Source organism: Halichoeres trimaculatus, unplaced genomic scaffold, assembly GCF_033239565.1.
Source record: "Halichoeres trimaculatus isolate MK-OKI-2021-1 unplaced genomic scaffold, fHalTri1.1 fHalTri1_scaffold_14, whole genome shotgun sequence".
NCBI lineage: Eukaryota > Metazoa > Chordata > Actinopteri > Labriformes > Labridae > Halichoeres > Halichoeres trimaculatus.
Genome location: NW_027437192.1, coordinates 16434421 through 16505386, shown reverse-complemented (window position 1 = coordinate 16505386; position 70966 = coordinate 16434421). Strand labels below are relative to the sequence as shown.

At 40.5% G+C, this 70966-nt stretch overlaps 7 protein-coding genes across 7 annotated transcripts; all 7 read left to right on the top strand.

The window, feature by feature from the left end:
* Nucleotides 1-647: 647 nt before the first annotated feature.
* Nucleotides 648-1721, top strand: LOC141803326 (4-galactosyl-N-acetylglucosaminide 3-alpha-L-fucosyltransferase 9-like). Its single transcript, XM_074687290.1, has one exon. It carries the CDS (start codon nt 648-650, stop codon nt 1719-1721), a length of 1074 nt encoding a protein of 357 aa, XP_074543391.1.
* A 5005-nt stretch (nt 1722-6726) lies between these two features.
* On the top strand, nt 6727-7788 carry LOC141803325 (4-galactosyl-N-acetylglucosaminide 3-alpha-L-fucosyltransferase 9-like). Its single transcript, XM_074687289.1, has one exon. It carries the CDS (start codon nt 6727-6729, stop codon nt 7786-7788), a length of 1062 nt encoding a protein of 353 aa, XP_074543390.1.
* Nucleotides 7789-21780: 13992 nt separating this feature from the next.
* On the top strand, nt 21781-22854 carry LOC141803208 (4-galactosyl-N-acetylglucosaminide 3-alpha-L-fucosyltransferase 9-like). The gene has a single exon (XM_074687162.1). The coding sequence runs from the start codon at nt 21781-21783 to the stop codon at nt 22852-22854; it is 1074 nt and encodes a 357-aa protein (XP_074543263.1).
* A 2292-nt stretch (nt 22855-25146) lies between these two features.
* LOC141803324 (4-galactosyl-N-acetylglucosaminide 3-alpha-L-fucosyltransferase 9-like) lies at nt 25147-26238 on the top strand. Its single transcript, XM_074687288.1, has one exon. It carries the CDS (start codon nt 25147-25149, stop codon nt 26236-26238), a length of 1092 nt encoding a protein of 363 aa, XP_074543389.1.
* Nucleotides 26239-29637: 3399 nt separating this feature from the next.
* Nucleotides 29638-30720, top strand: LOC141803323 (4-galactosyl-N-acetylglucosaminide 3-alpha-L-fucosyltransferase 9-like). The gene has a single exon (XM_074687287.1). The coding sequence runs from the start codon at nt 29638-29640 to the stop codon at nt 30718-30720; it is 1083 nt and encodes a 360-aa protein (XP_074543388.1).
* A 3757-nt stretch (nt 30721-34477) lies between these two features.
* On the top strand, nt 34478-45109 carry tmem196 (transmembrane protein 196). Its single transcript, XM_074687218.1, has 5 exons — nt 34478-34951; nt 38425-38481; nt 41815-41950; nt 44000-44118; nt 44455-45109. Exons 1-5 carry the CDS (start codon nt 34787-34789, stop codon nt 44524-44526), a joined length of 549 nt encoding a protein of 182 aa, XP_074543319.1. The 5' UTR covers nt 34478-34786; the 3' UTR covers nt 44527-45109.
* Nucleotides 45110-47020: 1911 nt separating this feature from the next.
* Nucleotides 47021-49497, top strand: polr1f (RNA polymerase I subunit F). The gene is made up of 4 exons (XM_074686843.1): nt 47021-47365; nt 47718-47859; nt 47968-48176; nt 48375-49497. The coding sequence occupies exons 1-4, from the start codon at nt 47064-47066 to the stop codon at nt 48865-48867; spliced, it is 1146 nt and encodes a 381-aa protein (XP_074542944.1). The 5' UTR covers nt 47021-47063; the 3' UTR covers nt 48868-49497.
* Nucleotides 49498-70966: the final 21469 nt, after the last annotated feature.

Sequence of the window (70966 nt, the reverse complement as noted above, 5' to 3'; positions counted from 1 at the left end):
CAGAGAAGGAGAGGGTAGGGGGAAGGCATGCGATGGTGTGGAGGTAAAAGAGTGTTGTTTACGTCATGTTCCTGATGTGTGATTTGAAGGAGAGTGGGATCCAGGGTGATGCCAAGGTTTTGGATGGAGGGGAAGGGGGTAACTGTGTGTCCATCAATGATGAGGAGAGGGTAGGCGGAATTTTGGAAGATGAGTTCAGATTTATTGCAGTTAACATTTTAGGAAGTTACTGCTCATCCAGGTTTTTATATGAAGGAGGCAGTTTGTTATAGCAGACAGAATGGCAGGAGTGGTGGTTTTTATTGAGATGTAAATTTGAGTATCGTCTGCGTAGCAGTGGAATTGTAGTCTGTTATGGGGTATAATGTGACCAAGGGGTTACATGTAAAGGATGAACAGAAGGGGGCCAAGTACTGAACCTTGGGGGACACCATGTGTAACTGAGGTGGTATGGGATTTGCAGTTATTCATAAAGATGAAGTGACATCTGCCAGAAGAATGAGTGCATGTATTGTACTGTAGCCAAGCCTGCAGACCCAAACCACTGATCACTGAGCTGGCTAGGGCTCTCTGCCTCCCAAGATCTCTATTTGTCTGTTTTTACTAATGGTAGTGGTAATAAACATCTTCTCTCCCTTTTTCCACAGATGATGACCTCCAGTAAAACACTGTGCCTCCCCAAGTTAGTTGCTTTTGGCCTCGCCTGCTCTGTTGTTGCATTCTGTCTGTTCTTTGAGCCTTCACCTCATGACTGCCAATCTACATCAGCTGAAGTGGAACATTATGAAAGTGTGGATCCAAATAAAAAGCCCATAGTCCTGCTTTGGTTCTGGCCTCTTGGTGTGACATTTGACTTCAAAGTTTGCTCCTCCTACTACAACATTGATAGCTGTGTCCTGACAGCTGACAGAGCCCTCTACAGCAAAGCACAAGGAGTCATCTTCTACCACAAAAACATCGGCTGGAATTTACACAACATGCCAAAAGGTCCACGTCCACCTTTTCAGAAGTGGATTTGGTTCAATGTGGAGTCTCCAACAAACACAGCTAAAAATTTTAAATTGAACAATTTGTTCAACTTAACACTGAACTACAGAAGAGATGCCGGCATCACGGTGAGGAATGAGGTCACGATCAGGGAAACGGAAAGTAAAGAAGACTTTGTCCCTCCCAATAAGACCAGATTGGTTTGTTGGATTGCCAGTCGAAAAATAAGGACACAAGTGAGAGACAGATATTATGCTGAACTTTCCAAACACATTAAAGTTGATGTTTTTGGTTTGGCTCATGCAGGACGCAGGCTGAGTTATGAAGACTATTATCCAACTATGAGAAGCTGTAAGTTTTATTTGTCCTTTGAAAACTCGTTTCACAGAGACTACAGCACTGAGAAGGTAAACGGTCCCCTTGTGTCAGGAACCATCCCTGTAGTTATGGGTCCACCACGACAAAACTATGAGCAGCTCTACCCTTCAGATGCCTTCATTCATGTTAATGACTTCCCAAATCCAAAGGCCCTCGCAGACTTCATGCTGGTTTTGGACAAGAATGAGACAGCGTACAGGCGTTACTTTGAGTGGAGGAAGTTTTACTCTGTAACTCCTCATCTCCTGTCAATCAAGAATGAATTCATTCAGCCCGTCTGCCTCGCCTGTGACCACATCTCTAGAGACAGAGATTACCATGTGGTTCATAACCTTTATAAATGGTATTCTACATAGAAATCTAACTGTGTCTTATGATGGTAAATCCCTGTTTTCCACATTTAATCTTTGTTCTGTAACTTTGTTGTTCAAGTGTAAGAAACTGCTGTCTGCTGGACTTCAGAGGGCACCTATTTTAAACCAGTTAATGAAGCAAGGGTAGTGTGATATGAACTAATAAGGGTGTAGCTGAAGAAATGTGGGCATGCCAGAATTGTAGATATTTTGTAGATAAGACAGAAAACCTTGCAGATGTAAAATAACCAGTTAAGTGATGTTTGTTTTGACTGATGATGTGATATTTGCTTTACAAAAGGGTAGCATCCTCTTCAAATTTGAAGCTCTGTTCCTGACCGTCTATAAATGTTTTTGTTGAGGTAAGACTCTTTCTTGCAAGCAAATCATCCGAGGGAAAGACAGGCATTCAACTCTTTATTTTTTTTTTTTGTTTAATTTTTCTTTATTGCTTAAAGAAAAACTGCCATTTTAATCTTAAAAGCTCTCTTTGAATACAGTCTGGGTGTCATACTGAGTGAACCCTACATTCTTAAATAACAAGAGGATTTTCAAAAGTTATTACTGTAAATAAAAATGTTCAGCATGGTAAAGGAACGTTTGGTCAGGAGATGTTTGGTGGTAAACATGAGGCAAAAGGCAGGAGCAGGGTAAGTGAGGTACATTTAAACACCTGATTAATATGTTTTAAGTTCACCAAGTAAATGAAAATGACAGGTTTTACACTTCTCTGTGGTTTGTTTAAAGATGCAATGAGAAGGATATGTATTAATTAGACTGCCTCGTCAATGTCTTGCTGTCTCACACGCTGTGTTGTGAAGATGTGACTTTCAACCAGGTATGCGTTTGATTTGGAACACATTTTTTTTGTTCAAGACAACTTTTTACTAGATACAACGTGACGAGGTTAACCAGGTTTGAAAGGTTAGAAGACAGTGTGGTAAACAATATGTGGTGTTAAAGTTTAGCCACACGGCAAAGACGCAGAATAAGTGAAAAGAAACAAGAAAAATCTATGCGATAGGCACATGAAGGCAAAAAGGAGCACAAAAGGGCGAAGTGGAGATCCAGGAAACCAGAATGTCCCAAGGATTTTAAAACACTTGTGCTGGCTCTCAACTTCCATCGAGCACAGAGGATCAGACAGAAATTACCACCTAGATGAGGCAAAGCTTTTAATAATTATGTCGGAACAGGAAAAAAAAACTGCTGAAAGGTTCACTTAGACCCTCCTGGCTGGCTCACCATTATGTTGCGTCTTTTTTTGTTGCCGGATCAGGGCCTAAAGCCTCCTGCAAGCTGGGTCTGAGTGGATCCAGAGTTCCATATCTAAACCCTCAATAACTTAATTTTTTTCAATGCCTTGATGCTAAACTTTGGAAGACGAAGAAAATGCAGAGTCCAATCAGCCGAAGAGTTCAGTCAGCTTGAATCCAAAAACTCCATTCAAAGCAAGACATTTTGAACAAAGTTGGTTCTACAGAAAACAACAAACCAACTTCAAACAACCCAACAACTCAACTCTTAACCAAGGCAAAACAGCTTGTTTTTATGACTCAGGATGGCAGGCATTTTGTCTGTACACATTATCTGTAAGACATCCCTTTCCCAAGTACAACATGTTGATTGACTGTTCAGTCTGTAACACTTTTGAGGTAGTTACAGTACACTAGGACCAATGTTAGGTTCGACTACTGGAGCAGTGATTGATGAACCGTGCAATAAATAACCACGGACCAGAAAATAAGTTTAAATTGCCAGCTTGAAATGTTTAGTAAATGACAAACAAAAACGTTTAACATGCAAAAGACATACACTTTCCAATGTCAGTTAGAGAAAAATTAAATATTTTTCCCTTATGTTGAAGTTTTTCAACTTATCGATACCTTTTTTAGAGTTAAACCTGTGTTTTGGCTTAGAAAAGATATGTTCTCAACCTAGGTTATTGTGTATTTTAATTTCTTGTTTAATCCTTTAATTTATTTGAGTTAACTCAGTTTTTATCCTGAATAAAGTCTAGTTTTATTTTCGTTTCAAGATTTAGTTCAAGTTCTGTTAAGTTCCCTTTTTAAAGTTCAACCATTCCTCATTTTAGTTACACAACAAAATAATTACATCTTCAGTGATACCATTACATCAACATGTATGGTTAACAAAAACAAAAAATTATTCAAAACACAAACTCAAAATAATCCAGCAAAAGGCTGAACAGTTTGTTGATCACAAATAAATGCCTTTCCTTAAATGAAATCCTTTGATTGTCCTGAATTGTTAATCCAGTGGCTCTGAGAGTCTTCTGCAGTTTTACAGGGAGATATGGATAAATCCTACCAGTTTTTGATGAAACCGCACAAAATCCAGCAGAGGGCGTTTTGTCTCAGTGTGATGCGCAGTTCAGGGGATCCTGGGGTGGCTCGCCATCTTGTATCTTGCACGTGGACTCGAACTAAGGTATCCGCTCAGAATTTTTCCAGATCCAACCTTAATGGCCTACCATAACATCCAAAATAATATGCATAAAAATCAAATAATGCATCTGGTAGCTTTAAATACAATTAAAAGTCTGTTTTTAGCTCATTTAACACTTAATGAGGCGACGCACTTGCTGTCGCGGCAGCGAGGAAAACTAGCATCACAGGACACTGAACTACAGGCTCATGCTCATTCTCAGCACAAATTCCACCTTGTATTCACCATTCCAACAAGAAAATAATAATAATCTGCTACTTAACCTTTCTATTTCCATGAAATGACCAACGCATCATGACAAACATCCTCTTACATAGAACGAAATACACTGTTTACACTCACCAAGTCCCTTCAGAAATGAACACAAAAATGTGGCCAAATCCTGGGCAGTTGGAAAAATAAAATGATTCCTCCAGAGTAATAAAATAACTTTTAATGGACTCTTTACTCGCTTTTCGTCTACTTTCTTCCGTTCTGACGCAGCAGCTCTGCAAAGACTGTCTGCATCTCTCGTACCTGCGTGTTTCTCCCTCGTTTTGAAGCAGTAAAACGGAACAACCCGGTTGGCTGTGGCTTGTCACATGACTCACGCTGCAACGTGTCCCTTCAAAATAAGAGTCTTAACATTTTTAACCATAAGTAAAATAAAATAACATGAATTTACAAGTTTTTAACTCTTAACCATTTTAAAACCATATTTAACACCATATCATGAAATATATATGCATATTTTTATACATATATTTATTTATTCTTTTTCCTTTAAATTTAACATGTTAATACATTTGATATCTATTTATCATTTACAATGTTTTTTTCTAAATAGCTGTTTTTATTAACAAGCTTTTATTGCATGAGGCTATGTAACCCAGGGTTACATGTCCTCCCACCAAATGCTGGTTGGTTGTTCTTATTCAGGCAACAGGAGTTATTTTCCTTAGTTACATATTTAGGGGGTTTATATCAGTTTTCCGTTTTGAGATTATAACGGTGTCCAATTAGGGGGTCAGAAAGAGGCAAAATAGAAACATGTAGCAGTGAACATGTTACTTTGACTCCTGTTTTTCTTTAGGGCTCATCAGTCTACACAGCACATCCAGCAAGCTTGTTCCCTGGCTCGCATCCAGGCACACCCCATGTTCTGGGTGCTTCTTTGAGCTATTCTTGCAGTAACATAAAAAGGCATGACCTGTCACCTGACTTTCCAGAATAAGCAGGGCAGAGGCTGTATTTATGATTTTGTTTACTCAAAACTCAAAGCTGTGGGGACAGGTTATGGTGAGGGTCAGGTGGCTGCTATGTTTAAGTTGCTACACATTCTTGATTTGTAGCCTGTGCTGACTGTTGTATTTAAGCTGCCAACCATTCTTTAGTTTTTAGACTGTCCCAGCATTCACCTCTTTAACTCTTTTGAGAGGGACCAGTGCTGTAAACTTATCATGTGACCTGAATAAAATGCTGAGCAAAGAAATAGTTCCTCTTCATGTGAATCTTCAGAGGTGATCTACTCAAGAATCAGGAAGCTTTGTTTCACCACAAAATTAATTTCAGAAATAGCTCTGGCATTACAGTAGGCCTATCGATTCCCCTTTGTATGTCCACACCCTCGATATGGGATGTGCATGGCGGCCACAGGGCTGAAACAAGGACAGTCAGACTGACTGAATTATTTTTTCACCTGTCCTGCAATAACTTGATTGGCTGGGCCTGGGTAACAAGTGGGAGGGTCTGGGCCCAGCCAGGCCCCCCAGTGGAAACATGTCTGAGTTGGTTTGCTTTTGCAGGTGGATGAATAAGGTGTGACGTGTGTAGGTGTGACACTCAGAGATCAGAGAGTAAGTACACAAATGTATTCCTTTTATATTAAAAGATTTTGCATTTTTTTTCTTTTTTTATTCCTAAATTATTGTATTTCTGGTGTCAACACATTAATAGTGTTTCTATTATTTCGTGATATCTATATTCAGCTCTCAGTGCAGCATACAAAACAGGTCACTCAGAGGGATTGTGCCATTTGCTACAGTGCTCACGTATGTATTTGAGGTGTCTCAGTCATTACCTTCAAATAGCAAGGAGAGCAACATCCAGACCTTGTTCTTAAGAGCAACCTTCTTAAAAAACGACAATTTCAATATTTAGAATTCTGAAGGATGCAGCTTTAAGTCTCATTTTGCCATATCTTTTTTTTATTCTCAAAGAGTTTTGGAGAGTTTTTTTTCCAAAAAGTGTCAGTTTTGCTTTAGAATTGAAAGGGATTTTTTTCTGTGTGAAAAGTCAGATGCAGGTGGAAAATAAGTTAAAAATATTGAAAATCATGTAATTCCTGTATCTTGATGCTAAGTTTTGTCAAAGAATTGTCTTTTTTTGTCAAGTCTCATGAACAAATGTGATCTCTTTCTTTAAGGAGAGATTTGACAGGGGATCTCTGTTTAAAGACTGATGTTGTCTCATACATGTTAGGTGTGGTCTGTCATTTGTATACCATCAATGTAAGGGAGATGGTAAAGTCACATCTGTCTTTTTTTCCTCTTCTCCACAGATGATGATCTCCAGTAAAACACTGTGCCTCGCCAAGTTGGTTGCTTTTGGCCTCGTCTGCTCCGTCGTTGCATTCTGTCTGTTCCTCGAGCCTTCAGCTCATGTCTGCCGAAATTATGAAAGTGTGGATCCAAATAAAAAGCCCATAGTCCTGCTTTGGTTTTGGCCTCTTGGTGTGAAGTTTGACTTTAAAGTTTGCTCCTCCTACTACAACATTGATAGCTGTGTCCTGACAGCTGACAGAGCCCTCTACAGCAAAGCACAAGGAGTCATCTTCTACCATAAAAACATCGGCTGGAATTTACACAACATGCCAAAAGGTCCACGTCCACCTTTTCAGAAGTGGATTTGGTTCAATGTGGAGTCTCCAACAAACACAGCTAAAAATTTTAAATTGAACAACTTGTTCAACTTAACACTGAACTACAGAAGAGATGCCGGCATCACGGTGAGGAATGAGGTCACGATCAGGGAAACGGAAAGTAAAGAAGACTTTGTCCCTCACAATAAGACCAGATTGGTTTGTTGGATTGTTAGTAACAAAAAAAGAAGAACTGGGACGAACACAAGAGACAGATACTATGCTGAACTTTCCAAACACATCAAAGTTGATGTTTTTGGTTTGGCACATGCAAGACGCAGGCTGAGTTATGAAGACTATTATCCAACTATGAGAAGCTGTAAGTTTTATTTGTCCTTTGAAAACTCAATGCACAGAGACTACATTGTTGAGAAGGTAAATGGTCCACTTGTGTCAGGAACCATCCCTGTAGTTATGGGTCCACCACGACAAAACTATGAGCAGTTCTATCCCTCAGATGCCTTCATCCATGTTAATGACTTCCCAAATCCAAAGGCCCTCGCAGACTTCATGCTGGCTTTGGACAAGAATGAGACAGCGTACAGGCGTTACTTTGAGTGGAGGAAGTTTTACTCTGTAACTCCTCATCTCCTGTCAATCAAGAATGAATTCATTCAGCCTGTGTGCCTCGCCTGTGACCACATCTCTAGAGACAGAGATTACCATGTGGTTCATAATCTTTTTAAATGGTATTCTACATAGAAATCTGTGTCTTATGATGGGAAATTTCTGTTTTCTATGTTTAATCTTTGTTCTGAATACTTTTGCTGTCCTAGGGTAACTTTAGAAGGCACCTATTTTTTTAACCAGTTAATGAAGCAAGGGTAGTGTGTTATGAACTGAATGAATGGGTGCAGCTGAAGAAATGTGGGCATGTCAGAATTGTAGATATTTTGTAGTCAAGACAAATAACCTTACAGATGTGAGATAACCAGTAAAGTGATGCTTGTTTTGAATGATTTTGTGATTTATGCTTTACGTAAGGGTAGCATCCTCTTTACATTTGAGGCTCTGTTCTTGACCGTCTGTAAAGTTTTGTGTTGTGATGAGACTCTCCCTTGCAAGTAAAACATTTGAAGGAAAGGAAGACTATCAACTCTGTTTTTATTGTTTCTTTATTGCTCAAAGAAAATTTGCCATTTCAACCTCAAAGGCTCTCTTTGAATACAGTCTGGATGTCGTACTGAGTGAACCCTACATACTTAAATAACAAGAGGATTTTCAAAAGTTGTTACTGTAAATAAAAATGTTCAGCATGGTAAAGAAAGGTTTAGTCAGGAGATGTTTGGTGGTAAACATGAGGCAAAAGGCAGGAGCGGGGTAAGTGAGATACATTTAAACACCTGATTAAAACAGTAAAAGTCCACCAAGTACATGAAAAAGACAGGTTTTACACTTCTCTGTGGTTTGTTCAAAAAATATAAAACATAATTTTTGACGCCATTTAAAAAAGCAGCGAGCTTCTTTTTTTTTTTTTCTTGATCTCAAACTATGCCCCCTCTGGGACATAGTCTGGCATTGACCTTTTTTTCCCCTCTCTGCTCCCAATGTTGTCATTTCTTATCTATTGCAAAGGAGCGCTGGGTACCTGGCAGCTCCTAGGTTCATCTAATTTCTGTATTTTCCCCATGTTTGTTTTCTTATATGTCTTGAAAGGGATGTAACTAAAATGAAATCCCCCCTGGGGATCAATAAAGGTATTCTGATTCTGATTCTGAGCTCTTGTCTACAAATATGAAGCCTATGCAGGAGTGCTAAAAACCGTAGTTTAATTATCTTGAGGATGGCTGTAGAAACACCAGAAACATACTAAGCCAAAATAAAGCAAAAATAAGAAAAAAAAAATTTTTTTTACAGCATTTACAGCCTAGTACAAAGGTTGGCTTGGCTCTTAATTGGTCTGTCTCAGTACGACACGCATTTTGTGACGTTTCCTTTGATTAATCTCGGGACAAATCCCTAAGTTACAGACCCGTACAATCCTTCTTTTTGGTACCCTTCTGTTGGCGAGCCAGACATACCAATCAGACCCCAGAAGGTGGAGCTACAGACTGTTGATTGGTCAAGAATCATCACTTACCGTGGGACAGTGGCTGTATTTCTCCTGGTGGCACACAGTTTTCTCTGAAACAAAGTTTGATTGCACTCTGTAACAAAGGGCCGCATGCCGATCATAAAAAAAGATGAATTGCACGATGACTTCCATTGTTGCTCTTTGCTTACTGTTTTCTGTATTTCTTCTTCATTGGATTTGTTAGCAGGATTCACCACCATGGTGTAATGGTGCGGGGGATATTTTCTTGGCACATTTTGGGCCCCTTAGTACCAAATGACCATAGTTTAGAGTCCACAGCCTACCTGGGTATTGTTGCTGACCATGTCCATCCCTTTATGAGCACAGTGTACCCATCTTCTGATGCCTACTTCCAGCAGGACAACGCTCCATGTCATAAAGCTCAGATCATCTCAGACTGGTTTCTTCAACATGACAATGAGTTCACTGTACTAAATGGCCTCCACAGTCCCCAGATCTCAATCCAATAGAGCTCCTTTGGGATGTGGTGGAACAGGAGATTCTCATCATGGATGTTCAGCTGACAAATCTGCAGCAACTGCATGATGCTATCATGTCAATATGGGCCAAACTCTCTGAGGAATGTTTCCAGTACCTTGTCGAATCTATATCTCGAAAGTATTAAGGCAGTTCCAAAGGCAAAAGGGGGTCCAACCCGGTACTAGCAAGGTGTACCTAGTAAAGTGGCCAGTGAGTGTATATCAGGTCTGAAAAACAGAGCATTGCAACAAGTTCCAGGTATCCGTATGCTGTGCCAGTTGTCTGCATCAGAAAAAAAAAAGATGGCAGTTTTCAATCGAGCATCAACTATCGCCTCCTGAATTAAAAAACTGTCCCTGATCGGCATCCCCTGCCCAGGATACAGGACCTGAAAGAAACCCTTGGAGGTAATGCCTGGTTTACCATCTTGGACCAAGGCAAAGCTTATCAACAGGGCTTCTTAATTAAGGGCTCACGCCAGTTCACCACCTTCATTTGTTGCAGCCACGGACACAGGAGGACACTTCTAGATGCTTTACTCGTGCAACTTTATTTCAGCACTTTCACAGAACAGTTTTTCCCTTGTATCCCCCCTGCATTGTCTTCATTTAGCTGCTGAGTATATGCTACGGTGCTCATGCTCTCTCCGTTACCGTCAAGCATCAACTCCCAAAACACAACAGTCTTCTTCTGCAGTTTATGTATTGTTTCTGTTTAACCTGAGCGCAGGCGCCACCTGCTGGTGTAATAATGCAACCACGTCTACACTTAAACAAAAAAATATAACACTGCAGGCATGTATGTAATTAACAATGACAAAATCGAACACTGACAAAATAACGGCTTAGTAGTGGGGTTTCTGATAAACAAATAAACAAAGGTCAAATGCAACAATACAAACTGACTGACCCCTAACACTCTCCCCCACTTTAAAATTGTCGTCCCGACATTTTAATTGTACCTTTCTTTACCTTAAACAGTTAAATCATGGACAATTGTAATCAAACCAAATGACAGGGCTTATCAAAGTCTACACTTTGAACTTAGAACTTAGACTACCGTGCACTGCAGCTAAGTATACTCCTGATATTATCAGTCCATGTGCCCTCAAATTAGCATAATATACTAATATTACAACAACCATGAGTTTGTACCTTTCGATGAGTCATTTTTTTTCCCTTTAGAATTTCATAGACACATCTCCATCAACCACACATTCAGCCAACAGTCCTTTGTGGTCTACATGTACAAAATCCACAAAAGGCATTAAGGTATAACAGTCTTACATACTAGTCTAGTTTCCCTTCACCAAGGCCGCCAGTAACCTTTAACAGCTACCTCACAGTCAGCTACAGTTCTTTCTGCAAAACTTGGCTGACCAAGAGTATCATACGTCAGCATTCTGGGTTGCTTCTTCTGTCTCCATGGATACCGAGCTCTCTGCTCTGCCTCTTCAACCTCATCTCCTGAACTGCCAGAGTCTGCTGCGGCTCCAACCTCTGAGCTCTCCTCTGATGCTGGGGAAGGGACCTGGTCCTCTTGCTCCTCCTCTGCAGACTGGAGCGACTCCTGTAGATCCAGAACAGCACCCTCATCCTGTGGGTAGAACTCCTGAGCTGTAGGGTCGAGTGCAGATGACCTTGGTGACTTGGTTGAAGACCATGTGAAGGTTACAGCAGGAAAATCTTCATCCGAGTCATCCCCCACATCCTTTTGCATGCATTTGGTTTCAAGGTTTCTCTTTGTTTTGCCTTTTTTCTTTGCTCTGGTTATTGTTGGGGCCTGACTGCTCTCAGCTGTTGCTGGTAGGAACTCACAAGGAAACAACATATTTCTGTGCAGTATCCTTCTTCTACCTTGGCCGTTTTCGGGCTCCAACTCAAACACTGGACTGTTCTCTCCTTTTTGACTTTTGATTACATAAATGTTGTCTTCCCAGTAGGAGCGAATTTTTCCTGGTCCCCCTTTTTCAACATTTTTCACAAGGACACGACTGCCCACCTCCAGCACAGGACCCCACATTTTTTTGTCATACTGTCTTTTTCCTCTCTGAGCTGAGTTAGAGGCATGTTTGGATGCGATGTTGTAGGCTTCAGACATCCTCTGTCCCCACTGTTTAACATAGTCCTGATGAGGGCCCGAACAGTCCTTGTTCTCCACACCAAACAGAAGGTCCACTGACAGTCTAGGTGGTCTGCCAAAAAGAAGAAAGAAAGGCGAGTAGCCTGTTGCCTCACTCACAGTGCTGTTATAAGCATGAATGACCTTGGGAAGGTGACTTTTCCAGTCGCTTTTCTGCTCTTCTGTGAGAGTTCTTAACATGGAGAGAAGTGTCTTGTTGAATCTTTCTGTCTGCCCATTTCCTTGAGGATGGAATGGAGTTGTATGAGAGCCACGGACACCTGACAACGCTTTTAAATGATGCAGCAGTCTGTTCTCAAACTCTCCTCCCAGATCGTGGTGTAGTTTTTCTGGAAAACCAAACTTTAGACAGAAATCATTGAACAGTTTGTCTGCCACTGTTTTAGCTGATTTGTTTGTTGTTGCATAAGCTTGGGCAAAACGCGTGTAATGATCCATCACCACAAGGATGTACTCATAGCCCCCTCTGCATTCCTCCAGGTGCAAGAAGTCAACTGAGACAAGTTGGAATGGATGGGTGGTTTCGATACTCATCATAGGAGCACGTGTCTGTCTGTTGGGTTTTCTTTTCTTTAGGCACTCACACACATTGGTCACAAAATGCTCTACATCTCTCTGCATTTTTGGCCAGAAGAAACGATCTCTTATCAGATTCAATGTCCTTTCTGTGCCCATGTGGCCCATTTTCTGATGCAGTTCTTCATATACAAGGGGGTGATACACCTCTGGAAGCACGAGTTGACTTCTTGTTTGAGTTTTCCTGTACATTGTTCCATCTGGCTTAATCTCAAGCTTGCTCCACTCTCTAGCCAGAGCTTTTACTTCAGGGATCTCATCTTTCAGCTCCCTCACCACTGGTCTTTTGTTTTTCATTTTTAAATCATAGATTTTGCCTATCACAGGGTCCTGTTGTTGAGCTGTTTTGATCTCATCTCTCACTATTGGCTGAACTGTGTCAAGCAGGTGTTCTGTCTCTATGTGTTCTTGGAGGGTGCTGAACAACACTGAACTCAGCAATGGGCTTCTGTCCTCCCGCTGCATGTGGATGCCCTGCTCTGTGGCCCTTACAGCTTCCTGACAGAATGATTGGGTGCACTGGCTCATGTAGTCTTCAAACCCAACTGGTAGTCTTGACAAAATATCTGCATCGGCATTTGATTTGCCTGGCCTGTACTTAATCGTGAAATTAAAATCTGCCAACTCAGCGACCCATCTCTGCCCCACTGCATTTAGCTTTGCGGTTGTTAACACATATGTGAGTGGGTTATTGTCTGTATATACTGTAAAGAAAGGGGCATGAAACAGATAATGCCTAAAGCGCTCACAGATGGCCCATTTAAGTGCTAGAAACTCCAGCTTACCAGAGTGGAGATGATAATTTTTCTCTGGACGGGTGAGAGTTCTTGACCCATAGGCTACCACCCGAAGCTTGCCATCCTGCCGCTGGTACAGCACTGCTCCAAGTCCTGCTTGCGAGGCGTCGGTGTGGAGTATAAATGGAGCATTCAGATCAGGGTAGCTGAGGATTGGAGGACTGGAGAGCTTATCTACAAGAAAACACAGAACCTCATGATGGTTGTCAGTCCATATTACAGGTGTGGCTGAAGACATGTGCACTTCTTTCTTCCTCTTCAGTTTTCCTCCCTTAGATGTTGTCGACCTCCTTTGAGAAAAGTTGTCAGTAGTAGGTGGGGCTGCTAGCAGTTCATACAAGGGTTTTGCTATGGTGGAAAAGTTCTGAATGTATGATCTGTAATATGACAAAAAGCCCAGAATCTGTCTAACTTCTCCCACAGTGCTAGGGTGTCTCTCCTTCAGTGCTTGTACAGGGGCAACTTCTGCTGGATCCATGCAATGACCTGCCTTTGACACAATCCTGCCCAGAAATTTCACCTGTGACTTAAACAGTTCACATTTTTTTGGTGTAAGTTTGACTCCATGTTGCTGATATCGTCTCAACACTGTTCTGACATGTTGCACATGGTCTTCAAAGGACTTACTGTGAACTAAGTTGTCATCAAGGTAAGGTAAACAGATGTCATCACGTAGACCCCACAGACACTCCTCCATACTTCTCTGAAATTCAGCAGGTGCTGAACTTAAGCCAAAGGGGATCCTAACCCATTGATAGAGGCCCCATGGAGTGATAAAGGCAGTGAGAGGCTGACTTTCTTCATCTACAAAGCCTTGATGGTATGCTTTGCCTTGGTCTAAAACAGAAAACCATGCACTCCCAGAGAGACTGTCCAACATGTCTTGGATTCTGGGAATGGGGTGTCTGTCAGGTATTGATCTCCGGTTCAGTTCACGATAGTCCACACACAGTCTCAGTTCTCCTGATTTTTTTCTCACACACACGATTGGTGATGAGTAGGGTGATTTTGACTTAGTAATCCAGCCCCTGTTGATTAAATCTTGCAGATACTCTTTGACCTCCTGCTGTAGTGGCTTTGGGACGCTGATATAAGTCTTTTGGACCGGGGTTTGGTCTGTCAAGGTGATGTGCATGCGGAGCGAAGGTATGCAGCCAACATCATCTGCATCTCGAGCAAAAGCTTTACATTCTTCTCTCAGCATCCCCCTTACCAGTGTCTGTTGCTCACTGGTTAAGTGGTCTACTGCTACAGGTGGGTCCCACACCTCACAGCAGTTGGTGGCAGGCTCTGTTGTACTGAAGCAGTCAGGATCTCTTTTTGGGCATGCTTGTGGACTTGGGGGTTTCTCTGCTTTTGTTACAGGCTGGACAGGAGCTGGGTACACAGCTTTGACACTTTCTATGTGTCCTAAGGTAACACGTGGGCTCAGTGTGATATTATGTCTTGAGGTGTTAATCACAGAGACTGGGATGGTGGCTGAGTTACCTCTTTTCATTGTAAACAGTACTTCTTGGATATGCAAACCCTCTGGGAAGTCTGTGTTTGTATTGGGGCAAAACAGCATAATCATATCCTCTTCTGTCTGTGTGAGTGCTCGACATTTGACTGTGGTGACCTCACCTGGGTGTATGATGACTTTCTTTTTGCCTGTCCTTACAATTGTGTCCTCACTTCTTGATCTGCTGGTGTGGATCAGCTGTACAAAAGTCTTGGCAGCACAACAGTCAATATCAAAAGCCCAACTAATCATCTCTATGGCAATATCACTTGAAGCACCCTTCTGCTGTTTAAGTTGTTCATTGATCACTTCCTCTATGATATTAAAGCCAATGATAGGGTCTTTTGCCACATTAGGATCACTGGAAACCAGCACTGGGACTAGCAGGTCAACACTAGAAGCCTCTGTTCCCCTGAGTTTAAACTCTACAGGTACCCATCCCATAAATGGTATATTAGTCTGATTGGCTGCAAGTCCATGTAATGGCTCTGGCCCTAACAGTTCTTCTATGGGTCTTATGGAGCTGTCAGGTAAGTGCTCTGCTCGCCACTTGTCATTTATTACTGTTGCTTGAGCACCTGTGTCCCAGAGTGCTGTAACTGGCACCTCATTAAATGTGCATTTCACCATTTTCCTTTTACCTATTAGCTTGATCAGTCTTTTACCTTGTTTTGTTGAGAGATGGTCAAATTTGGATGTCTGTGGCTGCGTGTGCTTTTGTTTCTCCTTCTCAATAAGGTGTTGCTCAACTTGGCTGACTGCTTTGCACAGGGGTTTGTGTTCTTTCCACTGGCGCTTCTGACATGTCTTGGAGCAGTATGTTGTAGCTGAGCAACCAGCACATGTGTGGAGTTTCCTTTCTGTGCACTCCCCCTGCAGACAGTAGTGACAGTAGCGGGACTCTGGTGATGGAGACTGGGTCACTGCCGGTCCCTTGGCAGTGGCCCTCTGAAGTTTCCCTGCGACAGCCCTGGAGCTCTGCACCCTCTGGAGACGTGACCCACCTGACCACACTTGAAGCAGTGACTGCAGTTTTCTCCTTCTCCTTTTTCCTGACAGGTTCTGCAGCCTCTCTTACGATTGTCCTTGGTCTCTGTTGTCCGCTTGGTGTGTTGTAACTTTCCTGTGGTTAAAGAAGCAAGCATCAACCGTTTCATTTCAGCCACCTCTGACTGGAGCTCTTTCACTAAGGAGTGCACTTCAGGCTCTGGGGGGAGATGAGCTGCCTTATTTTTCTCTGTGAGAAGTTCGGTGTTATTCTTTTCAGGTTTTGAGCTTTTACATGACATGGGGCCTGGTGGGGTGTCCCAAGTGCTGTTGACTGTCTGTAGCTCACTCACTCTTGGAGTTTTTGTGCTGCTCCTCTTCAACTTGTTGAGTCTCTCTGCCTCGAGGTTAGCTGCTTCGGTTATTTTTTTAATCAGAGTTTCATCAGTCACCTCTGGGTTGTCTAGTAGTGGCTTTATCTGGTATTTTATGTTGTCACTGAGTAGTCCTGTTCCAACTGATCTAAGAAACTTCTTCTTAACCAGGTCAGGACTGTAGTGTTCCTCTGACTCTCCGTCCTTGGATGCAAAAATGAGTCTGTCTTTTAGCTCAATAGCTCTGAACAGAAAGTCTTGGGCTGACTCTTTTGGTTCTTGTGAGATGCTGATAAGCTTCTGGTACAGATCTGATGTGTCATCTTCTTTGTAATGTCCCTTTAATATTATTTTTAGCTGAGACAGAGTCAAATCAGTCTTTATTTCAAGCATATCACGCAGCTTCAAGCCTGGGCTTATGGCTTTTATCACTGCTTCTATGACCTCAGACTCACCATGACCCTTGCGAAGTCCATTCTCTATCTGGTGCATGAGGTTGGTGAAAGACAGCTTGTCACGCTGCCCTCCCTCGCCGATCTGACCACAGATCCTGAACTCTCGACGAATGGTCACTTCTGGAAGCTTAGCAGGGAGCGGTTCTGAGACAGGACTGACTGCAGGCATACCTAGAATGTTCAACTTTTCCCCAATGCACCTTATCTCTTCATCTAGGGCTTTACGGGACTGCTGAAGCTCCAAGTATTTCCCTTTCATCTCAGCCGCGTCGTCAACTTCCCGCTCTGTCCTGGCGCTGCTTTCTGCCATTGTGCCTTCCATAAAGGTTAACAGTCCTTTTACGGTGCGCAGTGCTTCTTCAGGTTCTGCTTTACGTTCAACATCATCCAAAAAACTTTCCACCGTCTTTATGAGTGCTCTCCTACTTTTATTGGCGGCAGCTCCATCCTCTTTAATGCACTTCAGGTATTTACATACTTCCAAAATCCGGTCTCCGCTTAGTTGACAAAGCGTTGTACTGGTGCGGTCAAGAAGAATCTCTAGATCATCCATTTTCACTTTAATTGCTGTTTACTCCGTTTTTTCCTTTATTGTCCTTTTGTTTCGTTGGTTCTAGGTTCGTTGTAGGAGAAAAGTTCTTTACCTCAACGGCGTCGGGTAATGGCGGCCGCTGCTCCTTTCGAACTTCTCTCCTGGCTGGCTCGCCAGATATGTTGCAGCCACGGACACAGGAGGACACTTCTAGATGCTTTACTCGTGCAACTTTATTTCAGCACTTTCACAGAACAGTTTTTCCCTTGTATCCCCCCTGCATTGTCTTCATTTAGCTGCTGAGTATATGCTACGGTGCTCATGCTCTCTCCGTTACCGTCAAGCATCAACTCCCAAAACACAACAGTCTTCTTCTGCAGTTTATGTATTGTTTCTGTTTAACCTGAGCGCAGGCGCCACCTGCTGGTGTAATAATGCAACCACGTCTACACTTAAACAAAAAAATATAACACTGCAGGCATGTATGTAATTAACAATGACAAAATCGAACACTGACAAAATAACGGCTTAGTAGTGGGGTTTCTGATAAACAAATAAACAAAGGTCAAATGCAACAATACAAACTGACTGACCCCTAACACATTACCCCGTGGGGTTTCTACGAGTGGGTTCATACCCCATTTGGACTCTCCAATGCCCCTGCAGCATTGCAGTAAAGCATGGTGAAAATGCTAGGGCCCCTCAGAGATGAATGCTGCATTCCATATTTCAATTATGTGCTCAGGTATGCAAAAAGATTTGAAAAACATGTTGAGGCAGTCTGCAAAGTACTACATCCAACGTCATGGTGTAAAACCCAGGCTAGAAAAAAGTTAACTTTTCTAAGGAGAAGTCAGGTATGTTGGTCTTGTGTCAATTAAAGTCAGGATTGATCCATTCAAGCTCTGACCAACAAAAGACCGCAGACAGTTGAAGAAGTGAGAAAATCGACTGGTTTCTTGGGCTATTACCGCTCTTATATTCAGGACTCTTACAGGATTGCAAAGCCAATTCGTGAGTTGCTCTAGACTAAGCCACAGAAAGTGCAGACCTCAACATGAATAAAGAATTGCTAACATGCCCACAGTTGCTGTCAAGCCTTTACAAAAACCATTTATCTGGATTGCTGAACATCAGCAGGCTCTTGAACAACTGGTCACCCTCTTAACAATTTCACCTGTGCTGGCACACCCTGACTTCAACCTGCTGTCACATTGCACAATCATGTCTCAGACCAAGACTTGGAGCTGTCCTATGCCAGCGCCAGAATGCTAAGAGTTTTGGGGTATGGCTCAAGGACACTCACACCAGCCAAACATAACTACCAACTGCACAGTGGTGAACTGTAGTTTCTTGCATTGAAACTAGCTGTGTAAGAAATTTTGACATTTCTTATATTACTCTCCAAACTTTACCGTCTACACAGACAACAACCCGCTCACTTGTGCCATGAGTACAGAAAAGCTCAATGCAGTTGGTCATAAGTGGGTTGGGGGGCTCTCAGATTTCCGATTTGACATCAAATTCAGGCCTGGGAAGTCAAACGTGGACACCAACACCCTGTCACGCCTTCCCCTGCATATAAAAACATACGGGATGACTTGGTCAGAGCAGGTCTCAGATGAAGCAGTGTATGCAGCATGGGATGGAAGTCAGGCAGCTGAATGCAATGATGTGGCCTGGGTGGCATCACTCTACATCTCCTGCCCAGAACCACACCAACAGCCTTGCTCCAACCTGCCAACCATCAGCCATATGGATATAATGAAAACACAAAGAGAAGATCAAGCCATAGCCCAGACAATACAGTTAAAGACATCAAATACCAAACTGACAGATGAAATGCATACAACTGTGAGTGGAGCCTCCCTAAAGCTACTCCATGAGGGTAGCAAGTTATACCTTGAAAATAACCTTCTATACCGTTGAACAAATGAACACTAGCAGATGGTTCTCTCCTTCAAATACCGAGGATTAGTCTTGGAATGGCTACATGATGAGATGGGCCATGTTGACACAGAGTACTCCATCTTGCATGGGAGAGGATCCACTAGCCTCATATGGCAAAAGAAACTGAATCCTATGTCATTGGGAAATGTCCTTGCATTAAAAAAGGGTTTTCCCTTGGAGTTGGTGTACAAAAGGGGGTACCCTTAAAAACTGCACCATGACCAAGGGCGTGACCTTGAAAACAAACTGTTCTACACATTACAAGAACTGCTTGGAGTTGGGCACTCAAGAACAACACCCTAACACTCGCAAGGCAACCAAGCAGAAAGACTGAACCACACCCTTTGTCATCCTCTACAGCCGTCATCTGCATATCCCAAATGACTTGCTATTTGGCTTGCGCTGAAATAAGGAGTCATAAGGATATGCACAAAAATGGGCAGATAGAGTCAAAGCCTGTCTGATTGCCAATGAAAGCAGTAAAAGGTCAGTGCAAAAAGGAAAGTAACAGATGACCCAAAGAACATAAAAGGATTGGTGTTACAACAAGGAGCCTGTGTTCTGGTCAGGCATCTCAGTGAACGTAGAAGACCAGACAAGCTAAGATGTAAGACTATTCCCATAGTCAAGAAACAACTTGCTGAAAGTCCAGTGTACATGTTCGTCCTGAAAGTGGAGACCAGACAAAAACCCGGACACTGCACCACAATGATCCACTGCTTGTCAGTGATTTGGCTGTGGATGAGACTCCAGAACATGCCAGAGCAGCTATTGAAAGGACACAAGCACTCAAGAAACACTGAAGCAGAGAAGAGAAAAACAGACTGATAGACACAAGGAAACAAATGAGATTGAAAGCTCGGCTTCAGATGATAAGTGTATCTCAGATTACTGGTAGAGAATACCTGAAGAGACAACCTCGAATAGACTTCCTAACAACCTCAAGCAACTTGCCTTGTCTCACAGGAAACCTGCCTAACACCTTGTAAAATGACCACCACCTTCTAAGTCTGTGGTTAGAGAAAGTCATACTGTACCTGAATACTTACCCAATCCTCACTGCAACCCCACTGAGAGTGAAACTGGACAAAACACTGATAAAATCTTGGCTGCTCTCACCAGACCTGAAGACCAAAGGGAAGTTGATGGTAACCCAGATCCAAACAATCAACCTTTGACCCTTCCTGATGAACGGTCTATACGAGACAGAAAGCCAAAACACTTCTTCACATATGAGTATCTAGGTGAACCATCAGTCCAGCCACACGCTAACTCAGTCGATCATACCACATCATACACACCTGTCACAGTTCCACTCCACGACACAACACCTCCACTTCCATTCGTGCCATACGTTTAATTTCTTCATGTGATATCGTCATGCCCTAATGCGTCAAGGATGGACTTTTTTGTGATGGATTATCTTTTAAAATTTGATCCAGTAATGCACTTCTGTTATCGACCAGGAGGAGGCAGTGTGGTGCTTTACATTACCTGTGGGACCCCATTTACAGCAGTCGCTTTACGGCTTTTCACGTCGGTATGCCCCTTTTACCCATTCTGTGGAGGGAGACTGAGACGGAAGTAGAGTTGTCTGTGTTTCCTCTTTTACAGGTAAGCGAAGCCTAAAAACCAAAAAAGTTAACTTCATGTTTACATATGGATTAATGTGCAAATATCTAAGAAACAGAATTTTGGACGAAACTGTGCTGTGTGTACAAAACGAAATGTTTGTGTTTCTGATGAACCGTGATATTGGAAATGGCGCTGTGGTTGACTCTTTCCCATGCCACGACACGTTTTAATTCCAGGACTTTTTGTTGACCACATGTAACCACATGTTATTATTTTCCTTTGGTTGAAAACAAGAGTAAAAATGATTGCAAATGAAACAAACTGTTTCTTGCAATTATGTTGTACTTTAAAGAATCTGTAATCTACTTGATACCTCTAACAAATGGAGGAATAAATTTTTGCAGGTGGATGAGTAAGGTGAGACGTGTGACGGTGTGACAGAAAGTAAGTACACAAATTCCTTCTTTTGATTTTAACAGATTTTTTTTTTTTAGTTTTGTTTTCTTAAATTCTCATATTTTTGATGTACAACACTTTGAAAGTTTTTTCTTTTCTATATATCTGACAGGAATAGACCAAAGTGTCATGTGGTCACTTCAAAATTTGCATTTAGCTGTCAGTGATATGTATAGAACAGGTTTCTCCTGTTGAACTGAGAGGGTTTGTTTTCTGGAATTGAGGTTTTTGAGTCATTTCCTTCAGGTTTCCAGGAGAAAGACATCAAGGCCTTCTGCTCTTCTGAAAGGTAAGAAAAAACACATTTTTTTTCGTCAGTAATACTCTGTAATAGTTAGAATTCTGAAGGGTTTTTCAAAGCTTCAAGTCTCTGTAATTTATTAAAATTAAAAAAAAAAAAAAAAAAAAAAAAAAGCTATATTTTTAAGGACCCACTCAAAACAGTAAATGTTTTTCAAGAAAGACCTGGAATTATAAGCTCCAAAACTGATACAAATTAAAACATTTGCAAACAGAAAGTCTGAAATCCAGACTTTTCACTAAATAATTTAAATACGCTCAGACTGTAGATTGCTTCAGGCAAATGGTTTAAAATACCTGAAATCCTTGAAACAATACCAAACATTACATAGCATGAGATCCAGTTTAACAGGACAGCTGGATGTGTGTTCATCACTGCAGACTGGAATCTCTGTTGTCTCATACATCTTTATTTTATGTGTGATGTGCCATTTGTATACCATCAATGTGAGGAAGAGAGTAAAGTCAAATCAGTTTTTTTCCTCTTCTCCACAGATGATGACCTCCAGTAAAACACTGTGCCTCGCTAAGTTGGTTGCTTTTGGCCTCGTCTGCTCTGTTGTTGCATTCTGTCTGTTTTTTGAGCCTTCACCTCATGACTGCCAATCTACATCAGCTGAAGTGGAACATTATGAAAGCGTGGACCAAAATAAAAAGCCCATAGTCCTGCTTTGGCTCTGGCCTCTCGGTGTGAAGTTTGACTTTAAAGTTTGCTCTTCCTACTACAACATTGATAGCTGTGTCCTGACAGCTGACAGAGCCCTCTACAGCAAAGCACAAGGAGTCATCTTCTACCACAAAAACATCGGCTGGAATTTACACAACATGCCAAAAGGTCCACGTCCACCTTTTCAGAAGTGGATTTGGTTCAATGTGGAGTCTCCAACAAACACAGCTAAAAATTTTAAATTGAACCATTTGTTCAACTTAACTCTGAACTACAGAAGAGATGCCAGCATCACGGTGAGGAATGAGGTCACGATCAGGGAAACGGAAAGTAAAGAAGACTTTGTCCCTCCCAATAAGACCAGATTGGTTTGTTGGATTGCCAGTAGAACAATTGGGACAGGTGCAAGAGACAGATACTATGCTGAACTTTCGAAACACATTAAAGTTGATGTTTTTGGTTTGGCTCATGCAGGACGCAGGCTGAGCTATGAAGACTATTATCCAACTATGAGAAGCTGTAAGTTTTATTTGTCCTTTGAAAACTCAATGCACAGAGACTACATTGTTGAGAAGGTAAATGGTCCACTAGTGTCAGGAACCATCCCTGTAGTTATGGGTCCACCACGACAAAACTATGAGCAGTTCTATCCCTCAGATGCCTTCATTCATGTTAATGACTTCCCAAATCCAAAGGCCCTCGCAGACTTCATGCTGGCTTTGGACAAGAATGAGACAGCGTACAGGCGTTACTTTGAGTGGAGGAAGTTTTACTCTGTAACTCCTCATCTCCTGTCAATCAAGAATGAATTCATTCAGCCCGTCTGCCTCGCCTGTGACCACATCTCTAGAGACAGAGATTACCGTGTGGTTCATAATCTTTTTAAATGGTATTCTACATAGATGCCATTAATATTTGTGAATATTGTGTCTATTATTAAAGGATGATTCATTCTCAGATAACAAGAGGACAAGAAAAGTTATGGCAATTAATGAAAATGTTGAGTGAGAAGATATTCAGGAACTAACAAGAAGCTATGGCTAGCAGCTAGTTTGCTTGGATTAAAAACGGTGTTAAAACATTTCAAGAATGGTATCAAGCAGGTTTTAAACTTCTTAGTGGTTTAACCAAGAAATAATTTAACTACAAATTTGATCCTCATATAAAGATCAAGCTACTGACTTTTTGTATTCATAGCCAAGCTACAAGCTAAGAGATTTAAGCAAGAGGGGAGTTTCTGACTGAAAACAGATAACACACTGATATTGATTTTCCTCTTTTATTTTTGCAGAGAACATTTTTTATTGACTTTTTCTGCTGGGTTTGATGAATCTTTTTTTCTTGTAACCAACAAAAATCTTTTGACCATTTTGTTGTCAATACACATGAAATATTTGTACAGAAAACATTGCTATGATTTTATGCACCTTAAATTATATATATATATATATATATATATATATATATATATATATATATATATATATATATATATATATATATATATATACCAGCAGTTATCTGTACAGTTTGGTTTTGGTTTTCCTGTCAACACCCCACATCACACTGACTGAATTGACTCCATATTGTCAGTTCCTTTTTCAGTTGTTAACTTTTGTACAAGAAATTGTTATAGTTCGGTGTTAATTTGGTGTCCTATGAATATTTGTATTGATCCATGAGCCAGATTATTGTTGGTGGACAATTATTCAGTATATATACAGCTGAACAAATGTCTAAGAAAACCTGTTATTAAAAAGGAAAGAAAGAAAACCAAATAGCATCTGGATTGGTTCACTCTTAAATATTTGTTTGAAACTTAAAGTTACAGAAACAAAATGAACAAATGAGAGTATGGTGTATTTTTATCGTCATAATTTTAAGCATTAAGATAGTAAATGAATAATTCATGCCTCTTCTGTATGTAAAAAAAAAAAAAACATTATTTAATATTAAAGTGCAAAGTGAGCTGGTAAATTTAATTATGTATTATCTTGAACAAATAGTGTACCTTTACTGGTTGTCTTATGCAGCTCATAGTCTTACTTTCATATTATACACCTTTTTTTGGAATCCACAATTTTAAAAGTCAATTTAAGTTCCAAATTGGTTCTATCTAAAAGCTATTTCTCAGTAGATAGGTCAGATTATCCTGGGTGAACACAAATTGATTTATGTACAGTGGCCCTGAAGTGCAAAACACAATGGCAAATTAACTTGACACAACAGCAAATTAACTAAACACAACGGCTAATTAACTAAACACAACAGCAAATGAACTTAACACAATGGCAAATTAACTAAACACATTGGCAAATTAACTAAACACAACGGCAAATTAACTAAACACAACGGAAAATCAACTCAACACAACAGCAAATTAACTACACAACGGCACTAAAAGAACTCACTCTGACGCACTCTGACAACTTTCCGTTTGAGTGGCTACATGATACCTCAATCAGTTTGGGGAAAGGAATATTCCACCCTGTGAAACCGATTAAATGTCCATTCTGATTGGCACTTTTCTTTCGGAACGAGGTGTATACAAAGGTTAAATTCTTTCAGTTTGAGCAAATAAACTGAACGTAAGCGGAATATTTGGGTCCATGTATACGTGGCTACAGTCTATGGCTCTAACACAACAAACAGCATGGCACATACTTACGTGAGAAACAACGGGGACAAAATGTGCATTCAGCTGCCAGTGCAGCATATAGAACAGGTTCATCTTGTTGGACTCAGAGGGCTTGTCTCATTTGCTTCAGTTGAAACAGGAACATTTTCGGTGCGTCATTACCGTCAGATTGAAAGGGGAGCAACATCCAGACCTTGCACTCCGTTGAAAGGTGAGAACAAACTTCTTAAAAAGAAGAAATTTCAAGATTTAAAATTCTGGAGGATGTGTTGCAGCTTTGAGCATGTTGCAGGTGGAGCATGAGTTATACAAGAGTTTTGAAAACCATGCAATTTCTGTATTTTGATGCAAAGTTTTGTCAAAAACTTAGCTTTTTTTGATAAGTCCCTCTAAAATAAGTGATGTTTTTGTGAGAGAGATCTCACTGGAAATCTCTGTTAAAAGACTGATGTTGTCTCATACTGTAGGTCTGCACTTTATGTGTGATGTGCCATTTGTATACCATCAATGTAAGGGAGAGAGTAAAATCACATCAGTTATTTTCTCCTCTCCACAGATGATGACCTCCAGTGTGACACTGTGCTTCGCCAAGTTGGTTGCTTTCAAACTCATCTGCTCCATCATTGCATTCTGTCTGGTTGTTGAGCTTTTATCTCGTGTCTATCAATCTACGTCGGCTGAGATGGAAAGTGTGGATCCAAATAAAAAGCCCGTAGTCCTGCTTTGGTTTTGGCCTCTTGGTGTGAAGTTTGACTTTAAAGTTTGCTCCTCCTACTACAACATTGATAGCTGTGTCCTGACAGCTGACAGAGCCCTCTACAGCAAAGCACAAGGAGTCATCTTCTACCAAAAAAGCATCCTCCAGAATTTAAACAAAATGCCAAAAGGTCCACGTCCACCTTTTCAGAAGTGGATTTGGTTCCATATGGAGTCTCCAGAAAACACAGGTAGACTACTAAGTTTGAACAATTTGTTCAACTTAACACTGAACTACAGAAGAGATGCTGGCATCACGGTGAGGAATGAGGTCACCATCAGGGAAACGGAAATTAAAGAAGACTTTGTCCCTCCCAATAAGACCAGATTGGTTTGTTGGATTGTTAGTAACAAAAATGGAAGAACTGGGACGAACACAAGACAAAGATATTATGCAGAACTTTCCAAACACATTAAAGTTGATGTTTTTGGTTTGGCTCATACAGGACGCAGGCTGAGTTATGAAGACTATTATCCAACTATGAGAAGCTGTAAGTTTTATTTGTCCTTTGAAAACTCAATGCACAGAGACTACATTGTTGAGAAGGTAAACGGTCCACTTGTGTCAGGAACCATCCCTGTAGTTATGGGTCCACCACGTCAAAACTATGAGCAGTTCTATCCCTCAGATGCCTTCATTCATGTTAATGACTTCCCAAATCCAAAGGCCCTCGCAGACTTCATGCTGGCTTTGGACAAGAATGAGACAGCGTACAGGCGTTACTTTGAGTGGAGGAAGTTTTACTCTGTAACTCCTCATCTCCTGTCAATCAAGAATGAATTCATTCAGCCCGTCTGCCTCGCCTGTGACCACATCTCTAGAGACAGAGATTACCGTGTGGTTCATAATCTGTATGAATGGTATGCCCCAAAGATGTTTGATCATTTGTGAGAATATTGTGTAGAATATGAGAGAATCTCTTACAATGTTTGACCGCAGTCATAGGTGTAGTACAGCTGCACCAGAACTGTCATGATTTGTTTTTGGGTTTGTGTATTTCTTGTTTTTTTGTTTTTGTTTTTGTTTTTTTCACTTGTGTTTCCTGAGTTTCTTGATTATTTTTTGTGATTCTTGTGTTTCTTGAGTTTTATTTGTGATTATTTCTTTATTATTCTTGTTTGGTGTTTTCGGCGTTCCTTGTTATTCTATGTTTTGTGTTCATTGTAGTTTTTTGTTTGGTTCCTGTCGTGTGTGTCTAGACCTCTCATACCTTCTGCCCAGCTTAAAGGCTCTGTCTCAGTGTGGATTCCTGCAGCAGACAGAGGGGCGTAAAGAGTATCTGAGGGGGTGTTTCCTCAAGCATAAATGTTCAAACTATGTTCGAGGTCTTTCTTGACCGTTGGCATGTTTGACTGACCTTTTCTTTGCAAAAAAAATAAAACCTTGCTGGCCAGCAGAAGTTTCTATATCATTCTTCACCAGAAACAGGAAAATTTCTGCCACATTTCACATGAGATTTCAACTATTAGCTGCCTGTAGCATGCTGATGCTAACCCGTGCTGGGGCTGGTGTTCTCTGCTAGCTGAGAAGAAGGAGGCGAGTACAATGTGCTGCTACTGTGGTGTGACCTGGAAGGGGATGACATTGTCACTTATTATATCATTCCATTTGTGTATTCTTGAATTTTTATACTATGTACTTTCTTGTATTGCTTCTCTTGTGGGGATTAAGAAAGTACATTCTATTCTATTGTATTGTATTTAATTGTATTGTATTGTATTTAATTGTATTCTAAATAATGCTAATAGGCCACAAATACAAAATACATTTGTGGGTTAGTTGATTCACTGATATTGGTTTGGAAAATTTTATATATATATAGATAGATAGATAGATAGATAGATAGATAGATAGATAGATAGATAGATAGATAGATACACGTATTCACATTACATTTATTGGCCTGCTTAATGTGCCTTCAGGTGAAAGTAAAAATTTGAAAGTTTTGTGTATGTTTTTATTTTCACATTGTACAGCACATAACTATCACTGTTATCTGCCAGTGTGACTTGATGCATTCGGTGGTGTTTGCTGTGGGAAGAGGGTTTTATATCTTGTGAGTTAACCTGTTCTTTATGGCTCATTGTTTGCTTTGAACATGGCTCGTGACGCAGCAGGACTCGGTGAAATGCTCATTATCCAGTATTTGCTTTAAATCATCTGTCATGTCCTGTTCTTGCTTTGTGAAAGCACTCTTCTAAGTGCAGGTGGAAGGTTAGCTATTGGAAGCTGAGGAGGATGAAGGGTGATGCAAATGAGCCCCTGATTTGTTTGGCATTTGTTTAGACTGCTTTTGCTCATGTGACATGCATACATACCTCTTATGAGCTATGACAGTGACTCCATGTTTCAGGCTTGAGTTGAATAAATCATAAAAAGTTTAACAGTTGGTTTATTGTTCAACCTTTGATTCCTACACACCAGGCTTGGTATTCTTTGAGTTTTACTGTCCTTTTGTATTTTGTGCTTTTAGCCTTATTAAGGCACCTGCTTTTGATAAGAATGCCAAAACAAGTTTTCCCCTCTCTCTGACTTGACTGTCCAGTTGGACCATTCCTGCTCTGGTTGGGCTCGTGAGTAGGTGGGGTATCTGTCAAATGATCCATTTAAGGGCAAAAGACCAGCAGGTTTTACCTGTATGTGTGACGTGCTAAACCTGCGCAGATTCACTCTGGATGCGGAAGATTACCTACACGGTCATTTTCTTAGAAGCAGCAACATCAGTTTGAGCTCCAATGGAGAGGTAAGTATTTATTTTATGAAACTTTCTGCCTGTTTTAAAACATAACCACTTTGTAATGAGGGCTGTCACTACCTTTTCAAACGTGGGCATTTTGTAGTCGTGGCATCGGTCTCCACCCCTCACTCTGTCTTGCTCCCTCTGTCTATTCACATCCCACCTGGCTGAGGCAGAACGCTGTATCTATAATGAATGTGATCATTTTGGGCTTTCTCTGTTGTAAGGATTTTTTCTTTTTCTTATTTTAACTCAGAGAACAGGACTGTGCTCTTTCAACTCTAACTTCTTTTTATGACAACACTCAGAAAAGTTTGACAATTGTCCACTTGAAAAAAATCAAGGCAACTAAGTGACACTGAATATAATTATATCAATTTCAATTTCTAGATTTACTGATAAGGTGGAGTTCATTTATATTTTCTTATCACCTATCTGATTTCTCTATATTTTAATATCTTGATCATATGCAGTTTTTGACCAATTTGTGAATTTAAGGCTATCTTTTTAATTATCTGTATTAGGATGATTTGGATTCAATAGTTAAATTTTATTTTTATGTTGGATCTATTCTAAAGGGCTGTGATTATTTTCTTAGTGATCTTGAAAAAAGTCTTTCTTCTAGATGAATGCCTGATCACACTTCATCACGACTACACACTTGGAAATTAGATTATCTGCATCATTGTTATTCCTACATGCTACTTATTAGCTTCTTGATTATGTCAAGTAGGACTGAGAAGATAGATCTGTGTTTCTCTCTGCTGAAAATGGTTTCTTTGATTAATTTTTTAATGATGGTGGACACTAAAGCGTAACTGTCAGACAGAAAAATGACAGAGGAGCAGAAGAAAGCTAAACGGGGGAGTGATACAGCCTGAGCTAAAAGCTAAAAGGGATTATTGCATTATATTACCACATTTTCCACAATTAATTTCAAATACGTCCTTAAAGTCTGTGATAACCATAGACTGTATAAAACATGGACATAGTCTCTGTGCCGTCACCCGCCTGTTCCTGATACTGTGAAATGAAGCAATTCCCCAGACGCAGCCACATTGGTTATGATGCCAGCTGTGAGCTTACTTTTGAACAGCTACAGGGCGCCCGTCAGTCATGTGAGCTGAGCTGTGTCTCTGATTGGGCAATGAAACAATACTATTAACTTTAAAACAGCCAGTTAGAAAAAAAATTCACCCCAGTGAGTGCTGACAGTGAAATCAGAGTTTCAGAAGCTGTTTTTTTTTTATCCAGGCTGTAAACACGTTTTTTAATGCTGTAAACGTTTATTTTTATTGCTGGGTGTGTACGTGACTTCTGGTCTTTCTGCAGCCAGCCTCAAGCGGATTCTCAATGAAAAGCAACTTTTAACACTTCTGCTTCATTTTTTCTAAACTGGATGTTGCCCCTTTGTGATAATGTGTTAGAATAGAAAAAGATAATTTGATGAAGTCACATGTATTGACAGTGATTGTGATGCAGGGTTCTTCTGTCTTTCCAGGTGTAAGGCGAGCTGTGTTCCTGTTTTACGAACCACCCTGACAGGGGTTTTAATGCTGGCAGCATTTATCGTTCTAATTCTGATGTACTACAAGTCACCCCCATCGAAAAAATGTCCACCCCCTATTGTGCCTCCAGGACAGTGGGGACACAAAGCTACTTTTTACAAAACACTGAATCTTACAACATCACCACAAAGCTCTACTGAGGCACTAAAGAAGAACAAGACGCTAATGCTGCTGTGGTCCTGGCCCGAAAACAAAAGGTTTGATCCTCAAGTCTGCGAGGCGTATTTCGGGTTTGACAGCTGCCAACTCACAGATGATAAATCTTTGTACTCCAGCGCTCGTGGAGTTTTGTTTTTTCACAAAGACATCCAGGATGATCTCTCCAACCTCCCCACATTACGTAGACCAAGGTTCCAGAGATGGATCTGGTTGAACACAGACTCACCCTCCAATACGCGCAGGATAGAAGGCATCCAAGACCTCTTCAATCTGACTATGAGCTTCAGGCAGGATGCAGATATCCAGGCTCACTGGAAAGTGTCTTACAGAACAAACACAGATGAACCGTTTCAGCTCCCAAAGAAGGAACGCTTAGTGTGTTGGATTACTGGTAGCGATGGTCTTCACACACAATCAAGGGAGAGCTTCATCTATTACAGAGAGCTCGTAAAACACATCAAGGTGGATGTCTTTTACTTTGCAGAGTTCTCCAGAAGTGAGGAGTACTTCTTAACAATCAGCACCTGCAAATTCTATCTTTCCTTTGAGGACTCCATCCACAGAGACTACATCACAGAGACTTTCAATGGACCTCTAGCAGCTGGTACTGTGCCGATAGTCTTGGGCCCACCAAGGCTGAACTATGAAGACTTCATTCCAGGTGATGCTTTCATACATGTAGGTGACTTTCCTGATGCCTCCAAACTGGCTGAGTTCCTCCTAAAGCTGGATAAAGATTATCACAGCTACATTAAGTACTTTAACTGGCAGCGTTCCTACATCGCCAGACCCCATCTTATTGAGGAGAATTATGAGTTTGCGCATGTTGTCTGTAAAGCCTGTAATCATCTAAGTGTGTACAAGGAGTACAGAGCAATACCTGATCTGTACAAGTGGTTCTTTGTGTGATTGTTTACTGATTTACTCTGTCTTTGTAGTCTGGTTGTAGTGGGAAATTTTTGCTATGTGATGCTTGGCGTAACTGATTTGCATTACTTACTTTGGGTGTAACATCAAGGTTTGGGTTTTGGTCACTTTTCATTAAAGCTCCAGTAAGAAGCTTCCATTTAGCGAGTTAATTAATTTAGTCATGTAAATTTTAAAAGCTATTTTTTAATTTTATTTTTTTTAAACTAGCCTTATTTTGGGAATTTTATTATTATTATTATTATTATTATTATTATTATTATTATTATTATTATTATTATTATTATTATTATTATTATTATTTGACCCAGTCTAGGCAATATTAGGAGAAACATAAGGTTGACCACTCTTATTTCATTACCAGGATAACTCAGCACAAAAAGGAAACAGGAAATACTGTTGCAGTCCACAAAAAAAAAAAAAAAAATTAATGTTTTCTTTCAATTCAGAATTCAACAAAGTTACTGCAAGGAGAAATAACAAATAAAAGCACCATAATAAACAAAAATCTTACCTGTCTCAGTAAAAATATACAAACCTACTACTGCCTCCCACTACCCTCTTGTACTTAATTCGACTGCTCAGAGTGTTTGGTTTAAATGAGATGATCACAATCACGATCTCAAACTCACAAATAATCAAGCTGCTCTGATGAACGCTGGTGGTGAAGCAGGAGGGTCAGCCTCTAAACTCCTGCAGTCCCCTTTGAAAATTGCTGTATATTATTTTCATGATAATTGATGTAACTCGGCATTTCATCTGGTCTAATGTTGTTTATGTTGTGTTCTTGTACAGTCTCAAAGTTGATGTATATTTATCTGTCAGATAGACTAAATGCTCTTGTCTCCAGCTTGTGTATGTGAGGTCTCCTCAACCCTGTGTAAACTTTCACCCAGTCTCCTAGCTTCATGCTCTGATTCAACCGCCGCACATCTCACTGAAACCTGACACCAGCTGTGGGTTGAGACAACAGTGTCGATCATATTTGATGGCCAATTACACTTGGGCATCGAGTTAAACTCAACCTCTGTAAAGGCGTAACAATGACTGTTATAAAGCTGTATTGCCCCCCGGACATCCGGGCTCATTCATATGAGACCAGCGCTGTAAACTTCACCTGTGACCTGAATAAATGCTGAACTGAGAAATAGCTCCTCTTCGAGGGTTTCTTTGGAAGTGTACCACCAAAGAAACAGTAATATCTTAATGATACAGTTCTCAGCTCCCAGCCAATTGCAGCCTGCCACTCGCATGCCCTCCGTCAGCAGGTGGTATGTGTTCTCAGTCGTCCTCCAGTCACAACATCCCACCTACAGTAAAGCGCTAGATGGAGAAGCACAGAGAAAAAAGGGAAATAAATTAAAATTTAAAAAAAAAAACAAGAGTGATCCTCTACACAATGCAATAAAAAATTATGACTAAGAGTCAGAACCATTAGCCTCCAGTTTGAAATTCTGGCCCCCTCACCTGTAAACTGTCCAGGTAGAACAATGCAGCTCTGAAAACTTGGAAGCACATAGGACAATCATTTAACTGCATGGTCTGAGAAGGCAGCACTAGACGCACATGCTCAGTGCTACCATTCCTGTCAATCCTTTGCAACTCAGAGCCCCTCCCAAGAGTGTGAGCAAGTGTGTATTGTTTTCAGAATACCTATGGTCACAGGTTACAAACTGAAGCCTTGAGTTCATTAAAATATGAGCATGATGAAAGGGAGGTTTCTTCAAGCACAAACATTGCCTTCAGCTTTTGGTGTCCAGTTTTTTAATCTTGCATTTTTCAGATAATCTGGGATGATTGGGTGAAAATAATTTTGCTTGAAAATAAAGATAATTTCATTTAATTCATGTAACAACAAATACACCTGAAGTCAGAGTTGTGGGAAAGTGATCCCTGACAGTGACGACCTACTTTGTATTTTCTGCATCCTTTTTATTCTAAGTATGATGGGGAATTTAGTTTGCTTGAGATTTGAAAGACCAGTTGTTTCTTTAAGTGCTTCTGTTTAGAGAGCTGTTTCATACTGAGCTGCGTTCAGACACTCCACATTTCAGCCATCATGATATAAACCCTGCTTTATGAAGACAGGATGATGTAACTGATTGTTCTGTACGTTTGGGCCCTGAATGCTTTAAATACTCAAACAATGAGATAATGGTAGTTACAGCAAGAGGTGTGTGATTATTTTGATTGCTTGAGTGAGTTAAAGTTTTGTGTGTAAGAGGAGATTCAGTCAAGACTACAGAAGATCCTTTTATTATAAGTTGTTTTTTAACATAATTACACCAAAAACTCCACCAGGTAAGACAGAGAAAGACAGGAAAAGCAAGTCAGTGTGTGTTGTTATGTTGTAATTACCCGACTGTCTTACTCATCATCCGGCTGTGTTGAAAACATGAGTGGTTAAAACCTTTTGGCAACAGTAATCTGTTTAGAACAGAAAAGGAGCCACAGGGGACAATCTGATTACATGTCACACATAAAAAATAGTCTGCTGAAGGATTTTTCTCTTCCTGTTAACCCCTTACTGCCTGAATTAATTAAATCTGTGACTTAACAGCTTGTTTTTTTGTTTTTTTTTTATTATTTTCCTAATTGCAAAGTTTCTATGTTCCAACTTTTTGTTTTTCAGAAGATGTTTTCATTTTTTTATACATATATTTTTTTTCTTATCATTGTCTTTTACATGTTTCAAGCTAAATTTTTTCAGTCAACCAATCAATTGTAAATTTGAAGCACATACAATAGATTTTAAATATATATATATACTAATGAGCTCACCAAATTACCCATTTCCTGTATTCTGACAAAGTATATTTGATTAAATTCTTTTTATGTGTTGAATACAAATCAAAACTAACATAGTTTGCTTGTTGGCATGTTTTGAATGACAGCGCTACATAACTTTTGAGAAATACCCTACCTCGTTGCGTTGTATCTGGTAAAAAGTTGTCTCGTGCAAAGAAAAGCTGTAAAAAGATCCAGTTGCTTTTTTTTTTTTTTTTTTAACAAAAACACACTTTGTTGAGAGTCATGTCATCACGACAGTGTGAGCTCAATTTTGGCCAAATGGTGTCACTGCTGTTCATTTCAAAGTTATAGTCCTCACAGCCTCTTTAAATATTGACAGTCCAGCATAGCATGTGCTGTTTGGTCTACATTGGATGCCAAAATGAACATAAACTTCACATTCCATAAAGTAGCTTTCATTACCTTTACTCAGAGTAAAAAGTATACAGGTTTTTTTATATATATCCTCCACTGCATTTTCATTAACATGTATGATTTTATTATACCGGCAGTGAGTTTGCAAATGTCATAACCCATGGCAAAACTTCACCCATAGACACAAATGGAACAGATTGGTAGGCCTATAGCTTGTGATAATTAAGGGACGTTATAAGGTAAATCTTTTAACCCATTTAGCCAACTCATCACTTCTGAAGTGAAGTATGCTGAACTGAACAAATTGTTAAAAATGCTGTTTTGAGTCCTTTTTCTCCTTTCTTTGTCCTGTTCTGGTGGAAACCCATACCTTGTCATACCTGTTTCTTCACCTCACAAAGCTCACCCTATCTGCTAAATCAAGTTTCTGCTATATAAGTTAAAGTGTTAAATATTTCCATGTGGGGGTAGAAGCTGCCCTCTCCTGGCAACGGCCCCGAATCGTGCGCGTGTTTGTGAGTCGTGCGCGCACGTGTTTGCAGTGGAGCTTAAGTACCCTGGACAGCGACGAGCGAACCACACATCAGTCCGAGGAAGGAGTTCAGCTCACCGCTATTTATTCACTACAGATATCCGTCCGCAAAGAAGCTAGGACTCCCTCTCCGTCTTGTTTACTTCACGAAGTTTCCTGTCACCCCCTCCCTCTTCTTGGACCTACTTTTATGACAGAAAGCTCTTTTTCCCTCAACGAGAATGAAGCTGTAGAAACGCGCCGCCCCCGGAGCACCGAGAAGCGGGCTCCTCTTCTTCTTCTTCTTCTCCTTCCCCCCCGACTCGTCCTGCCGCCTCCTCCTGTTGGAGCTGGAGAGATGCCCGGGGCAGGATGTGCTCCAGCCGCAAGATCCTGTGGAGCCTGCTCTTGCTGTCCGTGGTGGAGGTGGGCCTGGGTGTGGCAAGTATCGTCCTGGGAGCCGTGGGTATCAGCTGGGTCCGGGGCCACTATAAGCCGCAGCAAGGGGACGCGTCCCCGGTGTGGAGCGGACTCTGTGTACGTCCTGAGAACAACTTTTGGTCTCTCTTTACCCTTATGTACTTGTGGGACTAAGTAACTTGAGGGGGCTTTGGGGGAACTACTTTTAAACTATGATGCATGTTTTTCAGATACACTCACTCTGTGAGCCTTGAGATAAGATTTTGTTTACATCAGAATATTGCACAAGAACACTAGCCTATTTAATTCTCTTATAGTTCTGAAAAAGCCTACTTTTTGACACAATTTTCTTTATTTATCTTAGGGTGGATATTCTTCTGCAGTTGAAAAATTATCACCCAAAAATCTTCAAATTCAGGATTAAAACTAGTTTTATTTTGTGTTCATGATATGCATCCCCAGACACACACACAGTCTTTTCCCATTAGTGGGCCTGAATCAAAGACTGTTTTTCATTAACAAACATAAATGGTTTTTCAGTGCTCTGCAGGGTCAAAGCTTTTAAGCACACCCATCCTAATGTTACAGTTACACTTCTCCTCTCAGCGTCTCAGAGTCTTGAATTTTTAGCTGAGCATAGAAAAGTTGAGTTTCTGTCATTCTTGGTAGCCATGTATTTATAGCTTCGAATCATCTCTTTACTACGACTGCTGCTCCAGTGGGGAAACTGTCAGTTATTCCAGTGAATTACTGTAAGTGCCTGGAGCTCAGGAAATACATGAGTCATAACATTATATATCTGCATCTGATGCGCGGCAGAGTTTTGAGGACAAAATAACTCCCAAAGTGTGTGCATGTGTGTGTGTGTGTGGACAAGCATCTGATGGAAAAAAAGGAGAAAAACAAAGACAATCTATGATAGACGTTTAAGTGTCTGTGGTCTGACCGAGTGCAAATCACTGCTGAGCATCGCAACGTGGTCACCCCACAGTTGTGGAAAGCCATCTGCTGAGTCAGCCACTTGTGTCTCGTGATTAGATGTCCTGTTTTGACCTGAGGCTAGCTGATAGCTGCCCTGGAGGTTGACTGGATGCCCAACCTTTGACTGAGGGTCTCATTAGGTCAGAGTAACATTTTAGAGATACTTAACAGTGTCTTTATGCATGATGTTGCGTCAGTCAATTGCTCTGATATTGCTCCCAGTCAAAGGGGAACTTCTAATAGATAAAACAAAACATTTGTGGATTTTGTTTCCTGGCCTTATCCAAAATGATTTTCAAAAATCAAAGTTTAATACTAAAGTCAAATAGAAACTTAAATAGGTGATTTGCTTTTGACATTCTATAAACATTAATTATGTTGAAATGCTGATTCAGCATTTCAACTGAGGGAGTATCCTGGCAAAAGATTAGACTGTTCGGCCCAAAAATGTCCAAATGTGAGCCAAACCTCTTTTTCCTGTAACCTGCTCTCATGTTATTTCTGACCTACTTCTTTACCTCAACTCCATTTCTAACTACAGTTTAGCTCGCCGTCCTGCCAACATTTCTGGCTCTACAGACATGTAAAACACATCCTCATGTTCATCAGTCTCCAGATTCTCACAGCTCACACAGAAGTCAAATAGCTGCAGCTCTTCGCAGCCTCACAAGCAGGTTACCATGGAAACCTTTAATCTCACACAGCTGTTATGCTAACTAATCAAAACATTTAGGAAGAAATACATACATGTGTGCGCTCTTTCTGTCACTTACACACAACTTTTACATGTAGTCATTTACTGATACTACCATCATTACATGAGTAACTTTTAATACTATAACTGCTTCTTTAACTCACTCTACATGCCCCACTATTTATACAACTTTTCCAAAACTTATACTATTAAAACTACTTCTACTTCTTCTTTTACTACTTCTACTACTACTACTACTACTTCAACGCTGCTGCAACCTCGGTCCTGTTTTGACTGTTTCTGCTGCTTTTTCTTTTTCCCTATTCCACATTTTCAGCTCTGTTTCACTGCTTTTAGCATTTTTCTTTTCATTTCCCTTCTCCAGCTTAAGTATTTCATTACATTTGCCACAAGGAAATGTATTTTTTCCAGTTTAAACCAGATGTCATGACCAAACATGACACAAGCTTTTAAATTGTGAGGTATATGTGTGTTGAAATAATCACGGGTTGCTCTAAATGGCTTGTGCAAAAAAAATCACACAAGTATAAATCTAGAGAGTCACAAAATATACCAACTGGTGAATCATCTTAAAAATAAGTTCAGTTTGGTGTATTTGTCAATTGTTTCGTGGACAGTCCTCTTTAATTTGCTGTTCAGGAAAAGAGGCGGAATCAGCCTTTATGGCTAGTTTTCAGTTTTAGTTCCCGGCCATTTGTCAAATGGGCAGCCTATAATTTAATTATAAAGATTGAAAAATACAAAAAAAAAAAAATACATTACATTATGGTTTAACAGGACTAAAACAAAAGGAAAGGACAACATATCACACATAACTGAAAGCACATAAAAACAATTTATGCAATAAAGACAAGACTGAGACAAAAAAAGAAAGAATAATCATAGAGGCCACATTTAAAGCACATTATTAAAATTACAAAATTAATCTAAAACTTATCCAACAGAAATGTCCTGCTCTGTTATTTGTTCTTCAGGATTAAAAAGTCATTTTTGAAAACTTTCCAGTACAGGTTTAGGGTCCAGAATATGATAACATATTTCATAATTTAACAATGAAGGAAGTTTCCGAAGGGCCTGGGGAAAGGGCTTAAAGAGACAGGCTGTAATAATACAACAACGCTAATAGAAGGCCAATGTAAAGCCTGAGAATGAACAAAATACCCGTTTTATAGAAACTCTCTTCATTCACTGTCAAACATTCAAAATGCAACAGTTGTACATTGTTATTATTATTATCATTATTTTTTATTATTTTCATCAATGTATTTATTGAAAATCTACATGTATAAAAAATAAACTAAAAGGAGGAACAACGTTTATACTGCCTGCTATTATATAAGTAGGGTAAAAGCAAATAACAATAACCTTCAAATGACCTAAAAGAAGAAATATTCTAAATGTTTCAATATGTATACAATAAATAAATGTAAAAATGTATGTGAGAGCTTGCTTAAAGATGAGAGTGTATGAGAGACAGAAATCCCATCTTCTCCTTATGGAAATAAACTGAAACACAGACAGCTTCCTCTGAGAACTCCCAGCTAAACAATCAGCTCACACCTCATTGTCCTGTTCCATTGTGCGGTGAGTGTTATCTACCAACATAACACACCACCCTGCTGCACACGCTCAATCTGAATCAGTGACATCCAGGGCAGCATGGCCTCATGCTGCAACCCCATGATGACGCTCTCTATTTTTAGAGGGAGAAAATTGCATCTGAACTAACTGAGTGTAAAGCATCCATTCACCCTTCCTGTTGTGAACTCTGGGGAGAGGCGTTAAAAATAGCTTAAATATCATCCAGTTTTCCAGACATTAGTTTTCTTGAAAACAAAGTTCAAAAGTTGAAAAGTGTTAACTCTGCCTTGTTTTGATCTGTCTCTTTTCACAGTTCCTGGTCTGTGGGATGTGTGGAGTGCTGTGTGCCCGTAAGAGGACAGGCCTCATTGTGAGTATATTAATATTCAGATTTTTGATCCCCTAGCTTCTTAACATTGTGGTCTGTCTCCTTCAAGAGCACTTTACTGAAACTAACAGGAAAATCTCTCTGTAAAATTTGAGCAAGTGAGAGTGTTTGGAAATATTCTCATCCCCTTTCTTTCTTATGCAGCTGCACTGTACATGAAACAACTCCGATGTTAGCAGCTCTGAAAGGAAGACTTACACACACACAACTTTTTTTTCAAATCCAAATAGAATGGCAGATTATTTTCTCACTGGACTAGACACCTCCTTGGAGTCTAGCAGATTACTGGAGAGGCAGTAGAGGTGAAAGATATAACTGTGACAGAAAATCTACATAATTGATTGTGATGCATGAAGTAAACTCTTGGTGGGGCTTGGCATGGTGAACAGCTTTTTAAAAGGCTGATTGGTGCCAAAGAAAGTTTAACTGACTCTGATAGAAACGAGTTAGAAAAACTGGGATTATGCAGTTTTGTTAACCTTTTTCACCATCAGTCAAAATGCTCAGCTAAATGTGAGGAGTAACAGCATAATTAGCTTCACATCAGGGTCCTGCTCGTTACATTTTCCTGTATTTAAAGCTCCTATCAGGAACTTTCTGCGATTGTGCAGCCAGAGTCTGTGCATTAGAGACTGTGAGAGACTCTGAGATAATCTGAGTGGAGCCAGGTGACAAAAACAATATACCTTTTTTTTTCTTTTGAGATTCAAATCTCCTCTTGGTTCTCCTTTCTGACATATTCTAGTAATCCTGACAAAACTACAAACAGCAGCTGTCAATTATTGTTAAATGTGACGTAAAGCCTTGTTTTTTTTTTATGTGTAATAGCTAATTAAAACAAATTTTTTCAGAAGAAAAGCGGACTTGGACACGAAGCAGCCAAATAATTTCTTCATATCACCACTTTAAAGGGATATTAGAAATATTTACGAAGTGTATTTATTTTTTAAAGTTTGACCACAGCTCATCTGGAATGGCTGGAGAGATGTAGTTTTGACCTGCACTGCAGGCAGCCACCAGGGGGAGCAGTTTTTTGTGCAGACCTCACTTCAAGCCAAACGAGATGATGCTCATTTCATTTTTACAGCCTATGCTATGGACATAACAGTCCGCATTTTCTCTGTGCCAGGTGCATGTGTCATTTTTCCCAGAAAAAAGAAATTGCTGTTTTTAATTTACAGCATATCACTCATCATGTATCTTTCTACAGTGTACTCTAAAACCCCGTTTCCACCAAACACTGAGGTTTGGATCAGTACAGTTTGGGACAGGTTAGATTAGTAGAGCCTGATCCAGTTTGCGTTTCTACCGCGCAATGTGCCCCCTTGTGGTAGGCGGGGTAATGACGTGACACCATAGCAGCGTGACACAGTGTATGTAGTGAAATGATCACTATTGTCCCCTGTGGTCTTCTTCTGTGTCTCTACTTCATCTTCAATTTATTTGCAGTTTTTTTTATAACCAGCTTCAAACTCATTACTTAAACCTGAGCTCAGCTATCCTGGTGGTAGATGTACTTATAACCATCAGGTTAGAGGGACATGGTCCCATCTTCCAAAAACTGTAATGGGAAAAATTCCAGTCTTGCATCTTCACTTTACTTATTTTATTTTATTTTATTTTATTTTATATTGTTTTATTTTATTTTATTTTATCTTATTTCATTTTATTTTATGTAATTTTATTTTATTTTTTGTATGATTTTTTGTTATAGTCTCCTTAATTCTGTTGTTTTATTATAATAAAGAAAGTCTTTATAAAGATTTACATGGAGTTGTGAGTTGTTTAGCTCATATACTCATTACACAGTACTGTGTTTAAATGTTCTCCAGTTGTCTGTTTCCAAAAGAATGCTCAGACTAGCTTTAGACACTCTAGTGCAGAGATGATTGGCATGTGTCGACATAAACAAGCCTCAGAGAGATGCTGAGGATAAAACTTAAATCAATATTTATCATTTACCATGAAGAAGCTTTGATTGTTTCTTTTGAAACGGAACTCACTGTTAGCACCCATTGAAAACAACTACATAATACCAAGTAGAAGCTGTCAGTCATCCAGCATCAAATATATTTTTGGATTCTGGAGAGTACATATCATTCGTAATCTGGATGGTGTAAATATAAAGTGACACACTTTTTTAATATCAACAAAACACGTCTGCACTATCTACTCCTGGAAGTTAACACGCAAAGACATGTGATTGACATGTGCGCTATCGAGGTACAGACAGTTTGATCTGAAAATGACATCTGAGAAAACCAGAGGAGACAAGCAGTCACCTCTCCTCCTCTCTTCTCATCTGTTTTTCCTCAGTGATCCTCTCTCAGTCTCTCTGTGCGTCCGAGTCCTCATGTTTCTCTCTGACTCTCTCTGTCTCCTGCGGGGAGGGCGCTAATGACCGATCAATGTCAGCACAATCTGCTGTAACGGAGACATCCCTCAACCTTCCTATCCCTCTGTCTCACCCTATTTATCCGCACCTTTTGTCCCTGTCACCATCCTTATTTTCAAGCTGTTTCCCTCTCCATCAGTCTCATGTATCTGCCTTTCATCGCTCTTACTTCACTGTAAAATCCCCTCCTCACAGTCATCTCTGCGCTCTGATTTTCTCCATCTTCCTCTCCTCATATGCACTCCCTCCTTGTCAGCTGGTGAGGTGAAGATTGCATTAGGTTTGTTTGGCCCCGGACTCCTGCCAGACGCTTTCCACACTTCACCGGAGTAATGGCTGAAATTGGAGATGCCTTTTTTTCCATGCGGTTAAAGACACTAAAGGCATCTGCACTGGAGGCAATGAAAGAACCTGAACTGCAAACACAACACACACACACACAGGGGCGCCCACACTATAAACAGGGAGTAGATTTGAATTGATTGCAAGCAACAGAACTGCAATCAGGAGATCCTGCTCTGAAAATAATTTGATTCCTACACTGAGTTTGAGTTTTCCTGTCCAATTCTTAAGAAGCAATCTGTTAAATCAGATTAATTCAACAGTAAAAGCAAACCTCACCAAAACACGAGCACAAATACAGCAAGTGAGTGATGTGAGCATACTTACAAGCCCCACAATATTCCTGTGAGAGACGGCGCTCTTTGAGAGCGATCCAATTTTCTAATAGGAAATAAGATTTACTTTGACCGATAGGCATTACTCACCAGAGCCGCCATGGTGAAAACAGCAGAATGATAGAGATGGCTGTTTGTTTATCTTCCTTCCCATCACATTTTGTCAGTTTGTTTATGGTTTTGTTGATAAGATATCAATTCTGTGGATTTCATTAACATCAAACCATTCTTTGTGTCCCCAAGATGATTCTATTTTCAGCCTGCTGTATCTGCGGACTGATCGGAGGGATCCTGAACTTCCAGTTTGTTCGAGCGCTGAACAAACGTCCTGAGTCCATGCACTCCATCCATCTGGCGGCCATGACACTGGCCTGTCTGGGTAAATGACACAAGAATGAGATGCAAAGTGTTTTCCAGTGTTTGTGATATACTTTTGCAACTAAGATATAAAAAAAAAACCTCTGTTAGAATGTATCCAAGTCTAATGCAACAAAAAGGCTATATACTAGCTCAATTTGTGTCTATTTGAACACCAGAGAGTTTTATGTTTATTTGCTTAACTTGCACAAATAACTCGCTACACAAAGGTACCCAAAGATGTGACTCATGAGAGGGCTCCCTTTAAACACTGCTTCAGGCTGTTGGCTTTGAAGAATGTTAAGCTTAACTGCATTGCTTTAATGGCCAATAGCTAATCTACACCCCCTCCACTCACTCGATCAAACGATGAACATTCAGTGACAGACGCTATGGGGGCTGTTCCAGTAGGAGACATTTCACAAGTTGCTAGCGATGATTTTTGGAGGCAGAAGGATCACGTCTTATCCTGAAGTCACCAAAAGGGTCTAAACTACACATTGCAATGATGTATTAGTCATTTTATTGTTGAGAAGGTTGATGAGCTTCAGTTACAAGACAAAATTTACAGGTCCCAGTGCAAACATGATAAACCGCATCTTGTTACCATCACTGCCACTAAGTTAAGGTGTTAGGCTCAGATAATGAGAAAAGTAAAATGTCCTTTTTTACCATCTTTACTAAGAGTGTCTCTTTTAGTTTGGTGCTCAAGTATTCACATTAAATCGTTCAGCAAAATGTTTGCTAACTTGATATCTTGGCTATTACAGATCAGTTACTGAAGCCAAGCTCCTAAAGTTAACATTAGTTTAAGTAGAGCCCTTTAGACAACAGCTAACAATGACATACAATCGCCAAAAAGCAAAAACCAGAACAAAACAGGCCAATGAACTCCCAACAGAAAAGACCCTTTAGACACTTGGTTGAGATGTGACTTAGAAAAGGCTGAAAATTTCACCCCATTGCCTCTCAGGATACCTTGTGTTGGTTTTGCATGTACCCCTTGAACACTATTTGACCACTTTAAAAATTAAAATCTGAGAAAAACCTCCCTAAGTGAAAATGAACCAAAAAATACTTTCTACAATGCACTTCAAAGAATGCCAGGGCAGAGCATGTCCGACTGTATGGGAATGGCTATACAAACTGTGATTGGCTCATCACAGTTGAGGGCGGGACCTAGCCATAGGTCAACTGGGCAGTGCTAACTGAATGTTACAATTAACAAGAATCAAGTCGTTGACAAAGGTTTTTACAATTTACAATTCAACAGATAATCTGACCTCCCGACTGCTTGGTCATGCATCAAAAAGGGATTTCTATGCTAATTGGCTATGAAACTGAAATTGATTTGCTGAAGATCAGATCTATTAACAATCAAAAAGAAGTAAATGAAGTCAGAAGAGCAAAGAACACGTTGAGAATTTGTATCATTTTACCCATATAACTGCTTCTTTTGCACAACTAGTGCCATACCATTAACATTGTCTTTGCAAGTAATTCACTCACAGGAATAATTTTATTTTAATTTTATAAAGATGATGGTTAAATGTTTCTGATCAGATGAAATCACACCTGCCTCTACAGTCTACGTCATGCTCTGAGCTGAAGCCTATGTAAGAACCATAGACTGTATCAAGTTCAACTCCACCTCTGTCTGTTGTACAGAGGCAAATCCATAAGAGTGATCTATTGCATATTTAGAGCCAGAGTCTGTTCAGTATGTATCAGCTGGAAAAGGCACTGTCCTGCCTCTCCCACCAAGCAAATCCCTCAGGTCAGGACAGTCTACAGCAGAACAGCTTCTTAAGTCGTTCTGAAGTGGAAACTTACAGTTATGGAAAGTTCAGTGACTCTGATGTGAGCGTATGCTCCACTAAATATCCCTGATCCAGTCTACATAAGCCTAAATGAGCCATATTTGATAACAGAGCTGTCAGTCATAATGTTTCAGTCCTCTAAATGACTAACTGGGTGATTCACTCCTTCTTCGAAACATATTCAAAACAACAACAAGCTGGTCTGCCGCTTCAGCTGATTCATCTGTTTTGGATTTTTCTGTTTTATGCAGGGATCTCCTCCTGTACTTTGTCCACATGGCTGACGTGTCGCTTGGCCAGCTCTGAGCAGCAGAGGATGTTCCTGGAGAGGGAGCATTCACTGCACCACTCACACGAGATGACAGAGAAGGTAGGACAACACAGTCAAATGAGGCATCTTCCTGAGTCAGGGAAACAGATTTACTTTTATTACTTACACATAATTATTCTCTCTTACTTTCTCCTGACAAATATATAATTTTGGAGCTTCTACTTAAGCACTCCCTTTGCATTTACTCGATTAGAGATGTTTTATCTGGCTTGTGTTTTCAGAGTTTGAGTTTTCTAATTCTCACTGATTCTCGCATTGCCCTGCATCTTTGGTTTATGTTTTTGTAGTTGCATGTATTCCAGACTTTAGCGCAAGTTCCTGAACTTCCAGCCTATTTTATTTTGGTGGTTAATATGTGCCTTTGTGTCTGAACAGGAGATCCTGGACAACTCCAGCAACGGCATCCCTCAGATCTCGTATAACGGTCACACGGCAGCATCACCGTGAAGACGTGTCCACAGTGGCAACTTGCACAAAATGAAACAAAAACAAAACATGACCCCCTTGCCGTCAGATGACAAATGAAGCATGCACTTCCTCCTCCTATCCGTCCTGCGGCCTACACCGTAACTTTATCCTGACTGAAGGGGGTCAACCGAGAAAAAACAAGTCCCATCTGCCTTGGAAGTCTTTTTTTGCCATCGGAGAAGTTTGTGGGTCACTTCGACAACAAGAGGGTGAGGTGTTGGATAATGATGGAAACAGGTTTAATCCAGGATGCAGCTGTTTTTGGAGACGGACATCATCTGACCTTTAAACCAGTGAACAGAAAGGATAGACTACCCAATCAGAAGCCTCAGAGGGATGAGCACAAGCCGAGCATGCAGCTGATTCATTTGTTATGATGAGCTATTTCAGTCTCAGTGTCTTACTCTCTCTGTTTGTTATGGAATGCAGATCTTGAGAGATCTTACAGTTAAGTTTATATATTATCTGAAAATGGAATGCTTTGACATGGCAATACAGCAATGCGCAATATACTGTACTGTATATCCATGCTTGTCTACCAGGCATACAGCTGTACCTATAAATCAACATATTTTTATAAATGCGTCTTTTAAAATGGAGTTCAATAAAAGTACTACAAATAATACCATGGATGGCTTATTCTGGTAGGGTTGTTTTTCATGCAGCAGTGTTCGATGAATAAAAAACAGGTGCGCATTAACAACTTGTGCCTCACACTATCAACATAATCAATATGCAGCTTTAAAGGTTCACACACTCACTCCAAAGTTAAGTGTCAGAGGAAGTTGGTTTTATAGCACCCCTCAAACTGATAAACAGGCAGTGCTTCACCACATACACACACACAAACATCAACAATGCAACACACACGCGCACACACACACAAACACACAGCTGTGGAGGCTAATGAAGATGTACAATTGCTCTAAGGACATCATGCTGCTCAATACCTCATTATAGTGTCTCTGTGTGTGTGTGTAAGTATGTGCCAGTGTGTGTGTGCAGCAGAAGCAGAAGCCACTGGGAGCACTTGCTGACTAAGAGCCCACGTCATTATTTATCACCGTGACAACAGATAGAAGTGGGCCCTGGTGCCCCAGAGAGAACCAGATCTGCACTGCACTGTGTCTCAGCCTGTAGTGTGTGTGTGTGTGTGTCTGTGTGTGTTCATGAGCAAGAAATGCTGAATAATGTGACCTCTGTCAAAAAACTGTAACACTAGATAAGACATTGTGCTTGCAAAAGTATTCTGTATACATGCTTGTGTGTGTGTGTGTGTGTGTGTGTGTGTGTGTGTGTGTGTGTGTGTGTGTGTGTGTGTGTGTGTGTGTGTGTGTGTGTGTGTGTGTGTGTGTGTGCACTAGTTGCATTAATTGACACCTTGGGTCACCCTAATGATCTTATTGTGCTGTTGCAGGTTAGAACAGGATATATAATCAATGCACCTCTCTTATGAGGTGATCAGCCCTTTGCAAGACTAGACACATGTAACCTCTGAGTCTGCAGAACAACGGACATGTCAGCCAGGACATTATTATTATTATTTTTATTATTATTATTATTATTATTATTATTATTATTATTATTATTATTATCATGTTTTAGTTTAAAATTATTAGAATACGTCTTTAATATTTAAAACACATATTTTGAATAAGACATTTTGAGATAAAATAGAATTCTCTATGTTGTGAGCACTCCTGCTGAGGCTGTACTGCTAAACCTCTGTTTACCCCCTGCTCTTTGTACTATTTGTGCAGTGTGTGCTTTCCTAGGGCATTTTCCCAATCCTTGCTAATAAAGTTTCATTTTTATTTAATTTTTGTGTGACAGTTTTAGTTTTTACTTTTTTTTACAGAAAGATCTACAAGCTACATGATTTAGGTGGTGTCAGTCACTAACTCCTCAACCAGTTTGTGTAGCTTTCTTAAAATGAGCTGAGCTGTTTCCTAAAAAGCATTACATGTTTTACATGCCTGTGTTAGAGGTTACTTTAGTTCAAGTGTGTTTTATTATCTTGGTTGTGCAAAATTTACCAGAGGTTGTGGTTGACAGCCTTTATCATGGACTTAGTTTGAACCTAAAGGTTGTTGGTTCACAAATTAAAGGAAACCACAGCTGTGACATTGTTTCTTTCTCAGTAACCAATGCTGCTCCAAGCGGAGACATGTCCATAATACAACCGTTTAACAAACAGCTCCATAGTTCTCAGGGGTTTTTTTATTTTCCTGCTGTACCTTTTTAAACCTACAGTAAAACGGATACTTGCGATTAATTTTAAGATTTTATTTATTTATTTATTTATTTTCCGATGCCTGTGATAAAAAAAAAAAAAAAAAAAAAAAAAAAAAAAAAAAAAAAAAAAAAACTGTGTATAGCTCAAGAGTCTCTGGCCTTAACTATCGTTCTCCGCCTATCCAGCAGGGGGCAGTACAAAGACAATCGGGCAACGTTTAGCAGCTGTGCAGTTTCTGGAGCGGAAGTGTTTTATTACTCTTCCGGGTTGCCAGAACAGCATGGCAAACTTAGAACATGTCGAAGACGATACCAAACATGTGAAAATGTCTACTGAAATCACCGCCACCACCGCTGAGGTCCAGCCGGCCGAGGCGTCATCCGGACCGGGGGGAAACGCGGACGTTGTCGCGTGCTCGATCCCGTCGTTCGCAGCTGCGTCTGAGCTACTGTCAGCTCCGTACTCATGTCTGGTTATGAGCACACACCGCAGACACATCACATTGCCCCCCATGTACCTGAATAAGAAGAGGACGGGTATAAAAGAGGAGCTAGAGGCCGAGCTACTTAAATTTTCTCAAAGGTAACAAAGTCGGGGACTCTTTTATGTCGTGGTGCTGTTAGGTGCACACTTAAGTTAGCTAGCTTTAGTTAGCCGGAAAGTTCAATAAGAGTATAATCGTGCATATAACATGAAGGTGAAGTCCATGTCGTGCTGCATAACTCCTCCTGTCCCGTGTTTTGGTTTAAGAACTACTGGATTAACTAATTTCAATCTTTACAGAAATCAGTGCATTATTCTAATAAACTAAATTTTGACACTTAATTGTATTTATTACGAAATTGACTTGTAACCACCTAGTTTGTTTTGTTTTTTGACATATTTTAATGAACTCTTTCAATCTAAATCCTCTGCATTTTTTTGACCCCTGCAGTTTAGAGGGTGTACCGGTCGCATATGATAACATCAGGATAGTTGGCCCGCATGGAAACATTTTTGATGACAGCGGCTACATCCACATGGACATAGAGGCCAATTTTATCATCTTTCACCCCACAAAAGGACAGAGATTGGTGGTATGTGCAGCCCTTAGCAAATTATATTTCTTAAGCTAGACAATCTCAGCTATAATCTAGAAAACATTTTCTTTTGGATTAACTTCATTTTGTTTTTGTTGTGCTCAGGGTACAGTGAATAAATTAGGAGTGGGTCATGTGGGCTGTCTGGTGCATGGCTGCTTCAATGCCAGCATCCCCAAACCAAACCTGGTTCCAGTGGAAACGTGGCGGGACGCGGGACCAAGAATCGGAGCAGACTTGGAGTTTGAGGTGACAGCACTTGACGCTGACAGCTTTGGGGTGCTGCTGATCAGAGGACGACTGGAAAGGACCAGGTAAGTGTGCTAACATTCATGATGGTTGGAGGGAGACTAGGATGGAGACTGGACTCTTTCTGGTTCTCTGTTGTCGCACACAACAATGTCATGATCACCATGATTATGTGACTGTTTCCTGATTTTTTCTCTGTGGAACAAAGTCTAATGCGTGGTCTTGGCCCTGACTGATCACAGTGTTGTATTTGTGTATCTCAGTGTGCAGGAGTTGCTGGCTTTGGTTGAAAGCTCAGAGTTCAACGTAACCACAGACCAATCAGATGCACCAGAAACAAAACCAAACATAGAACCCACAGAAGAATCTTCTGATGAAACTCCCAAGAAGAAGAAGAAAAAGAAGAAAGCAAAGGAGAACAAGGCAGAAGAAGAGATCACAAGTATAAACACCGAACTGGATGCCAACATGACACAAGAATCAAATGGAACTCTGGATGACACAAAAGGTGAGGAAGCTGGTAAGAAAAAGAAAAAGAAGAAAAAGGACAAACGTGTGAAAGAAGAAGAGGAGGAGATTGAGCTCTCCCATGTGGAGGCACAAGGTGGCAGTGACTCCAGTGGATATGTGAGCGAAAAATCGAGTAAAAAGAGGAAACATGAAGCTGAATCAGATATCAAATTGACTTTGAATGAAAATACTGAGTCACCAAAACCAAAGAAGAAAAGGAAAAGTGAAATAGAACAATTCGCCTGAAAAGAATAATGGGTTTTTGACACATGTGTTATGACTGAGTATCCTTCAGTGCCTCATTTTTCTAGCAAGCGAGTGTTTCTTACAGGTCTAGACTTGCTCAGCAGACTTTTTTCAGCCACCTCATTTAATTTGTGAAGGAAAGAAATCTGCAAGAATGGAAGCAAAATTGTCAATTAAGCTCTCACTGGAGTGCAGTTCCCTTATGCTGCCTGATGGGGGTGCAAAACGTCTTCTAAAGTCCACATGAGGACACAAAGAGAGGTGAATCTCATCCACTCATGGGGAAAGTGTTGTGACAGGCTTTTACATCGAGCCAATGGAGCCAAAAAGGAGGGAAACAATGAGCTTCATTTCCAGAGTAACCTTTTTTTAGGTCCAACACGTGCCTTATGTTTGCAGAGTTTCGATTTAAATTCTATCTGTAATGAAAACACGAGAGTTACAGCACAGGTTTAAAATCACACTGAGGTACCAACAGCCCTGCCATGGAATACTTGTGCTTCTCACTTTTCTGCTCTTTTTCTGCAGTCACAGTTTTCTCATCAAGTTGCATGGTTGTTGGTTGTGTGACAACCTGAAGAAATGTCAATTAAATATTAGATCCACATTAAAAATCTCTATATTTTGAAACATTTTCTCTTTTTATTTCATTCAGAATCATTCCTAATAAGTTTTATTTGGCTGTGACCAAAACAAACTTCTTAATTCTTAATTCAAAGATGACATTTTCCCTGTCACATCCTCCTCCATAGCAAACTCTTCAAATCCAACCAGTGGGTGTTAAGTGATCAAGTGCTGAGAGAATGCCTTAAGATCTTTGTATTTTCTTAACCCCCCTCACACTCTCACACACTTAAATCTCCCCTGTCCTCTCAGCTCTGAGGTGCTAAGAGTCTGAGAGCTTATCAGGAGTAAGAGGACAGATAAGCTGCTGCAATTAACTCTGCTCATCCTCCTCTGTCACACATGATCAAATACATCTGTTCTTTTTAATTTCCACCTCTTCATGATTTCTTTGCTCAGAGAAGGAACAACAACAATTCTGAGTTATTTATTGTGTAAATCTATAAAGCCAAAGTTTACAGCTGTGGCCTGCATTAAGAGTGAAAACGTCTGAAAAAGAGCTCTGTTTGGAGATTTTACAAATGAACGTTCCAAGAGAGCGAAACACCTTTTTTCGCAAACAAATCTGTCTTGTATTGGAGTAAATGTAACAAAATGCAACAATGGCTGAATGCCTTGTTATCTGATCAGAGCAGTTGCCTTTTGAGTCTGTTGGCTGCTTACCAAAAAATCCAAGCCAGTGAAATAGAGTATAATTTCAGATAAATGTCTTTTCACAAAGCAGGAAAGAAAGTAAAAATTGATGACACTTTTCAATCAACATTTTTTACCAGCATAGTTAACAAAACACCAGATGACCTAAGATTTGTTATTGTTATTTTATTATGTATAATGTATACACAAGTGACCATTTGGCGTATTTGCAAAGCTTTTCTTAACATGCTATGTTGGAAAATTGTACTAAAAGTGTAATTGGCTGCAACTAGGCTTACTCCACCTCCTAAAACTAAGGCTGGACAAGTACAAAAAAATTTAAGCAATACAAGCTAATTTTATTCAGACTTTAGCATTGCAACAGACAGCATTTTTATATTTGCTAGACCTTGTCTGATTTACTTTAAGGAGGATCTGTTTTAATTGGACTGCCTCGCCTCCTTCTGGCCCGGAGTTTCACGCACACTGTTGTGAAGATGTGACATTTAACCAGGCGTGTGTTTGTTTTGGAACAAATTTTCTTTGTTCAAGACCACTTTTTACTGGATACAACACAGCAAGGTAAGGTATTTATCAATACAGTTACATTGCACTGTTGTTTAAATAAAGCATGACAACAAGCAAGTGTAAGTTTGTACCGTACGTCAGTAGCCAGCTATATGTAGCTACTAGCAGCCCGATGCTATCTGTTGGCTAACGTGACAAAAAAGCAAACAGTCAGTTTGAACAGTAATTTAGTGGTCGTCCATACATTGCCCTTCTCACAGCCCAGTGCTGTGAGACATGTCCAGGATATGTAATGTTAGTGAATCCTGGTTATGTCCTGCCAGTCATCTACCAAGCAGAGCTAACGTAACCTCACTCTTCATTTTATTGATAGACTCTCAAGTTTGAACAGACCACTGCAGAATAACTGCTGCATGTTGGTTGGAATAAACATTACACAAACAGGCCCTGTTAGCCTTTAGCCCATGCTCTATCACTCTCCTGTTTAGCTTTCTTTTCTTCTGTCCTTTTTCTGTCTGATAGTTAGGGTCCAGTGTCCACCACCACTACAGAATTAATCCAAGAAATATTTTTCAAGCAGAGGAAAAAACAAAAAAGTTGTCTTCTAAACTCTCTAAGTCAGCAGGGTGTTGTCATAGAGACTTCTGTAAATCAATCAAGTCCTGCTTGACCCGGTCGGGAAGCTAAGAAATAGCATTTCGAAATAACTTATGCCAGCGCTGAAATTCTCATTTTAAAGTGTAGTTTACAATGTGGCATATATCTAGAAGTTAGACTTTTTCAAGATCAAGAAACACCTCAGTCTCTTTCAATATTTTTTTCCTCCTCAGACATGTTTTTAGTACAGTTCATTCTTATAAAGCTGAATTATGAGAAATATCAATTTTTCTGTAAAGACAGTTTTTGTAAATCATTTGATATTGTTAAATTCAGACCGAAACACCATGAGTCAAATTGAGCCCCAACAGCACATTTAAGTAGATGTAAAAGTGCCAGACAAACATGATTATGTAACATTTGTGTGGTTTGAGTTTCAGGAGAGGCAGGATGTTAGTACCACCACTCGACTAAACAGTCTCTACTCTCAAGTCCTGTGTTTCAAATGTCATCACTAGCACAATTTGTCAGCACCTGCCATTGGTATTTTGCCTTCAAGCATGCTGTCCATCCTCAGATTCATTTAGCAGTTTTCCCAGAATGCCTCGAAGCCTTGAAAATATTCAAACCTAGTTTCCTTGAGAGAGAAACTAAAAGTTGAAGTGGACTTAAAACAGTTAAGTGTCCTCCCATGACCTCCATCAGTCTTTATCGCACTTTTGCCAGACTTCAACCCTTGCGTGTGCGCTCCTCTCTCACACCTGTATCCCCCACCTCCCCTCCATCACCACTCATTCATCTTGCCAGTCCTCCTATCACTCCCTCACCCTGCCTCCCCACCTTCCTGGGTCCTGCTCTGCCTCCTCCTCCTCCTTCTACTTGTCTCTCTGATTTATAGGAGGTGGTGTGCGGTTCACACACATTCCACTTTTGACATCCCCCCTTCCTCCACCTCCTCCTTCTCCTCCTGCCACTGCTCTCTCATATCTCTGAATGCTCATTTATCTTCACGTTTCTGCGAGGAAGAGGAGAAAAAGAAGAGCAGGAGAGATGAAACAATAAAAGGAGTGTTGTTTTTGTTGAGCAGGCCAGACTCTCTTTTCATCCACCTCTGTCTGCCTGTTGCTGGTTCCTCGTGTGTGTGCGTGTGTGTATAAACTGGCTGTCTCTCTATCTTCTTTGTCAAAGTTTCCAGGCCTCCTACATGAAAGATTCCCTGAAGTCTTTATGGAGAACAAACGGCTTCCTGACGCAATACTCCAGGTTCAGGACTCTCTCATAAACACACACACAGTCAAACACACACTGTGCCACACACTCCACATCCACAACTCTCAATCCGCAAATCTCCGCCCACCTCGGCCAGGCCTAATTAGTCCTGTGGTCGGCACTCTGCTCTGTCCCAGAGCCCCAAATGGCAGCAGGTCATAAAACCTTTAAGTGTTCCAGCAGTCAGAGCCGAGCAACTGTGGCCGTATATCGTCCAACACGGCTGAGCCGTATCAAAGCCCGTCTCTCACAGGTCTACTGACATCCATGAAATCCCTTTACAGCACTTTCAAAGGCATTTCTGAACGATTTTTGGCACTTCTGCTCTGCATCTCTGTTTTCATGCTCCCTCAGGTAGACAAAGGGCCTGTGCTCACATAAAGTCAGACTGGTGTGAGTGCTAAACTCTTTCCCCAGGGATCAATGTCCACACAAGGATGCCAAAGGCCAACACACACACACTGTTAACCCCAAGAGCAAACATGACTGAAGGCTGAAGAGTTGGATTCCCATAGTTAGTCTGTGTCCATGGCACCCGAGACTCACATCCTTACCTTTTAGTTACCACCATTTCACTTCAGGAACTTCTGTGTGGGTCTCTGTGCTGTTGTTTTTTCACTTTAAGACTTTTAAAATCTTTCAGATACTCATAGGTATCAGAAGTAAAGCCTTAAATGAGAACAGAAGAGATTGAGGTTTGTTGTTGAATTCAAACACTTGACAAATTGGTCGTCTGGCTGTAAGAATCTAACTGAGTGTCTGTGTGTGTGCGTCCCTCTGCAGGTGGAATTAAAGAAAAAAGGACTGTTTTTAAAGGTAGGGTCTGCAGGCCTCTGTAAATGTGTATCAGTGTCTGTGTCTGCCTGAACCCTCTCCTCTGCCTGTACGTTGACGTTTTGATTGTTTGGGGACATTTCTTGGTGGAGAGTAAGCATGGTTACCCCAGCGAATCACAGAGCGCCCAGCGAGCAAGTGACTTTGCATGTCAATAATAGTGAGTGGAAAAAGCTATCTTAAGTGGCTACGATAGTGAATGTAGCACGGAGGAAGAAAAACACAACCAAAATGAAACAAAAACGCATGTGTCAAAATATGTGTCAGATACCTGTGATTAGCTTGTGCTAACATGCCAAGTCAGGTGCACGGCTCTCCAGTCTCCCATGTAGAAACATGATGACGCAGGTGTTCGCTGGGCAAGGAAATGTGTTGATGTAGTAACGGTCTGAGGCTGTGGGTGTGTGCTGCTGCTGGCACTGAGCCCAGGAGGAGGAGCCCAGTTTGAATGTTGCGTTTATTAACAAGTAGCCAAAATTCCTGCAGACCCTACCTTTTAACTTTAAAAGTTAAGGATTCAAATTTTAAAATTGAGCTTTCAGTTTTTGGGAGAGAGCAATTTTTAAAGCAGTTTGAAAAAACTGAATGACTGGTATTTCCAAAGTTGTGTTGCTCAGTGATAGAGCATTTATAGACCTATTGTTCACTCAAACAATGACAGCATCAGTTTGTATTTTAGGCAACGTAATGAGTATAATGTTTAATAGTTTGTATAGTTACTCAGGGGGGATAAACACCATAGATCCACATTGCTGCCAGACTTCATAAACCACACTTCACAAACTTAGGACATCAGCAAGAGGACAAATATTCACTAGCTTATAAACATCATTTGCGGTCAAGACAGAGACTGAATTTTGTGTCTTTAGATTTGAAAATCTTCCCAAGCCAACAACTAAGCCAAAACACTACACCCCAACAGCAAACTGCACCTTTACAACAGGTAAAAGTCATGGTATGTTGTGAGTTTTCTGGCCAGTATCATGCTACGATACACACTAAACAAAAAGACAAATGCAACAGCTCTAGTGAATATTCCTGCAGTCAGCATGCTAACTACGCCCTCAAAACTTGCAACATCTGTGGCATTGTGCTGTGTGATAAAATTGCACATTTCAGAGTGGCCTTTTATTTTGACCATCGTAAGGCACACCTGTGCCATAATCATGCTGTCTAATCAGCATCCTGATATGCCACACCTGCAAGGTGGATGGATTATCTGGGCAAAGAAGTGCTCACTAACACAGATTCTGAAAAAAAAATGTAAACGTTTTAGAGAAATAAGGTTTTTGTGTGCATAGAAAAACTTTTAGGGTTTTTGAGTTGTGAAAAATGGGGGCAGAAACAAGAGTTGTGTTTACATTTCTGCACTGTAAAGTTTTAACGTGCAAGTGGCCAAGCGAGTATGTACGCATGCTAACAATAGCGCGGCCAGGAGGATAAAAGTGGTCAGGTGGTTGAAATGAGAGGGATCAGCAGGGAAACTATTATAAAGAAAACAAAAAATTGTGATATACTAAAACATTGTTGGTATCAGGAGGAATATATTAGTTCGTTTTATTCCAAAGAAAGTTTGTGAACCCCTGATCTACGTGAGTAAAAGTAACAAACATGAATCATTTTACATCAAACCTGTACTGTATTTGCACAGTTATAATGTTTAAATCTACAATTGTGTGTGTCTGTGTGTGTGTGTGTGTGTGTGTGTGTGTGTGTGTGTGTGTGTGTGTGTGTGTGTGTGTGTGTGTGTGTGTGTGTGTGTGTGTGTGTGTGTGTGTGTGTGTGTGTGTGTGTGTGTGTCCTGCCCAGTTCAGTGAGATTAATAGGGCTCAGTTTAATCAGGAGTTAATGGAAGGCTCTCAGGCGTCTAGACAGTGTTCAGACCAAACCGTAACTCCTACATCCAGAGCACTGGGAAACATGGCTGCTGGAGGACAAAAAGTAAAAATGAAAAGTAGTTTAATCTTAACTTTATGCAGCTTTCCTGATAATAACATCATCCACTGAGAGACAAAACCTAACGAAGAAAAAAATGACACCAAATTACATAAGCCTGAATTTGAATGTGAAAGTTAACAAAGATATACTGCGGAAGAACAAGCTCATAAAAAAATGTGTTTTTATCACTCCCTGTTCCTTTTCCAGATAAATCAAGAGGAGAGCAGAAATGCAGGGAGTAGTAATGAGCAAAGGGGTATAGAGAGGAACACACAGAGTATCACCAAACGTTTAGCCACAGCCTCCCAAAACCACAGAAAATAAATAAGCCAAAAAGAAAAAAAAAAAAAAAGTTCTGAGTCTGGAAAAAATGACCTAATCTTTAACTGTGTGGGGCGACAACACCCTGGACAACATTAAATATTTCATGTGATTTTTATGATACAACCTTGTCAAAGTGCTGAGCGGGGAGGTATAGGAAAGATAGCAGGATGGGGTTAGAGAGAGAAAAAAGGGGAGGGGAGAAAGTGCAAGTAAAACCTGGACGTCAAAGTGCTTCAGGCGCAATTAAAAGGTCATTAAGACACAAATGGAGGAAACTCCTCTGATCAGTCAGTGAAGTATTTGCTGACTCTGGCAGACAGGCTTGTTTGAATCACGGCAAATGTGTTATAATATAACAAGAAAAGCAAAATAATTATCAGGTTTTTTCACATTCAAAGTGAGGAAAACTAAACAGTCAGGGTGAAACAATGTTGAAGCTCTCATGTTGGAGCAGAATGGAGATACAGTGGCAGAGCTGAAATGACTCCATCATGGGATCATGGAGGCTGAAATTAACACTGATGTGTCTTTACTACCTAAGTAAGAAAACATAGTCATCATTAGTAAGACTGACGATTTGTGTGATCTTATATTAACACAATGACAACTTGCAGCACCCTGCAAAAAAAAAAAAAAAAAAAAAAAAAAAAAGATGAATTTGACCGCTAGAAGTAAATAGGATGAGAATATTCATGAAAGAAGACACATATTACTACAACAAGGAAAAAAGAAAAGAAAATAGTCATTAATTCATGGAAAAGAAATAAAAAATTAACTAAAGTAATCTAATAAATTAACATATCATTTTGTCTTAATTTTATAGGGAAAAAAAGTTTACAAGAAAAATAAATCATAAATGTACGAGAATAAAGTATTAAATTTACAAGTCACAAATTTACAAGAACAAAGTCAAAAATTACCCCCCAGAAAAAGTCATATATCTATTAAAAAAAATCCTAAATATACAAGAATAAAGTTGCAAATTAGTAAGAATAAAGTCATACATTTATGGGAAAAAAAGTGATACATTTATGAGAAAACCACCTAATGAATTACAAGAATAAAGCCATAAATTAATGTGGAAAAAAACTAGTCATAAATTAACAAGAATAGAATGCAAGTTTATAAGAATGAAGTCATAACTTCATGAGAACAAAGTCATTACTTTGCAAGAATAAAGTCATACATTAACAAAAACAAAGTTATAAATATTCAGGGGTGAATAGTCATTAAATTTTTGATTATTCTGATTATCTCATTGGTGCTGTGCAGGTCCTCATTTTTGTGTAGGCAGTGTCCTGATAGCCTGGAGCTTTGGAGTTAAATTGATGACTGTTTTCCTGGTACATTTAGGAGATTAATCTTTCAAATTAATGATTTGACTCATAAATTTATGACTTAATTCTCATAATTTTATTACTTTTTTTTCTTGTTTATTTATAAGATTAATTTTGAAAGTTTATGACTTTACTCTCATAGATTTACAACTTTATTCTTGTCAATTTATGAGAGTAATCTTTAAAGTATTATTACTGCTTTTTAGTTAGTTAGTTAGTTAGTTAGTTAGTTAGTTAGTTAGTTTGAAACATGGCCCTAATCCTCTGTCATGGCTTACATATCAAAAAGGCAATAAAGAGTCTGTTCTTTGTCCACAGGAGGTGCCAAAATCAACACAAATCTTACTAGAGCTCCTCACAGGGTCCTTAAAGATTATATTCAAACTTACAGTGCAAAACTAAAAAATGAGATAACTTCTTTGTTCAGAATTACTACGAAGAAACACACTTTGACGACACATGACAGGATCTGTCTGATGATCTGTTACACTTTAAAAACAGTTATTTATGTAAAATGTTTGCACCAGAAGTAACAGCACTCGGAGAATAGGCCTCAAAAACTGGGTGACCTTCTTTCAGAACATAAACACAGACATTACTCAGACTGCAGGATGGTGGCAGTGGGAGCGGGGGTGGGTGAGTCCAGGCAAGGTGCTGACATGGGTGTGTGTGTTTTCAGTGTGGTGGTAGAGAGGGCGAGCTGAGACGTTTGAGGGGTCGGACGGGGAGGAGCAGGAGAGTGATTCAGACAGGCAGAGCAGCAGCTGTTTGGAGAAGGATGGGGAGGGATTGAGAGGAAGGGGGAAGCAAATATATGATGAGGTTTATTCAACTTCCACTCATAAATGTAAGTATCCTATCTATAACTGGCCAGCCACCTATGTAAATACCCCATGATTGGCTGCTGACTCAAATCTGCAGCCTATCAGAGGTACAGATGTGGAGGGAGGTGGGACAAATGTGCCAGTGAGTCAGCTTGTGGGTGTGGGAGGAGGAGAAAAAGAGGAGAAAGAGAGTCAGAGTGACAGAGGTCAGTAGTTAAAACTTGTCTCTTTTACTCCTCCAGTCTTCCTCTGACCCTCTTTTCAATTTTCAGAAACTGAGAAGACCCTGATCAAGCACAGGAATGCTCAGTTGTAGAAAGATTTGAGAAGCTCAGAGTCAAACAAGGAAGGCACAAAGAGTCAGATAGAGAGAGGGAGAGATGAAAAAAAGAAAGTGTCTAGTTTCAGATTTACTGAGGTGGTGGGAGAGATTTGGCGTTGTTCTTACTGCACACCAAGGACTGAGCCAGTGGAGGAGTAGGAAGACAGATTTACACAGTGAGAGAAGCTCAAGCTGCTCTGGAGCAGCACGCTGCACACATACTGTTCTCCTGTCATCTCTGTACTCAAGAAGGTACACATGAAAACAATACAAAATATCACATGCATATAGAGGTGTCAAGTAACGAAGTAATGATACTTTGTTACCTTACTTAAGTAAGAATTTGGGGCATCTATAGTTGAGTAATTATTTTTTAGCCAACTTTTTACTTCTACTCCTTAGATTTTCAGGCAAATATCTTTTCTTTCTACTCCGCACATTTTAAAAATAGCCTTGCTACACCTGTTTTATCCCAGCTTTTCATCATTCAAAAAGACAAGCACCAAAAAAGTAAATTGGTGAACTATATGAACTATAAGCCCCCCCTCCCCCCTTTTAAGTAACTTTTAGTTTTACACTTTATGTAGTTTTAAAACCTGTACATTTTTACTTAAAGGTCCCATATTATGCTCCTTTCCTGCAGATTTAAAATGGATCATTGATGTCTTCATGAAATGTTAGTAACATGTTTTGGTCCAAAAAGCCAATAAATCAAGCACAGCAGCATTGTTTCCAGGCTCTCATAGCCCCTCTGTTCAGAAAGGTCTGATTTAGTGGGCGTGACCTTCATATGTAAATGAGCCACCACTGATACCACCCCGCTCTTCCGTGTCACTGAGAGCGGCACCATGTTACCGTGACTACTGAGCTCCGAGTGCACAATTGTTAGGAAACAGCAAAGCTCATTTACCATAACATTACAGGCCAAAACAACAGCTAACCACAGCTAAAGTTAGCATCCTGAAGCTAACACAGAGACAGGGGGGACACTGAGGAAAAGCTCTTACATCTGCTCCACAGCACACAGCATTTAAAATACTCACATTTCCAGGGTCTGAGGTTTGTTGGGGGATGGTTGGTGATGCGCCTGGATTCAGGACCAGTCTATTCGCTAGCCCTCTGTTGTACTGTCCAAAGTTGGAAAAGCAGTCGGCCGTGAAGTGACTAGCACACACATGCACAGTTTTACTGAGTGTAGCTGGCACATTTCCTTGATAAATGATCTCTAGCCACTTAATCTTGTCTTCTTCTGCGATGGGAAGCTTGAGCATGGAACCATGTGGCTGTTTACAGCCAAAAACAAAGCAGTGATGGCCCTTCAACTTTGGCAGGGGAGTGGGCAGGGAGGGGATTCGGGGGTTTCTGCTCAGGTGGACCAATCAGGTCAGACTTGCTCCTGATTGGTCAAAAAAGGGAATCGCTGACGTCGGCAAATCCCTAAAATCCAAACAGCTTGTTTTAGGTCAGGATTTTACATTCACAAGCACTACTAAGTCCACATTTGTCATTAAATATCACATTTTGTTGGCTGGGAGGAAAGCCAAAGACCCACAAATTTCACTAAAAGACTTAATTAAGTGTTTTTTGCATAATATGGGACCTTTAAGTAAAAAGCTTAAGTTGATACTTCTACAAAAGTCTTTTTAAACCCCAGTATCTATACCCCTACTTGAGTAATGAATGTGAATACTTTGAGAAGAGTCTAGCTGCAGATCTGCACTCTCAGCTGCTCCAGCACTCAGCTCCATCACTGTGAACCGGAGGCCACCTCCACCATTGAACGGACGTGATATAATTCAAATCCTTGTAGTTGTCTGATAGCCTCCCCCTTTTACAGTTAAAACAACAATGAAGCTATCCAGGAACAAAGTTAAGCAAGGTAATCAAAGTGCAGAAAAATGGAATAACCAATATAATTTTAAAGGCAACTTTTATTTTGAAATGTTTCACTTTCATAACCTTCTGACAGTCGAGGTGTAACGTCACTTCCTTTGACAGTGGTTGAGCAGAGAGTTGGCTCAGAGTGCAGGTCTGCAGCTGGACTCTCTTGAATACTTTTGACATCTCTGCATGCATCAGTAAATACACAGATACACAGGAAACATCCACAGGTTTTTGTTATTCTTTAGTCCACAACCTGCCCTTTGAGATATTACTGGGGCACCACAAGGATGAATAAAGCCAGTGACAATTGAACAGTTAAGAGCTGACATATCAGGTTGCATCTCTAATTAGACAGACATCCACTGGGCCTCTACACTTCTACACCCCTTTATACTCACATAACAACAAGTCTTTGCACCTCCATCAGTTTATCTGCTCTACAGGGAGATAGATCTTGCTGCTGCTCACTTTGCATTATTTTGTTGTTCTCTGCAGGTTTAGTGGTCTCAGCATCTGTTGGAAGGTTTTTCACTTTCAGGCCAGGCCACACTGTATTTGGTGATACCCTGAATTTCTCCTCAGCAACAGGTCAAACTTTTTAAGGCTGCTTGCTTGCAGTCAGCCCAACAGCAAACTCAGGTGTAAAATACGAGTAGCGCAATGCAAAAGTGCTAAAATCTGCAGATGGTCAAGTGTCTGCTTGAGGCTCGATGTCTGAAGTACTAGAAATCACACACAGACCAAGCCCAAAAAAAAGCCTTTTTCACTTTACAAATAGACATGTTTACAGCCTGGTAAAAACATGTCTCCTGTCTGAATTGTTGATTTCTCTACTGGCACACAAGTGATTTCAAAATACAACCAACTATTCAAAACAAGGCTAATATTTATATGGAGTAGCAAAAGATTGGATATCTGATAAGAAAAAGAAAGAAAGAAAGAAAGAAAGAAAGAAAGAAAGAAAGAAAGAAAGAAAGAAAGAAAGAAAGAAAGAAAAAGAAAAATCAGTATCATGGGAAATATTTTATACTCATTGGGTTGGTTGGTAGCCCTCCCCCCTTCACCGAGAATTGAGACACCACTTCTCTGGATTTACACTTGCAAAACCAAGGGCTAAGGGAAAAAAACAAGAGCTTAAGGGTTAGAATTGGCCCTTGGTATCGAGGCTCTAAGCCTGCCCCTTTTCCAATATGGACCCTATTGATGGTTTGCTTCTGACCTCTGTTTCAGAAACAGACAGGTGAAGTGACTGCGTCCATTTATTATACCATCTTGGCATTTAGCATCTCAGCTCAGCTAAGTATGCTTACATGCAAGCATAATTACAGTTACAAGGCAAATGTGCTGATATTAATATATACCTTTTATATTACCTAAATTTAGCATCTTAGCATGCTAAACTATATTATGCAGCCTAAAACCTTTAGGTAGTACTTCTTGTGAAAAGTCAACATGAGTCCCAATGAGTCAAGTGTGAACACAAGAAGCTTTCAGCCATTTCATTCATACTATTATTCCTTAGCATGTAAGTGCTGTGGTTGCAACCAAACCAACAGTTTGGCTCTACCATTAGCTCTGCTAGCTCACCTTTCAGCCTTGTGGCACATATTGGCATAGCTGTCGATTAAAACTAAAAAAATCTGCTGCCCAACTTTGTTTAAGTTTTTTTCTCGCTGACGTTTTTAATCTGTCCACTTCCACTGTTTACCTCCATACATTTTTAGTCTCACCACAAACTATCATTAATTCACTCTGTGAACCCGCTAATAACAAAGCAGAGCAGGAAACTGGCCATTATGAGTCTGTGTGTGAAGGTCTGTGTTGTGTTTCCACTCCGACAAAACTGGGATAAACCCCTGTAGGTGTGTGTTTTTCTCCCCGTGTGTTTGTGTGCCTCTTTTGGGGTTTTACTCCTTATTTAAGACCAATATTTACCCAGCAGCCCCAGGGTGAGATTACCTCATATTCTCCCACCCAGCTGTGCTTTCTCAGCGTTTCCACGACAACCGGCGGAATGTCTCATCATGTTTATCTGCCCGCCAGGAAAACGGAGAGTGAGAGGAAGAGGAGGCAGCGCAGGGAGATGGAGGAGATCCACTTAGATTGGCATTAAAGTTTGTATGCAGACACTTACGCTCTTAAAGTCTGATAATTCTTAGAAAAACCACGCGGGAAAGCACAAGACACTTGAAATAATGAAAAACAAAGTTACTGTTTGTCTGCTGCTGGTGTAACTCTTCACACCAGCAGCAGAAGCTCTGAAAAAATGCTGCTGAAAGTAAAACCAGGGACTCACAAAACCAGCTTCAGAACTGACCCATCACCTGTCAGAAAACCTGGTTTCTGGGGGGGTTAGTGTACGTTTTGGGCCTTCCCGTTTAGCAACTGGTTAGTGATAGTCACAAGCCAAGACTTCTTTAACTGTGTGTGTGTGTTGCACCCATGAATCGACCAGGACTCGTGCACCACCCGGTGCTGTATTTTTTTTTAGATTATTTTCATCCTGAAGCATCGGATCCTTTCACAACAAAAACACACTGTACAAGCACTTTTTTTTCTCTTCCATTACCCCCTGACCCTGCACGTCACCTCTAACGCGGGTCAGTGTCATCACACATTAAAAAAAAACAAAAGAATCAATAAGGACTTTCCAGTTTTTTTTAACAAACTAACATGAAATGACAGTACTCCAATCGTTTTTCCCAAAATCAACAAATTAAACAAGTGTATAATAATATCATGTACTGTTAGTCCTTACTTATAGTATAGTGTGCTTTCTTCTGCCTAACTTAACTGTATATAAATACTTCTAGGTCACAACATGTGTCTATACAATCCAACCAGCTACTGTGTGATCCACCAAATCTCAAACCCAAGGAGTCCCCATATCCATTGCCTGAGGTAGTGCCTCTCTGGGCAGCGTGTACATACATACATACATACAGGCCTGTAGATGTCCCAGCTCATGCTCAGAACAGGATCATTCAGCATTTGCTTTGGGTGGAATGTACACAAGGATTGTTATTATATGACTGAATTCTCTGGGAAGGTAATATGGCCTCATACCAACTGCCAACAGTTCAATGTCCAGACAACACATCTTCACTTTGACTGTAGTATGATCAGGATTACACCATCTCTGATTAATGAATAAAGCCAGTCCTCCTTTTAGCTTGCCACTAGCTTTAGTGTCTCTGTCCAGACGTATCTGCGTGAAATCAGAGATGTTCTGATTCAACCAGGTCTCAGAAAAGCAAATGAGACTGCACTCTGGGGATACTTTCTGGGTCTTCACCAGTGTCTCCAGTTCATCCTTTTTTGTTGGGCAGAGAGTTGACATTCCCCATGATGACTGATGGAAGAAAGGGCTTATATCTCCATCTCCTGGTCTTTAACTTTGCACCAGCACGACATCCTTGGAAAGGCTTCTTTATCTCAGCAGGAATAGGGTGATAGAATAGAATAGAATAGAATAGAATAGAATAGAATAGAATAGAATAGAATAGAATAGAATAGAATAGAATATTCTTTATTTATCCCCGAGGGGAAATTCAGGAGTCACCGCAGCATTTAAGAAAACAAAAGTAAGAAAGAGTATAGAAAGTGCAAAAAAGGTCCATAAGAAAATAGATGACGACATCCCGTCCACCACTCGTTCACCACTCTCCAGTTCAGCCAGTCTCCACCTCCACAGGGTCCAGGACTGAGCTTCTTCAGCAGTCTGTTCAGTCTCTGTCTCCTGGATCCTGTCTGCTAACAGCAGGCGAAGCTCCTCCAATGTGGCACCTGCATCAGATGTCAGCTCTGTCAGCCACAGCACAAACAGCACGATGCCGCTGCTAGCTAGCTCGTCCATCCCCCAGAGATAGATCCCACATTCCCAACAACGATGAATGGAAGAGCAGGTCCACGTCGTCACCTCCCAGCTCACATCCGAGAACCAGCACGTCGTCCTCACCTCCTCCTCCTCAGCTCGAGGGAAATCATCAAGCCCTTCACTAGTTAGCATTGACATGCTACAGGCTGCTAACAGTTAATTTCACATGTAAACAATGCAGCCATGGTTACATGTAGGATCTCCAGACAAACACAGGAGAAAAGTGGTAAAAAATACCACTGAAGCCACAAAAAGTTTGGTGTCCGTGACCGACAATGAACCATACAAAGTGATGATCCACTCCAAATACAAAGATTACGAAAAAGAGACGAGAAAAATTACAAGAAACGGACAAAGACGAGAGAGCTGCTGCAACAGGCAGCTACTTGGGTAGCGCCAAGCAATGGAAAAAGATATCCTCCAGATTTGCTCTATCGTAGTACAAGAAGCTCCTCTCTTGAATAAACTCTCCTTCCAACAGACATATCCATGAGTTGTTGTCAAAAAAGTCCAGTATTGAGCAAGAATAAGCAAAAAAAAAACAATAAAAGATAAAGATAAAGCAAATAAAAGCAGAGTAATAACAGAGAGTTGCCAAACTTTGCTGTTGCCACTAGAAGCGCATCATTTGAATGGCTGGAGAGCTGGATTTTTTTACCTATACTGCAGCCAGCCAGCAGGGGGAGCAGTTTTTGTGGAGACCTCACTTCGAGCCGAGCAAGATGACATCCATTTTTTTTGAAGTTTTTGTTCTGAACCCTTTGTGACATCACAAGCTGTGACCAGATGGGGCTCTGGCTGTGACATCACAGTGTCTTTAGTTTCTAGAATTCTTAGACTATAAATACCAGCAGCTTTTGGTCAGATGAGTCATTTTCAATTGGTTGTTGGTGCGATTCACTAGCGAGTTCTTGTCTGTTACAAGATTGCATTTAAACGCAATATTATCAAAATGCCAAGACTGAGATCAATCACAGGTCGAGGAAAACAACAGGAGGACCTCACTGACGTTTCAGGCCTGCAAAGTGTGGAAACACACGATGCATCTGCAAACGCAGAGAAGGACAACTCCAGCAGAAAAAAGAGCAAGAAAACCCGAACTAGGCCAGAGGAAAGGGTGAAGTTTCTGATGATAGAAGAATCCCACAACACCTCTGCTAGGCAGCATAAAGATTCTTCTGACGTGAAGAAAGAATTTCTGGTTTCTGATCGAGAAGTGGAGTTCATGACAAGCATCAACAACATGAACAAAAAGGATCTCATGAAGGACTATCTGAGGCTGAGAGAGGATTACTCATCAATGCAGGCAAAAATGGAGAAAAAGCTTCATCATATGAGTAGTAAGAATGAGAGTCTCCAGGAAGAGCTAGTAAGGCATCAACAACACAAGGCTGATTTCCTCAACCCTGAGACCCAGGAAAAGATCCAGTCTCTTGAAAGCAGGGTGCAAGACTATCAGCAGCGCAACTCAGAACTGATGGCTGAACAAGACGCCCTCCGTCAGGAGTTATCAAAGAGCAACACCCTTAAAGAAGAAGCTGCTCGGAAAGAAAAACATCTTTTGGAAGAAGTGGAGGAGCTGAAACATCAACTCAGCCTCCAAAAACTCCTCCAAGAAGAGAACAAGGAGCTGAAGGAGGCGCTCATGACCAAAGAGGAGGAGCTCAGTGCTGAGAAGGAAATGAACAGGTTTCTTCAAAAGACACAAGAAGACCTTAGAGCTTCCTTTAAAGAGCTGAATGAGAAGTATGAGGCAGGGGTCGTCACCGTCAAACACCAGGCTGACATCCTGCAGAGCCAGCTCCAGGACATGGTCCAGTCCAACGCTGACCGGGCGCAGGGACACCAGAGACTCATTAAGAGTTTGAGCGACCAAATCAAGAGCCTCAAACAGGAGTGTCTAGAAAAAAATGAAGCCCTCAAAGAAGCAACTAGGGTCAGCGCTGAGAAAGAGAAGACCAGGCTTCATCAGAAGACTCAAAAAGATCTCAGAGCTTCCTACAAAGAGCTCAACGAGAAGTATGAAGCAGAGGTCGTCACCGTCAAACACCAGGCTGATATCCTTCAAAGCCAGCTCCAAGAGGCGATCCAGTCCAACGCTGACAGGGCGATGGGAGACCAGAGACTCATCAAGACTCTAAGTGACCAACTCAAGAGTCTCAAACTGGAGTGTTCAGAAAAAGGTAAAGCCCTCGAAGAAACAACTCAGAGGCTTACTATGTGGTCCAACACTGAGAAACAGATCCAGGAGGAGTTTGAGAGTCTGAAGAAAATTCAGAAAAACAGCCAGGAGAAGTTTGATGCTGAGCTTCAGACGGAAAAACTGAACAGTCAACATCTCAGAGAAGAGCTTGCAGCCACCATCAAAGAGCTCAATGACAGGTTTGTGATGGAGGCCAACAACAAACGTGAGCTGGAGGAGGTCATGTCTGTCTCACACAAACTGCTGAAAGAAGTTGAGAACATCAAGAGACTAATGTCTGAGAAGGATGAGCTGCTGAAGAGCATGTCTGAGGAAATCCACACTTTACAGACTAAGCTAAGGATGGCAGAGAAGGCAGAGGTTGCTGACAAGCTGATCGTCCAGAATGATCCACCCAGCAGCCACGAGGAGGCCGAGGATCTGACTCAGGCCACCGAGACAGAGACTCCAGCCAGACCCTCAGCCTGGAAGAGGTTCAGGCACGCCCTGGGCCTGAGGAAGCCTCAGTGCTTAAAGAGGAGGAGGGAGGCTCCAGCAACTCCTGAGCCCCGAACTTCTGAGCCCTCCACAAGCAACTAGTCCGCAAGTTGCTTCACTTCACCCCATCACCAAATCACCCCATCACCATGTCACCCTTACCCCTTATAGTAGGTTTTCTCGGGGCAATCCGTTTTCACCTACGATCCTAACTGAATTAAAAAAGATATATTTTTTTTTCTTTTCTAAAATGTCTCTTTTAATCCAGATCATAAAAATAAATAAATAAATAAATTTTAAAAAATATATCCAGAAGTATCAGAGATGTGTGTTATCTGTGTTATAGAATAACCTGCAGCTTTTAAGTAATGCATGCAAGAGGTCATTTTTGATCTGTAACACAACTGTCATTTTTTTTTCTTGGAGGCTTTTTCTTGGATATATATATATATATATATATATATATATATATATATATATATATATATATATATATATATATATATATATATATATATATTCATTGATTGATTGAATGATTAAATTATACTTTATTGATTTATGCTTTCTTTATTTTTTTATTTTTTTTAAGGAAAAAATGCAAGCATTGAAAAAAAGTCTTTTGTTGTGTTAAAATATTTATTTCTCAGGATTTGATGAAGCCTTGTTTCGATACAAGAAAGTAAATGGTACTTTTAACCTAAACCTCAAAAACGGTTCAAATTTGACCCAGACACAATGTAAGGGTTATCTGTGTTACAGAGCAACCTGTAGCTTTAATGTAATGCATGCAACAGCCAGTATTCTCCACCAGGTCATTTTTAAACCTATTAGAACACTGTCACTACTTTTTTTTTTTTTTTTTTTGTAGCCTTTGAAATTAACTGAAATGAAAAAAAAATATTTTTCTAATTTCCATTTATCTATTAATTTATTCATTTCTATTAAAAAGAAAAAAATGCAAGCATTGAAAATAAAATTTAAAAAAATCTTTTGATGTGTCAAAATATTTCTGTTGCGATGATTTCTGAAGCGATGTTTCAGTACAAAAGAGTAAATGGAACTTTTTACAAACCTAAACTTGAAAATGGGCCAAATTTGACCAAGACACAATAAAAGTGTTAAAGTTTGACCACAGCCTATCTGGAATGGCTGGGGATCTGCTTCACAAATAAACAAAAATATGAATTCAAAGTTTCATCTGTGAAAAAAAACAAGCAAAGTTGTAAAACACTTGTGCTGCAACCTGGAGAACAAATTCATACATTGATAGGTCTACACTGAAAAAACTGAAATTAAATCAAGTGTTCATGTCCTATTTTGTTCTAAGATGTCTTATTAGGTTTAATATAAGCCTTGTCACCTGAAAAGTCCAGAAAAACTCTAAATTCAAGACATTAAAGACAAAAAGGAGGCTTTAACTGCAGGTAAAGGGCTTCAAAAAAAATTGCCTACGAGGTAAGAAAAATGTACTTGTTTAGTTATTTTTGTATGAAGACACCGGTATATTTCACCCCATTTCTTTCAAAAAGCAACTGATGTTTTTTTAAAAATATCTGTATAAAAGGCCCCGACTTTATGTGTATGCCCCTTTAAGATTCACACGTTCTGTGTAGCACGTCATGTGCCCTTTAAACTGTACTCGCAGTTGTCCGTGTTCGAGAGAGAGTAGAGAAGCGTTGGCGGTGTAGCGGTCACTAGCAAATGCCTATAACCTCACAAACAATATCTTTAAAAAAAAAAAAAAAAAGATATTTTTCAGAAACACAAAAATCCAATTTCTTTCTTTCTTTCACATTCGTGTTATTTCAGCTTCTGTCTGAGAGTTTTCATTTTAGCTGCTGTTCATTTAAGGCTGCCCGCTCCATAAACCCCCATCTCTCTGATTGGCCGGCCCTCTGGAGACATGTTGGCTGTGAGGTTAACCCCTCAATGTTCCATCCAAGAAAACAAATAAACAAATAAAACTCATCTTTGGTATTTTTTAATGTTGTTGGAGCACAAAGACAATAAACAACAAAAAAAGAAAGAAACAGAAAGAAAGAAAAATACTTAAAGAGAAGACCCAATCAGGTTTTGCTCATTTCAACATATTTTCAATGTGATACAGTGACTCAAAATATGCTCTACCAAATAATTGAGCAGCAAGTTAAAGGGTTAAAGTCAGACCTTGGTGTTTGAGGCCCACAACTTCTGTAACATGTCATTAACTGGTGAAAAGATCCTATGTGATGGTGACCTCATCATTTCCGCAAATCTGGTGCTTTTCTTCAGACTGGAGTGTTTTGATCATAGACTGTATATAGAGTGGACAGTTTGGCTCCGCTTTTTACCACTGTACAGTTTTGAAGCCAAAATACCCCCCTCAAAGGCACCGCCATTATGCAGCCAGAGTCTGTGCAGTCCAGGCTATGAGGGCCTCAGAGAGGATCTGAGTGGAGCCATGTGACAAATATCTGACGGTATACAACAGACCTTCTATCTTACAGTATACAACTCCTCTTTAATAAAAAAAGAGGTGTTTTAAATAACTATTTAAATAATATTTCGCTTTGTAACAAAGAGCCACATGGAAATCCCAAAGAGAGTGAATTGCTGGATGTCTGTATCGTTGCTCTTTGTTTACTGTGTTGTGTTTTCTTCTTCACTGGATTTATTAGCAGGGTACACTACGTTGCACTGCTATGCCACCACAGTCATGTACTAGTGCCACCACACTAGTACATAAGTGAAACACAAACAGGATCAGGCTGTGACAATCCAACCCGTACCAAACTGTCTAGCTACTGTTTCATCCAGTAGGTGGCTTAAATCTCTGCGGCTCAGTAGCTAATTGTTCATTTAGACGCTTTGTGTTACCTGCTTCAGCATTCATACGCACACTAAAGAAATACTTAAAGGTGGCTTGTTACACTTATGTTTGTATCAAAAATAAATAACTAAAAAAATGTAATAACAGGCTCAATACCAGCTGAATCCAGCAACTTTTCAAACTGCAAACTCTCCCCTCTCCAACCACAATAGCTGAGCCAGTTATCCAACCTCCAGAAACTAAACCTCTGGAGACGTTTGGGTCTGAGATAGCTTTTCTGTCCGGGTATGGGCTCAAATTTTACCTTTCTTGCTAATTGGTCAATAAACATGTGTTCTTAGTCAAACTTCCAAAAAAAGAGCATAACATTAAACCATTTAATGAGTTAAAGAGGAAGGACGTTATACAGATTCAAAGGAGGATTTAGACTTTTTATGATTTATATTTTAAATGGGCTCTGTCCCTGTAAGAGCTCAGCAATGCAAATGCTCCAGAACACCAAAGCACCAGATTTGGTCTCATGATGCAGAGTTATAGTGCCCTGTCTCTCCTGTCTAAGTTTTATATAGAGCATAGTGATACCAGCGTGTCTCCCAGCATCCCCTGCGCTGTGGACCCAGTCCTGCTATGGTAACGGACAGTTATTTGCTTTAATTTGCAACAGAAAAGCGTGCGGTGTATAGCGACTGTTAGGGAATGTTCTATTTGGTCTTCCCCTGGCCTGTTTAAGTGATAAAAGTGTCATTATTTAGCCTCTAAAGCAGAGGGGAGAGTGCAAACACGACTGTATGACCCTCTGTCAAGAGCCTCCGTTCTTCAGAAGCTCATTAAGGGCCTCCAGGAGGACTGCGCATCATTTGGAGCTTCCTCTCGGCCTTTTTAAGCCTCTCTGCTCGGTATCTACTCACTCAGCGGCCGAGGAGCGACAGAAATAGGGCCGATTCCGAGCTAAAGCAGAATGGAGATGAAAGATGTGGCGCTGTGAGGAGGAATATTAAAACAGCAGGAAAGGCCCTTGGACTTGAGCCAAATAGGATCTCACCCTGTCGTGCGCTGACCGGATTTGGAGAAGTTCTGGATGTTCTTGTTGAGATGCAGTCCTGCCTCACTCTCTGGATGACTCATATCTATCTTGCACGTTTGTTTATTTTCTTTCGTTTTTGTGTCTACGGGCAATTGAAAGTACCATTTTCTCCTTAAGAGCACTCTGGATCTGGATCTGGAAATGCAAGGCCACTAGATGGACTCCACGGTAGTTCATTTTCTCACTGACTTTAACCTGATGGATTTTCCACAGAAACGCAACATTGGACCTAAGCAGCAGGTAAACAATGACCCGACCAGTCCGAACAACGCCTCACCTTGGAGCCAGGACCTGCACAGCGGCCCGCGAACGGCCGAGCATGTGGTAGTAGGTGCGCCTACGTTTTACAGCCGCGGGGCGCACGGGCATCCAAACAAATCTAAACGGAGGAGGATCATCACTGTGGTGCAGAGGCAGGCTGCCAATGTGCGAGAGAGGAAGAGGATGTTCAGCCTGAATGAGGCGTTTGATGAGCTGAGGAGGAAAGTGCCCACGTTCGCCTACGAGAAGAGACTCTCACGGATAGATACGC

What these genes read in the sequence shown, in the direction of transcription:
- LOC141803326 (XM_074687290.1), top strand. Translation starts at nt 648, where the DNA reads ATGATGACCTCCAGTAAAACACTGTGCCTCCCCAAGTTAGTTGCTTTT.
- LOC141803323 (XM_074687287.1), top strand. Translation starts at nt 29,638, where the DNA reads ATGCTGGCAGCATTTATCGTTCTAATTCTGATGTACTACAAGTCACCC.
- LOC141803324 (XM_074687288.1), top strand. Translation starts at nt 25,147, where the DNA reads ATGATGACCTCCAGTGTGACACTGTGCTTCGCCAAGTTGGTTGCTTTC.
- LOC141803325 (XM_074687289.1), top strand. Translation starts at nt 6,727, where the DNA reads ATGATGATCTCCAGTAAAACACTGTGCCTCGCCAAGTTGGTTGCTTTT.
- LOC141803208 (XM_074687162.1), top strand. Translation starts at nt 21,781, where the DNA reads ATGATGACCTCCAGTAAAACACTGTGCCTCGCTAAGTTGGTTGCTTTT.
- tmem196 (XM_074687218.1), top strand. Translation starts at nt 34,787, where the DNA reads ATGTGCTCCAGCCGCAAGATCCTGTGGAGCCTGCTCTTGCTGTCCGTG. An exon ending in CATGACACTGGCCTGTCTGG is followed by an intron (nt 41,951 to 43,999) that starts GTAAATGACACA and finishes TGTTTTATGCAG; the next exon opens with GGATCTCCTCCTGTACTTTG. An exon ending in CACACGAGATGACAGAGAAG is followed by an intron (nt 44,119 to 44,454) that starts GTAGGACAACAC and finishes GTGTCTGAACAG; the next exon opens with GAGATCCTGGACAACTCCAG.
- polr1f (XM_074686843.1), top strand. Translation starts at nt 47,064, where the DNA reads ATGGCAAACTTAGAACATGTCGAAGACGATACCAAACATGTGAAAATG. An exon ending in CTACTTAAATTTTCTCAAAG is followed by an intron (nt 47,366 to 47,717) that starts GTAACAAAGTCG and finishes TGACCCCTGCAG; the next exon opens with TTTAGAGGGTGTACCGGTCG. An exon ending in CAAAAGGACAGAGATTGGTG is followed by an intron (nt 47,860 to 47,967) that starts GTATGTGCAGCC and finishes TGTTGTGCTCAG; the next exon opens with GGTACAGTGAATAAATTAGG.